Here is a 72,089-nt window from a genome sequence, read left to right as displayed (position 1 = left end):
GGTGAGACAATTTAGACGTAATGTGAAAAACTGAATTTTTGAAATACCGAAGTAAATACAGTATTATCCAAATTTGTGGGAGGTCTTGACATTATGCCACAAAAAAGTATCTGCTCATTGAAGAGATCATGTTTAAATTAATGCCATCAATGCAAAAAAGTCAAGAAAGAGAAATTTTGTTCATAAAGTTAGTAAATGCCTGATGCGAATTAACAGAGAAAGTATTACAAAGGAACTACAATACCTGGAAGCCCGACAGCTGCAAGGATGAGATAATAAATGGCGAAAACCAGACCTGTTAGCAATGCATGCATTTCTCCCCGGAAGTCTGAATGAGCAAATCACAGAAAAATGATGAAATTTATCATAGAGGTTGGACTCCAGGGAGAAAGGATTTTTTTTGTTGTTCAATTTAATTTTATTGGAACAAACAAATTGATGCAGCTTCAGTTCACCGTTTATATTTTGATGCAATGAATTATGGCAGTTTGAACATTAAACACTGAACGACTACAGGATAAGTGGAGTAAACGTTGTTTATACTCAAATAATATCGACTTGAATTCTAGCCAAATGAGTGTCCTTTACTGGCCGCTATTAGAATTTTTTTTTTCGGAAAAAACATTGCCAAACTTTCATTCCTGAGTATGAGTCAGGACCAACACAGGGTGTACAATCTCTTTCATACATGGTGTAATCAATGTTCTGTTATTTCTAACACAGTTACTGGAGGCAAAACTAAATTATTCTGAAGTCAACGTCTGGCCTTTACCTCGGCACGAAATTGACAAAGGAAAGTATTGCTGTGAGAAGTATTAGGATCTCTTTTGTAAATGACTGGAAGCTCCTCAATCGAGAGGGTGCCCTGCCTTTAGAATAAATTGTACAGCGGTTAAATTGTTCATAATAATCAGTCAAAAGGGCCAAGTGGATGGTCTATTGTGGTCTCCTGTCGTAATCTTCGACAGATGTCAATTGTAAGCCAGTTTATTTCAATCCAAGTGAAATCACAAAAAACTTTGTGGACAATGAATACTGTGAAGACTCTACGTCCTGACATTTCAGTAACAATCCTGATAATGTATGCTCCAGAAACGACCGCATCCTTTGACAAGTTGTTCCAGTTCAGCTTCAACACTTGCATTTTTCCGAAAATGCGAAAAAGGAGCACAGGTTTGTCTATTGAACAAGAACCAGAACAAATCCTACACAGCGAAAAAATTTAAAAAATAGTCTGCACTTGAACATCCGTATTGTGATAGAATGTGAAAATACAGCGCTATGACCGATCACTACTTCGCTGAAAATCTATTTACTCACACGAATTCTAGACTCCACCAGGACCACTCAGCTGCAGAACTGATCACAGCTTTTGTTCAAGCATTTTAGGAAGAGCAGAATTTCAGAAGTGACATCGAAGCTGCAATTGACAGAGTGTGGCATTACACAAACCCGGCAAAACTGGAGCCAAAGTAAATCTAGTGGAAAACTCTCTGCTGGTTGTAATCCTAACCAGCAGGGAAAAACGTCGTTGTGGTTGCTCGTGTTCAATCATCCACCATGCCAAATGCTCTTCAGCTACTTTATTAATAAACTTCCATTCATCATTTTGTCAGAAATGGGATCGTCGCTGACGATTGCACAATGTTTTTTATCATTGGCCGAACACCTCAGAGAATAAAATGTTCCTTGTCCAAGTCCTACAAAACCTTGGTAATAAGTAGGCTTGGAAGAAAACTTCGAAAATCACAATAGTGGAAAACAAATACTAAATGGTGAAGATATCCAACAACAGGCATCCCACCACTGCCCCCTGAACGAAAATGGCATAGCGCATGTATGGAACATAAACAACAGTGAATTACAGAACATCATCTAATCTAAGCAATTAGGTGATTTACATTTAGAAATAAGATTCCCATCAATGCAACCCAATGCTAATTGAAGCGATACAAACTGTTATGTGCAGGGTCACAGATAGATGGAATGAGTACCACCTGATAATCCAAGAGCAAGATTTGGAATCGGTTTCAAATTATCAAATATACTGGAGTTAATTCGAGACTAGTATCTTATGGAAGGGTTCGGGGGTGTTAAAAACTGGGGCAAATTTGAGATACAAAAAATGAGATAGCATGCAACAGGAAAGTGGCGGAACAAAACGTGATCTGGATGCGAATGGAAAACGGGCAAAATATGTGTCAGGGATAATCTACGGGCAGGTTAACAAAATAGCTGAGGCACGAATGCCAACTCGGAGGTGGGAACCAACACTTCAGGAGGTGCGAACTTTGGGCCATGAAAATAAGGAGAACAAAATTCTTTTACAATGTTTGAAGGAGGTGGATTCAAATTACGGTGTCAAAATTTGACGTTTGTTGAAAAATTGGTGAACATGCTAAAGTGGGAGAGGTGCATAAATTGGGATGGCATGTAATTAGGGTGAGGGTGTTCTGGAACAGCTGCATAAACAAGCTGATCTTGGGGGCGTGCAATATTGTGGTGGTCAATATTTGGGGACAAGAAAGGAATTATCATATAATTGGAGCAGCTGAAGACATTGTGGGGGGAATGAGGAAGTCCAAATTTTGGGGAGCAGGCAAAATTGTGTTGTTGGCAAGAGAGAACAATATCTGAAATGTAGAATTGCAAGAGTGAGCACATGATTTCTGACATAAAACTGGGAGTAAAATTGTTTGTGGAACAAATCAGATTTTGCTCACAAAATTTGGTTGATCAAAAATTCTGAGGGAGGCAGAATAATGTAATTGAAAACATGAGGGTGCATTTCAATTTCTCAGTGTCAATATTTGTTTGAACTTACAATCTTGTTGTTAAAAATTGCTGTGGCCATTTTTGGATAGAATGCAGAACATGGAGGTCTGAAAATTGGAGCGAACAACACAAATTTTGGTGGGTTGGAGTGACAAATTAACGTAACGGGACGTGCAAAACATTGTGAGGGAGAAAACCTATTAGAGGATACCATATTATGTGTACTAAAAATTTGATGTTAGACGTATTGTGGTGGAGGTGTATCGTTTGTGGAGGAGCTGTAAATATTTATGAACGGCATGTACGGCAGAGCTACTCAAAAAAGAAATAAAGGGAAGATCATAGCAGATGTAAAGGCAAAAGGAGACGATCAGACTCAGCATTACAAAAGTGAAGAAAAAAAAACAAGTACAAGCAGAGTTGGAGCGAAATGGTGGAGAAGAAATTGTTACCAAGACAGAAAGAATGACGCAAACAGAGACCAGCAAAGAGAGATAGAAGGAATAAAGGGAAAAATGACAGGGAGAGACGAACTGGAGTTAAGTGAAGTCATGGAGCGATTAAGGAGGAAATTCTCGCCATTCCATCGGATCCCAGGTATTTTGAAGGTTTCTCTTGCTTTCACTCTGCCGTGAGGGACAGTCTCTGCTCCTGGAGTGTGTTCCAGCCTGGCTGGTTCATCAAAAGTGTGTGGTTGAGGTGAGATGATCAAAACAGCCATTGAAGATCCAACATAACCCACGCTCATTATCACACACAAGACAGTCAGAAAGACTAGTTTTCTCCTCTCTTGCACCCTCAACGTGCCAAAGAGAATTTGACCATCAGGTCTGACATACGATGCCCCCTTCTCCACACAAATCACAACTCAAGAATTGTGTCCCCAGTTATCTCTATAGGAGCGCATCTTCCACAAGTACGTGGCACTCCAGGAGGAATAGTCTTGAGGTGGGTTGGCAGTGGGAAGGGGTAAGTCGGAGGTGACAGAGAAAGCAACAGTTCATTAGGAGAATCTTCCTTCAGATTTTGGAATCTGAACTGACACGAACAGACACTCGAGAGCAAAATGGTTCAGGCAGCATCCATGGAAAGCAAGCATACATTCATTTCGTGTCCAGGTGCTTCTGATGAAGAGTAATCTGGTCTCAAAACATTACTTTTCCTCTCTCACTGTGTATCCTGCCTGCCCCATTGCGATCTCCGGCATTTGTTCTTTTCATTTCAATAGTTTAGTTTAGGCTGCCACCATTTGTTCCCCTCCTCAGTCAGTCCCTCATCTATCAGACTTTGGCCACAGATGAAAATCCAAACAGCGACTAAGCTTCAGTTTCGAACCGGCAGAATCCTCACGAAAGATTCATTTTGACAATGTCTTCTGCAGACAACAGAAACAAATGCATTCTACAAGGCAACACAGGTCACATGCCTTCGGATTCTCCTTGGACATATTCCACAGGCAGTGGGCTGGACAAACTACAAGACTTCAAGCCAAAGACAGTTGTTTTTTTTATTTCACGTTAACTTGAAAACAAACAACAGAAAGAAGAAATTCTGGCAACTTAATTACACTGGAAAATCTAACTGAATAAAAAACACAGCAACTATTATTAATTAACTGACAAAATAAGAAACTGTCCATAAATGCATACGTTGCAAAAATACAAACTCAGACATGCATTCTCGCATGCATTTCTCCCATTCAGGAGAAAAAAAACAAAAGAAAATTCAAAGAGGAGCATTTGTTGAAGCTGCCAACTCTGTTCAGAAATCAACAGCTTCTAATGCTACTGAAAAACCAAAACCAAAACAACCTGATCATGAGAGGCGACGATATCCATTCATGCTGCATCCATTGTTCCATATAAACAAGAAACCCAAAGGTCTCATGTTGATGGGAATTTCTCTACCAGATTTGGGAGAGCAACTCGCCCTTAAATCCACCACGCCGAGCCCCACATGCTGTTCTGATAGTGCAGTGCCTATCCTGAATATCTATGTCCAATGATGTGTGAAGAATGTGGAAGAGCCTGTGTCATTATGTACGTGAGTGAGGAATGGGGAACATATATCAGAAACTGGTGTGTTTCACGTACTGACACATTCGTTGATACCACTGGGATTAGCCGTCTCTCATTGACGACCAACAGGACGGATTCATGGAAGTCTGTGTGATGTTGGACGGAGCTATCAAAACTATGGAGAGTAAAGATGTGCTCTTTGTGCACTCAATGGGAACATAGCAGAAAACAATGGGGAGAACGCACTAACATAGTGTTTTGAGCCAATTAACTCATTACAAATGGAATTGCGGTAGGTCATACACTCATACAGCCGTAGAGTCCTACAATACAGAGCAAGCCCGTTGACTCAAACTAATCCATTTTGACCAAACCGTCCATGAGCTCGAACCCGATTTGCCAGGACTTGACCCCTACCATGCTAATCTTTTCGTATCCATGTTTTTGTCCAAACAGCATTTAAAGTTTGTTAACATTCACACCTCAACCATTTCTGCTGACAGCTCAGACCATGTGCATAACGTTGTCTGTCAGGTTCCATTTTATTATTTCCCCTCTTATCTTCAACTGATGCCTCATCGCCGTAGAACCTCCTCCCCTAGGAAAGAAGACTGGGTGCCTTCACCCTATCTATACCTCTCATGGTAATATGCATTTCACAGAGGTCCCCACCATCTCAGTCTCTTCTGCGCTACACTAACGTGTCCTAGCTTGTCCATTTTCCCCGTTTCAATCAGACCATTGTGTCCAAGCAACATCCTTGTCATTTCTCCTACAATCTTTCTATTTTAGTCACATCGTTCATGTAGCAAGGTGACGAAAATTGAGCACTTTATTTCAAGTGTAACCTCGACAACAACCCGCATAACTGCAACATAACTTCCCAATTTCTATGCTTAATGCCAAGAGTGATGAGGGCCAATGTGCTGAAAGCCAACTTTAGTTCATGTCCACCTATGGCTCCACTTTCAGAGAACTTAACACCGTTAGTCAGTTTGCATGTGTTCTGCTCCATATCGGGGATCGGGAAGCTGAAGACTTTCACATATAAATGCAAATAATATCGCTCGCATTGACTGCGATAAATTTCTGAAATTGTCCTTCCATCTTGCAGCAGAGCATGACACAAGGGATGTGAGAGGCCATTTCAGTTCCTTCAAACAGTTTGGATAGTGTGTGGCCGACGTGCTGCTCTTTGCAGGAACTGAACAGCAGGACATATCCTTTTAGAAGGATGGATCTACAAGGACCTGTTCCAAGAGATGCAAATGTTGATCATAACCCTCGAACAGTAGGTGTAGAACGCTTGCATTCCCCGGTTCCTTGAAAAATAGACTGAATTAAAAACTCCTTAATGTCACAGAGAAACAGAGATGTACAGCACGGAAGGGAATATCACTCCTCTTCTACTCACCTGGGTGGTCAAGGAAAGCTCGGTCAACAGAAGACATTTATCTGAATGAATCAGATTTGCCGCTGAAAAGTCCATCTATATATTCTTGTCGCCTTTAACTGCTTCGGGACGCGTCTATTAAGGAAGATCTAGAAATGGAAAACGCTACACATTAATAAATATACCTAAGCCTGTTTTCATGAAGGAAACATGTGTTTTATGTGCAAGTGGGAACAGCATTTGTCTCATAAATTGAAGTGATCTGTGGTAAATATACCTATACCGGATGTACAAATTACATCAACTCTATTCAGGATTGGAGACTGAAGTGAAAAAATGGTGACACATCAAGGAGGTTCAAAGACACCGGGAGTTTTGTTAAAGATGGAAGTAATATACCACAGGACCGGGAAGTCCAACACCACGTCTAGTAAGAAACAGGAGGGTATAACCATGAGGGTGGCAGGCAATGCTTTGGAGAAGACTTTGGGACAGGGAAAACCCTCACTATTCCCAACTCCAGTGAGGCGAAGATTTTCCAATAATTCCTCATTGCACAACACACGAATTCCCGTGATTAATTGTGTACATCTCCTCTGAATCAGCTCAAATCCATTTATATTCTTTCTTCAAAACAGATGACGTAAGTGCAACAATGTTTGCGATATTGTTCTGCGAACGTCCAGGAATAACCAAAAATATCATATCGTCAATTGGATGTTTCAGAGTTCAGACAGCTTCCACTGTAATAATTCAGAACACTTTAATTCTTCCTGTTAAAGTGAACAAGTTCTCATGTTTTCAAATTATACTTCTTTTGTCTGTTTACTGTTTCTTCGGTGAATCTAACTTTACTGGTCTGTCCCCTATCATGTTATCTTCACTGCAGAATTTTCCTCCCATCTGTGAAATTGACCTTTGAGCGCCCAGTACTGAACCCTTTTGGATACACCCGGCACATGCAGACAATCTGAAAGAGATTCTCTTTTTGATAATTAACCTTCTGCTGGCCCACAAGTCTTCTGAGGGAGAATTCAGACAGGGAATACTGTTTGATAAGCTCAACTATTGCCTCAGAATGTGGTGGCAGAAGTGGCATTGAATAATTGAACTGTGTGGGTCGCAGATTGTTGTTTCATAAAAAAAATCTTTAAGAGTTATGCAAGAGTGGTGAAATATGGAATTGAGATCAAGCTTTTCCTATTGAATAAAGGAGAAGTCTTGATGCATTTAATGAAATAATTCAGCTTTAAATTGTAAGTTTCAACCAACTGCATGTCTACTTCTTCGCTACCACTCATAAAAACCGTAAGAAAAAATCTTCAATTCTTCACTAGTCCTCCTGCCTATCTTGACCGTGACGATTCAGTGTTGGTGGAACATTTGAGGAGCTGAATGATTCAATTGCTCATTCATTCTCGTCGAAGCATCACTTCATCTCCTGAAATTACACTCAACACCAACCAATTGGTCAGGACAAAGGCTCTCAGCTCAAAGGTCTTTTTCTTCACCATCGAAGTGGTGAATGTCTGTTGGAGAACAATGTCTCATTGTTCGTGCTCTCTTCAAGGTGTCCAGCGATTCTCTGAATACACATGCATTCCTCAAGGGATCAGGCAGAGAGTAAGAGACAGTTCAATTATCGTGCAGCCTCCTGTGTCGAATTGACGTTTTCCAAGCCCATTCGAACTCATTGTCTGCCATAAAAATGAAGCAGATGTTCCCATTACAAGAGGCTGCATGATTCTGAGGACTGCTGGAGCAAATACTGTCCATTCAGCTCAATGATCAAGTTTTCAAAATTCTGACGTGGCTGCAGCCAATAGAACACTGCCGCCAGAAATTCCACACACTCTCCTTCCCTCCAGGAAAAGAATTTGCATGTCCCTGCCTTCTCTCAAAACTGACCCTATTTTGAGTGATATCAAAAGAAAAGGAAATTTTGTCGAAGCTTTTTGTCTTACAGGTCAGGACAAGTTGCAAGAAATTGCACAGACGTAACCAAACAAAATTTATACTGGAGTTCACAGTGAGACAGTCAGCATCCGTGGAAGGAAAGAAATCTGACGTTTTGAGTTGAGATTACTATTCATCAGAGCTATAATGAAGTTTGGAGGGAACAATATTTATTGGAGCACTGTTGGAGAAAGAATAATGGTAGTTCAAATTAAGGGATTGCAATGCCAAAAAAAAAAGAAATACTGGTATGTCTAACTACCAGACTTGAAAGGAATGACAGTCCCATCGCACAGGGTCACCCACTGTGTTATCTAGCATTTGTAGCCTTCATTACAGTTTACAGCATCTGGAATAATTTGTTAGACATGGATACTGCTGTGTGCATTGCGATAACACTTCCAACAATCACATTTCACTTCCCAACCAATCGACACTTCTCTCTCATGAAAGAAAGACAATTTCCCTTAAAGTTCTGTACCCCCAAATTATCCTGATGATAAAAAATGAAAGACTACCACAAATGGATACTTTATCATTCAAGTTCTATGTTCTCAAATGACTATTTCCTCTTTTGCTTCAGGCATATTTAAATGTCCTCTTTTTCTTGAGGCATGTTTCAATTCCAAGCAGTCGTCTTGCCCCTTTTTGAATGGAGGACTGAGTTTACTATTCGTCACTGTTATAACTGCTTTGAAATATTTTGTCTCCTGATCTCGTTTCTGTAGCTGCTGTATAACTGGAGAAAGTGTCATGTTACCTTTCCATCTCTGTGTCTGCATGGTAAATCTGCTCTTACGGTATTTACTTCTTTTAGATTTTGTTTGAATATCAGAAAACCCTCTGTTCAGCCTTGAGCTTCTGTTGTGGCTTTCACCCCCTTCAATTCACACCCATCCTCGGAAAACCATCCCAACCATACCGACACTTCTCCTGCCCTATGTGACTGAATTTTCATTTGCTCATACATTGAGCGTGCACGGCGCTTCAAATAATTTGAATTCAAGTTGCCACTCTGCACAATCTGCTTATCTTCTCTCAGTTCTGCGCATGAAATATCGGTTTTGATGTTTATGCTTTGTCTAACAAATAATACAGTTGGAAACATGACCACCAGACACAGTTAATCATTCAAGTAACCCACTTCAATTCTCCCGTTGACAGAAAAACGTGCACCAACGAATATGAACATATAAGCATTGAAATGAAATTCTAAACCAAAATCAGATAAGGTCGACTTGATTGAGGAGGCAACGGATGCCTAAATTCCTGACCCCGGCCTGAAATAGTCTTGGCCTACCACAATACGTTCAATCAAGGAACACATTTTGAGATGATGTGCTCATGTGAAATTCCCCCCTCTGCCATGACCCACACCATCTGTCAGTTACATTTATTCTGGGAATCCATCATAATCCAAGGTCGCCATTGTGTTAAAAGCCTCCAACAACCATTAATCTACCAGTTTTTGACTTGGGACCTCCCTCGGAACCGAAAAAGAAATCCCGAGCAGTTCTGTCGATGACGGGTGTAATCTCTGTTGATCTAATTTGGAGTGGATATGAACCCCTAACGTTTGACAACATGAAAAGAATGATCCTAATATTGCCAAGTGTCAAACCCAAAAGAAGTCATAAAACATGTCAATAATTCGTATTGCCTTTAGGTTAAGTTCAGAACTATAAGATTTAAACATACTATTTTCGAAGGCAGTTACAGTTTTCTTTGGATAAAGTTGCTGCAAACAGGAACATTCAACACTGCACAAAAAAATCAAACTAATCATTTATCCATCATCATGGAGTTAAGTGTGTACTTTCATTATTGTCCCTTCATTGTTCCTCTATTTCGGTAAATTGTAAAATATTGTAACACTTGTAAAATATTAGATTCATGGGAAAACCATCCCGAACAATGATTTTCCCTAAGTGATTCAACATGTTGAGTGAGAAGTATGCCACTCTTCCTTCACTGCCATTTGGTCAAAATCAGGGAATTCTCTTCCGAATGGCACTGTGGATCGAACTATGAAACATGACTACTGTGCTTTGAGGACTGCAGCTCGCCATCCCGGTCAAAGAAAATGAAGAACTGGCAATAAATCTTGGCCAGCTAGAAATAGACACGTTCCGTGACAGAACAAAACATTTAAACATTTTGCCTTAACGGCATGTGGGAGAAAATTTCAAATTCTTTACAGCTTCCATATAATGAAATCTACCAAAATAAAACCATAGTGCCCCATCCCTGTAGCATTCTTCATTTCCCCTCAAATAAATCCGTAACTACGTATCATGTTGTTGATATGACCTAACCATTCTTCAACAGCTGCCAGGATCATTTGCCACTCGATCGACTCAGTCTCAATATTAATCCCAAAATGACATTGGTCTTTATTTTCTGAAATTACTCCATATTTTAAATATTTATTTCACTCGACTTCCTTTCTCACCCATGGCAGCAAAGTTTCTACAATATCTGCTGTCTTTCATCCGTTATCGTTTTCAGAGTCATGACAACTAGGAAGCTCTTAACCAGCTCAGTGGACAGAAATTCCATATTTCCTATTTCCCTGCTCCATCAGAGTAGGTTTGTTTTATCTATTACTATATTTCTAGTGTATTCAATTACGCTTGACACTATCCACCTAATGCTCTTGCACCCATTACTGCCTTTCTCACACGTGTTGAGTTTTTCCAAATTGCACTTTGTTGGCATGCATTTAAAGCCTTTTCTAATGTATTTGTGTGTGTGTAATTTATATTGTGACTGATCTCAGTGCGAAATTTAAGGACACTCGCTTTTGCAGTCTGAAAAGATAAGCTCACCGATGTTATGACGCTATTCCTGGCCTCGACTCTAGCCTTTCAGAGATGAACTCAAACCTCACCGGTTTATAGCATTTAAGTTGAAAGTTATTTATTTTGATTTCTCCTGGGATGGGAAGGGTGTTCTGCTAACGCAGTTAACACAGGTTCTTCGCATTTTCTAACTGTTGCCCTTCACTAACTTTCCTGCAGAGGGCAGGGGTAAGCCGTGAAATAGTCGGCGGGTGGGTGGGTGCGTTGCGATTGGTACAAAAATAACAAGCAAACTCAATGTCATGTTTCTGAATGTTATTTCGGCAAGTTAAACCGGTCATCATGCGGTTTGTGACTCCAATCCCAGAGTGTCATGATGCATTCTTTATGGCCCCATGATCAGGCTCAACAAATACACAATCCAAGAATTTGGAGAAGGACAATAAACGTTAGGTTTGTCAATGGCATTCACGCCCAGAGAAGGAAAATTGCAGATCTTTGCTATCTGACTCTGAGTCTCTGAGCAGCCACACTCTCATTGTTCTGGGTCTCCAGTCCACTGGTATTAATGTATGAAACAGTAGCAATATAGGATGACGTTTTTGTTGATGTATCATATCTTTCACACGTGAGTTTCATTTTTCAACCACCTCCCATGCTATGAACAAGTCTTTTAAAAAATGCTTGTCGTCTCAGCCTTGCTGTGGAGAATAAAAGCTGTCTGTGGTCGCTGTCTTATATCTGTTTCCACTTCAACGTAACACAAAACATTTGATACTAAAACACTGTTGAGATAAAAAGAGGCGTGAAAAAAATAATGTAATGAGAACTGAGTTGGCCTTGTTAAATAAACCGAAGTTTAATTTGAAGTTTTATTCTTCTTATTAAGTAACAAATGAGCGATGGGGGCATAAGGTTTTCTACAGACTCTGCCTGAACATAGGATCGAAAAGCAGGAGTCGATATTTTGTGACTTGGTCTGCCAATGAAGAAAATCACTGCTGATCAAACTGCAGTCTCATATGCACTTCCTTCTTCTCCACAATTCCCCATGTTACTTAACTACCTTGTTCTACAAAAATCTATTTAGCTCGTTTGCCATGCTGAGATTTCCACAGACTGTCATTCCTCGCGTAGAAAACTCCATATCAGTTTCAAAAGAAACTTATTTTCTTTTCGACTGGCCCCCTTGTTCATCTGAACTATAACATGAGCTATCATCTCAGTATCCAAATGTCACATCACTAAAGATATCATAAATTCGGCGTTTTCCCAGGAAAGAATTAACAGAGTTTAAGTAACTTGTTTTTTTCCAATGCCAGAGTCCAGAAAATAACAATAGATAAAACTGAAATCAGGATAATTTCAGGAAGAACTCCTTCGGACAAAGAGTTTTGAAAATCTGGAACTCTCAATCCAAAGAATGCTGTCAAATCAGTGGTTCGATTTTCATTCTCCTGAAACAGTAATAATTACGGAACTAAGAGGGATTGTGTCCTATGTCAGCCATGGCCTGACTGACTGACTGGTGCACCAGGTCAAATGAATATTAATATAATGGTTGTGTTAAACTGAGTGTATAAGACTAAATTTCAAAATTTGCTGAAGATATAAAAATCAGAAGTTGAATGTGCAATGACGAAAATAGTGTAGAACTTAAAAACGGATGTAATCAGATGAGTAGAATGGGCATACAACTGTGGTTAAAATTTAATAGAAAGAGACTTCGATGATTCATTTGGGAAGGAAAGCTTGGAGACACAAAACAAACTAAAATGAACAATTCTGAAGTGGGTGGTACCTGGATACAAATATGCATTCATAATTGAAGGTGGCAGGATAGGCATGGGAGAACAGATGATTAAAATAGATGTCATATAAGAATAAGCACATTCTGGTTAGGTAGGACTCGGTCGGCGCAACATCGAGGGCCGAAGGGCCTGTACTGCGCTGTATCCTTCTATGTATTCTCAGTACTTCCCCATTTACTTCATTGACCATCAAATCTATCAATATTCCTTATTGTGTTCTGCTCCTGCCTACCTGCCCTCCGCCCTTGTTTACTTCTACCCTTACTACAAGTTGGGCGACACGCACCCAATCCCTTAATTTAAAGTGACTTGGCTCGCTTCAGCGCTGCCATGAGGGAAACGTGCTAAGCTTGGCATATCTTGATGTTCTTCTAATCAGTCTGTCTGTCTGCAACATCTTCCATTGCTTGCAGCTACATTTCATTCCTGTATGCACATTTTAGCTAATGAAAATAAACTATGTTTTTCTTCTACGTAGTTTTCATTCCTGTGTTAGTTTATTCTATTTAATAAGCATTTCTTAATTTGACTAAAACAGTTATATACTGATGTTAATAAGCAATTATGGTCGCAGGATTAACACTGATTTACATATATCCTGCAACTTCTTCCACTCTTGTTTAGGATTCCATGATAATCTCTTGACAAATTCGTCAGCCACGATTTCTCTTCCATGAAGCTGAAAATGTGTTACTGGAAAAGCGCAGCAGGTCAGGCAGCATCCAAAGAACAGGAGAATCGACGTTTTGGGCATGAGCCCTGCGAGGACTCATGCCCGAAACGTCGAAACCCCTGCTCCTTGGATGCTGCCCGACTTGCTGCACTTTTCCAGCAACACGTTTTCAGCTCTGAACTCCAGCATCTGCATTCCTCACCTCCTATTCTCTTCCAGGAAGCCAAGCTGAATTTGCTCAATTAGATTATGATTTTCCAAATGTTCTGCGACCACTTCCTAAATAGTTTTATGTCTTTCTGCAATCCGTCGATAATTACTCACATGTTGGCCAAATAATGAAAAGGATCCTTTCCGGTCAATCGTATCTCTGCCCCTCAAAAATGCATATCCCTCTATCAGGTTCCATCTCAACATTTCCTGCTCCAAAGAAAACGACTCCAGCCCTCCCAAACTGTTCTGATTGTTCACACGTGCCAGATCAAGCAGCATCCTGGCAATTCTCATTTGTATCCTGTCGAACATCATCACATTGTTCCTGTAATATGGTGACATAGAAATGCACACGTTACTCAGCTGTGGCCTAACCAGTGTGTGATTTAAAAACCGAACATAACACTCGTTTCCTGCATTCCAACAAGCAACAGTTTGTTTCCTAAGCTACCTTATTTCCCTAACTTTTCATCTTCAGTGATCGTGGATGTACACATGGAGACCCCTCTGATCTTCGGTTAACCTTTGAGCCCTCACCGTCGGTCGTGAATCTCCATTTTTCCCTCGTCCAATTCTGTGTAATGCTTAAAATCCAAGGTCTCTGGAGATGTTGATCCCATCTTCACATTTAGCGGAGCATGTTAACGCTTCGATTCACTTCGTTTTCGAAAGACTCACACTGATCTTAGTGTCTAGTAACTCCTGTCTCCGTTGTTTATAAACTACAGTCAAAGTCAGCCAGGAAGATAATCAACTGGCAGCCGATCTGAGCAAAGAATCCCCACAGATTAACGTTTTTTTTTCCCAGCTTCAATGGGATGCCTCTCATTTTTGATCGGTGTCACCAAGTTCCAGGCTGACCTACAAGAATTAATAACTTCCTGGATCACTAGATCCCGGCCACTCAGGATCTGACAAGGTCCACAATGATCACCTCCACTGTTTTGAAAATGCAATGGTAAACGTGCAGATAGATCAAACTTTCCACCCTCCCTCATCCCAGTTCTCAGTTTTGTGAGACTTCCCTGAACTGCCTCCAAAGAAGCTTGTGTATTTTCTTCAATAATAAAGCGGGACTGTGTACCTTATTCCGGATGTGCTCTCACCAATCTCCTAACCCTAATTCCTGCACAGCTGCTGTAAAAATTATCGCTTTTCTTCTGCACTCCTTTTATTCTGTGAACCAACATTCCATCTGCCTTCATAGTCACTTGCTGTCGCTATCTACTAACGTTGCAATTCATGTCCCAAGGTACCCAGATCTCCCATCCCCAAGAGAGATGCAAGCTCTTTCCATTTCGATAGGTTCCTGCTTTTGTCTCTTACTCGCAAAGTAAACAAGACCACTTCCCCCACATTAGGCTGTGCTGTCCGCACAAACTTTCTGCAATGTTGTTGGTGCATTGGTTCACATTTGCATCATCAAAGCAGCAATCCAATATCCTGTCATTGTTCTTCATAGCGTTCAATAGAATTGGCTCAGATTGGATTCCCAGCAGCTCAAATGGAGGGATGTATGTAACGTATGGAGCTGAGACAAAGAGCGAGAGAGTGCAACAGAGAATGGGAGAGAAAGAGAGAGAGAGAAAGAGAGAAAGCGAAAAAAGAGATGCTGTGGCCCCAAAACCACATGGTCCATGAGTGCAGCATGGAATGAAACACTGAACCCTGGTTGGAATTTGCCCTGCTGCAAGGGATCCTGATGAATGTCATCACTTGACTCGATATTGCACAGGAACCGTTTCACTCTGGATCATAGGGGATCTCAGGTATTATTTAGGGAGTAAACTTGAATGGTGGAATGTGAGATGAGTCACCTCCAGAACCGGGAAAGTGAAACAATGAGAATCTAATCAGGCAGAGACTAGTGAGGGAGTGGGGAAAGGGGGAGGTAGTGGACGTTGGCACTGGACGCAATAAATAAGCTTGTGCTGTGCAAGATTCTAAATGGGTGGTTTCTGGTTGAAACCGAAGCTTCTCCAGCCTCTCCTGGCTTCTAGCTCAATCATTAAATCAGGAAATATTTCAGCAGAGAAATCTCATTTTACACCACTAAAACAAATCTCCACCATCAGATCAGCATAAATAAGGAGTAAAGGAGACTATTCAATCCATTCTGCCGCTCTCCCTTGTTCTGTTAACCTATATTCCTCTCATTCAGCATTTCTCCCTATCTGTCTGAGTCTCTCTTCGCCACACTCCCACCCCCCCCCCCCCGCCCGCCCGCCGCCATGACTTATATATCTGAGGGTGTTCCCTGTGGGGCAGCACTTCTTAGAAGTAACCGGGTGTTAATGTATTTTCGATGCAGTGGCGTTTATGAGAATGGGTGGAGTTGATTCACGGTCCGTTCTTAGATGGCAAGAAGAAATGATTGCCCCAGTGTCTCAGACTGTGATGCTGTTCTTTGCTGGCCTTGAAACTAAGACATCGATTGCAATATCACTCAGAATGTCAAGAGGTTCCATTTCTTGATCATTGGTGAGGGTGGAGCAAACTGAACAAAAAGTTGCATTTATCCACAACTGCTGAAATCCTTCACACAGCCCACAGAGTGATGCAAAGTCTTCACCAAAGCCTCTTTCAGATCATCATAACAGCCCTGGACCTGAAACGGTAAAAAGAGAAATATATGTTTTTAAAGGCTCCTGGCCACAAAGTATACTGTGTATTTCCCACTAATGACACTCCATATTATACTTATACTTGACATTGCAGTCCAGCTCCTCTAACAATATGTTTCAGTCCAAGAGAGAGGTAAGGGGGCTAATGAACTCCTCGTGTCAATGCAATGACCCTACAAACACCATTCGCAATGAATTTCTCCTTGGAATGTCTTTTGTAGGGAAGTGATTGGATCTGTTGTTAGGGATAAAATTATTGACAATTATGAGCTGATCAGAAACAGTGAGGATGTATTTAAAACGAGTCACATAACTCTAAACCAAATTGGTTACATTCATGAAAGAGGTCAGTAAAATGAGAGATAGAAGACCAATGTATGCTGCTCATATGAACTTGCAGAAGACATTCAAGAAAGCTAAGCACAAGAATTATAATGTTATAATGGGACAAAGAAATGGTAAAATGACTAAAGACACATTCTGGATCTTTCCACACAAAGGAACGTCAAATCTATGCCAAAACGTATCAGTACCGTACTCCATTTGAGGGAGAAATGGAAGGAAATCAACTATATGAGGGTAATGCTTTTGAAGAATTAGAAACAATTTAAGTTCAATAATTTCAAAGCAATCAATAATTTACATCTCAGAATATTCAAGAATGATGCGCTTTACATTTTGAAATATTGGTGTTCATCTACCATGGGTCTCCGTTTTTTCAGCAAGTGTTCCTACCATTTACAGAGTTACACTTATGATCGCACAATTTAACAAAGGGCATGGGAGAGAAGGCAGAGAATTTTACATTCGTCAGTCTGACTGCGTTATTGAGAAAATATTCCAGTTCATGATAAAAGGTTTAATAGATGATTACACGGAGAATAGGAACAGGATTGGACAGACTCAACAAACATCGTCAAAAGGGAAATTGCAGATAACAAATCGACTGGAATTGTTTGAGGATGAAATGAGTGGATTTGGTAATGGGAGTCAGGTGATGTGGTTTATTTGAAGTTTCAGAAAACTTTTGATAAACCAACATAAGATGTTATGCTGGAAACTTAAGACCCATGGGACGACATGACGTTTACCGACGTGGAAAGAGAACTGGTTGGCAGATTGGAAACTAACTGAAGGAAAAAACAGTCTTTTTTTTCCTGAAATAGTACTACTGGCACTGAGCTCAGCTATTAGCATATATATATATATGAATAATTCTGATTTGGGAACTAATGTGTGATATCTCCAACCTTTCAGGTGATAGATAAATTTGGTTTGGATGGAGAAGCTGTGAGGAGGATACACAGATGTGGCGTTGTGATGTGAACAAGATGAATACGTGGCAAAATGCATAGCAAATGAAGCACAAAGTTAATAAATATGAGGTTCCCACTTTAGTATCCAAAACAGGAACACCCTTTGTTATCGAAATGATGAGAGATTGGGAATTTGGAGGTGCAATAAGAAATGGCTCTCCTTACACATCAGTCGCTGAAAATAAGTATGTGGGAGCAGCTGGAGGTGAAGAAGGTAAATTGTATGTGGACCTTTACAGTGACACGATTTGAGTACAGAAGCAGGGATGGCTTGCTGCAATTGTACAGGGCTTTATTGGGAGCATACCTGGCCCTTTCACTCCAAAATTGTCTCTTGACTGGGGACAGGAGTAGATACAGAACTTTGGTTGTGTGACTGTGTCCAGTGTACAATGGGAGACCACATAAAGCAAGGCTGGTTCCGTTATTGTTTGAGATTTATGGAGCATTGTCAATGAGAATGTGAGGGGTGGTTGATAGTTAAGTGTTCTGAAGACACAGTGATCGGCAGGAAAAATTAAAGGAGATGGTTATGGGTGGATATATGCAGATTTGTCAGATGAGAGGATCATGACAGATGAAACTTAACCAATAAATTTGAGGTGGTCCACGTTCGAAAAACGAACAAGGGAGTTCTCATTGATCGGCGGGAGATGAGCATGTTCACGGAAAACAGAGATCTTGGTCTGTTTTTCCAACGATCCCAGAGGCTCTAGGGCAGACTAGGGCAGACTCTAGGGCAGTTGTGAATAAACCCTTGACTTTATCGTCGAGAGATTGATTCTAAGCGAAGCGAGATTATGTTGGAGCTTTACAGAACTTTGGTTAGGCCAAAGGTGGGGTGTTGTGAATAGTTCTGGTCCTCAAACGATTGGAAGGAAGTGATTATGACGGTGGGCGGTTGCCGTGGAGATTTACGAGGATGATGCGTGGACTAGAGCATTTCAGCGAGAAAGAGAGATTGGATAAGATAGGGTTGCTTTCTTTGGAACAGAGATAATTGAGGCGTGACCTGACAGAGGTGTAAAAAATAAAAGTGGCATGGGGTGGATTGAATAGAGAACAACTATTTTTGTTTTTTGGATGGTGATAAAACATGTTGGTATACATCAAAAGACAGAGGGAATTTGAGGAGCAAATTTCGCCCAGAGTATGGTCGGGATCTGAAATGCATTGCTTGAGAGTGAAACTGAGATAAGAAAACTCGTGGCCTTTAAAAATTGCACAGATAAACACATTATATATCATAGCATTTAAAGATATGCACCCTTTTTTGGAATGTGGATCAAGTGTAGATTTAGTTTGACTGGCATAGATTCAATGAGCCAAAGAAAATCTTTTATACTGTGAATTCATCACATTGTTGTGATAAGTTTTGAATCCTTATCTAACGAGAGATGTTTTGGCTGTGCACGAAAGGGCACGGAATCAGTAACCAAACTGATTCATGGGATGACTGGACTTATATCTAATGAGAAACTGGAAAGTTTGGAAAAATACTGTATTCACCAGAGTTTATAAAATTGAATTGAGTCACATTGAAGTCAACAAAATCCTACTAGGGAAGGGTAGAATGAATATAGGAAGGATATTTCTGATGACTGGCGAGTCTAAAACCAGACATTACAGTTTAAGGTTAAGAAAGGTCATTTAAGAATGAGAAGATAAATATCTTTTCTCAGAGAGTGGGAATCCTGGAACAGTTCCGGTCACAGAAAGTAGAATAGCCAAAACCTAAAATATTTTAATATTTGTTAGGTACAGTTTATGGTGAGACAGAAGGAACAGGGAATTGATTTCGATGTTCATCCATGATCATATTGATTGGCGGAGCAAGCAGAAAAGGCTGAATGGCCGACTCCTGCTCCGAGTGTCTGTGTTTTTCTGTGTTTCTCCGAGACTCGTTACAAACATGGATACGTGAACTGCACATCGAGAAACAATATTTGTCTTAATCCAGAATTAGTTTGGATATAGGCAAGAGAGACGAGAGATAATGTGCAAGTCTTGCAACGAAGAACATGAGAATTGTGGTGCCTGAAGGCATCTGTGTTGCTTCCTCACGATATTCCCCAAGGACCTGTGTGAATAAACGATGATGTCTGGAGTCCCAACGACATAGCAGGGTTATTCAGTGCCGGATCATTGTGATGTGGAGGTCTGTGGGCTCACATCAGCGTCGAAGATGAAGCCAAGGTTGTAAAGATTCTGGTTGAGCAGAAGAATGGGCTCTGGGAGAAGGATGGAAATTGTACACAAATCTGAAGCAGATGGCTTTAATCTTATAAATGTGTTTCCTGGTGTGCCTTGCGGCACAGTGTTGTTCGTAGCTGTGATTTTCATTGATACAATAGTTAATATCAGAAACTCTGACGAAAGCAGGAAGCGCCAATTCAAAAGATAACTGCAAAACCTGACAGATCACAAGGTTGAAACTTTGCCAACTGTGGAATTGAAACGAGGATCTCAGAGCAGTTTAACGTTTTTACTGAGATGGGAGAAAACTGTGAACCGTCTGCACTCCCTGGAAACATACAGCACAGGAGGAGGCTATTCATCCCATCGTGGCTGTGAGTGACTCAGTTTGTCTCATTGCTCATTTCTGCACATAACCCAGCTGGATTTTCAAATCATGCTTCTCGACCGGGATGCACAGCACGAGGCTCTTGTAAAGATAAGCTCCAAACCAACATCTTATTCATTCATTGGGTGGCAATCTTCCTTTGCGGGGAAATGGAGCTCTGGACCCTGAACGCTCCCTCTACCCTCCTAAGGGACACTTCATGCTGTGGAACAGGTTCATGGTAACAAATAGAACATTCCTACCTTACCCACTTCCCCATTCTACGTGTGTGAGAGACTACGTATTCTAAATGGTGAATGATGATCCATTACTGTGGTTCTCTAGAAGAGAGTGCAACCTGGAGAGAGAAAAGCACAGCAGATCTCGCAGCAGAGGGGAAGGGGAGTCGATATTTTAGATCGGAAACTTTCATCAGGACTTTCATCACTATTATTTATATACTCTGACTCTCCAGCATTTACAGTCCTCACTAAATACTGGAGACCTAAAGAGGGATACGAATGAAGGGCGGAAGTCCGTGAGTAGACTCTACTTGCCTGAAGGTTCTTCTGAAAATGCTGTGATGGAGCGAGCAGTGTTGGGTTGTACACCAGACACAGAAGTTGGAACAGGATGAGAGAGAATGCAAGTCTGCATCAGGGCATCGAGGGAGAAGGGAGAGAAGTCATGGAGGCAATTTCAGGCCTCTGACTTCAGGAGGAGTAGATCTGAGATGCCAGGGGTAAGGGATCAGTGAGTTCAACGGTATTTCTGAATTGAAGCTTGCATTAGGACAGTGAGTTGGCCAGTCCATTTCAAACAAGTTGAGGTTGATAAATTGTGGATTGAGAAAGCTTGGAGCAGACAGTGAATGCACAGCGTTAGGAAGCAGGTTAAACACGAACATGGGTTGATGTGGTGAAGGTGCTGATGTAATGCAGAGACAGAAAATATTTTGGAGATGGAAATAAAGGAAGCGGAAAATGTAGACTTTGAAGCACAGATACTGCAGAGTCTAATGAAAGTGGGCTCTTGGTTACTGGTCTCTAGTTAGACAAAATGCCGGTCAGAAATGCTGAAGATCAGAGTCGAAGAGTGTGGTTCTCTAAAAGCACAGCTGGTCAAGGTAGCAATTCAGGAATAGAATAACCTACGTTTAGCATATAAGATCTGAATCAGGAAATGTTGAATCTCCTGCTCCTCTAATATTGCCTGACCGATTGTGCTTTTTCCAGCACCACATTCTGTGACTACATGTTTCTATTGGCAAGTCCTGTGGGAAAGAGCTCCATGGTGACTGTCTTCCGTTTCTGAGTGGAATGGGAAGGAGACCATATTCTCTGTCTCTTTTTGAGGCTTCCATGGGAATATGGATCATATTGACCAGTCTCCGTTGGATGGTCTAGTGGGAAGGACGCCAGTCTTTGCTGTTTTCTAATGGAAGTTCTTGTGGGAAGTAGGCTCATTTGTACTGTTCATGTGGGAAGTTGGCCGATGTATAGAGCATGGAAACAGGCCCTTTTGAACAACACATCCATGTCAACCAAGTTAGCAGAACTGAAGGTGTCCAATTTCTCAGTGTGTGGCTTAACTTCATCTGAACTTCTCCTTTCCATGTAACTGACCAAATATCATTGAATAAAGGTGATTTAGAAGCCTCTACAGCTTCCTCTGACAGTTCAATCTATGTAAGTGCCGACATCTGCATGACAAAGTTGCCTCTCAGGTTCCTGTTAAATATTTTGTCTCACCTTACATCTTTACCCGCCACTATTGGACTTCTTTACCCTGGGCAAAAGATTGTATATTCACCATACCGATGATCCTCATGATTTGGAGCAGCCGGAGTTGGACAAAAGTGGACAAATGGTCATAATCACATGACATCAGATTGTTGTCCAATAGGTTTATTTAGAAACACTAACTTTCAAACGCTGCTCCTTCTTCAAGTAGTTCTTAACTATGGCTCTATAAATATGGATATGTTCGCACCTCCGCCTTCTACGTTCCCGGGAAATGAAGTCTAGACCTATCCATCTTTATAATTCTAACTCTCTAGGCTCGATAGCATCCTGGGAAATTGATTTGTTTATTAAATCTGTTCCAATTTGACAACACCCATCCTGAAGCAAGGTGAGCAGAAATGTATGCAGATTACAAATGTGGCATAAGAAAAGCCTTGTACAAGTGTAACATGATAGTCTAACTTCCCACTCTGCCCAGTGAAGGAAAGCGTGCTAAATATGTTCTTTATTATCCTAACGACCAGTGATATAACTTTCAACAAATCATTTATTTGCACCTCTCAGTCTCTCGGCTCAACAACACTCCCCAATATCCCAGCTTACCAAAATGCAATTGAATTCTGTAAATGTATCAGAATTAAGCTCAGTCTGCTGTTTTTCGACCCATTGACCGACTTAATAAAGATTCTCTTGCACTCTTCGACAACATTCTTCACTGTCCACTCTTCCTCGAATATTGGTGTCAGCCACAAACTTAAGGACAATTCAAACACTGTTCTCATTGAAAATTCCATGTAAATGATGCACCACAGTGGATCTAAGATTGATCTTGATGACAGACCGCTGATCACAGGCTTTCTGTCTTTCAGAACAACACTCCACCAGCAGATTATGTCTCCTACCAACATTGTTTGATATCCAAATTATTAGATCGTCCTCGATTTGATGTGATCAAACTTTACTAACCAATTTATCATGTGAAATCTTTGCAAAGTCCTTGTGGACAATATATATCGATCTGTGTTCATCTCTCTTCTGAATCACCTCATCCATCTCTCAGTCAAATACTGATCTCTCTTAGGTTGTCCAGTCTAAAGGAAGTCCGTGCTCAATGGTCTGTATTGGAGGGTCCAATGCGAAATGGGGTCCATTTTTAACAGTTTCCACCCCAGAGTCCTGAACGTAGCTTGCAATCTCAACGCTGTCTATCTCAACAGAAATATCCTGGTATTTTCCTAGACTGTTCAGTAACCAGATCTCATTCTTATTAGTGACAGGACGAAGTGCAAACTAAAGACAAAAGTGAAGGAGTTGAGGTTCAGTTAGCGAACACGCTTTTTGATGTAATGGTGCAGGGAAACCCTGAACAGACAGAGGGTCAGACAGAGATATTTTGTCCTGTAACGCGAAGGGGCATGCAACAGAAAGACAAGACAATAAAAGATATGTATGTGGATGCGTACTCTGCAAAGGAGGCAGAAATATTCCTGACAGTTACTACCTGAAAGATAAAATCCTAAGACAGAAATGGAGACCACAGCAGGTTAGTGCAGAGGAGAAATTTGCCGACGTGCACCAGATTGTGTTGCCGGTAGCATAGAGACAGGAAATGTTATGTAGCACATGAAATACCTGTGGGAGGTCACCTCGGTGTACGAAAGTCTCAGGCTAAAAAACAAAAACATTTTTATTGACCTGGAATTCAGAAAAAAAGATGTGGTTAACTTTCGACCGACGTTTCATTCATGCCAAATGGTAGATAGGCCACAGGCAGTAATGAAAATAGCATCCCTGTTACCAATTCCAATATTGGAACATCCCATCATGTGGCTTATAAAAGAATGTGTTGGACCTCTCCAGAAAAGTAGAGGAGAGAAAGAACTGGAAAACAGTTATTAGTTACTGCCTCTCAGAGTGAGGAATCAAATCCAAATATTGTGGGTTTTGATGTGCCTCAAAATATGTTAAAAATTAAGAAGTCTTTGATCAGTGGGATAGATTTGTAAACGATCTGCCTCAGGAGCACGGAACACAATTGAAATGTTTGATACTGCAATATGAGGATATGTATATCAAAGAATCATTTACTGAGGAATAATGTTATTTTACGTGAAGTAGACGTAAGGAATACTGTTCTGATAAAACAATAACAATATCGGCTTAATCATTCAAAGGCAAACAGGTGCAGAAGGAGGTGGAGGTCATACTCAATGAGGACATCATCGAACCAAGGCCGAGCAAGTGAAGATCGACATTGTCTTAGTTCACAAACGAAACGGGACTCAATGCTTCTGCATGGATTATCAGAAGGTCAACAATGTTACAAAATCAGATTGAGAAAGTTGGAGAAGTCAGTTACATCACCAAGTTGGACTTAATGTATGGTTACTGGAAGGTATCCTTATCAGAGACAGTGAAAAAAATTCTGAATTGTAATGCCAAATGGGGTGTATCAATTAAAGCGATGCCCTTTCGAATGAATAACGCGCCTGCCACATTCAAAAGATTCAGAACAGAGTTGTGGCTGGGTTAATAAACTGTATAGTTCATTTGAACGATGTAGTGATCTTTATTATGTTCTGGAAAGATCACTTGGTACAGTTGGAAGAGCTCTTTAAATGAATACGAGAAGGAAAACTGTTAATAAAATTAAACAAAACTGAATTTGCGAAAGTAATTGTGGCGTTCTTTGGACAAAATATCGGTCATGGAATGTTGACCACAAAGTTAGGGAGGAATTCCCACAACCAACCTCGAATAACAAGGTGCTTAACTTCTTAGGACTCAGGAGACCCTATCAGCTTCAGCTGCACCAAACGCTTTGAAACCTTTCAAAGTTGCCAACGATGCTGGTGACATCGGAGTTGGAGCTGTACTGCTACAGGAGGATGCGGATGGGATTGTACTTTTCAAAGAAAATCAACATCCATCAGATGAAATATTCCATGATTGAAAAATAACTATTGAGTTCTGTTCTAGCTTTATGACATTTTATTGTGCATGTCATGAATAATATGTTGGAGATGGTTGTGTACACAGATCCCAATCTGCTTTCATGCTTAGAATGCTTGCAAGACTATTTCATTGGAGTCTTTTGTTACAGACTTGTAAGTTAAAAATCATATATATAGCGTGTTGTCAGAACGTATTCGCAGATACCTTATCATGGACTGAATTGATGATGTTGAGATGAGATTTACAGTTATGCAATGTTATATCTTGGTATATGGGAAGAAGTTAAAGTAAACTTAGATTTCAGTTATCTCTATGTTGTGGTAATGTGTTTAAAGAAAACAAAAAAAAGGCATGTTTTCATTATGATGGTTTTTTTTGAAGGGGAAGGTGTTAGGAACGGATAAAGGGTACTGTACTTTTAATAGAGTTTAAGGATTTAGCAAACACAGCGAATTGTGGAAAATTTATAATGTAACATTTGGAACAGCAGCTGGCAGTACCTGTGTTCTTACAAGACAAAAAAATTCAAATTCGGCCAATCTTGGAGTTTATTGTGCTCCAAGATATTAAACTCCAATCGAGATTGAATTTGGCATTTTGATGATATTAAAAAAAAGATAAAGCAATCCAATACTTTGGGGGCATAAATTCGAAAAAAAATGAACAGTTGCGAAACAGCTGCCAAGCGACCAACATCTGCAGACTGCCTGGAGAATAGCTCTCTTAAATTCACTTTTATTTATCAATGAGCTGTAAAACAGAAACGCTAAGGAGAAAAAGAGAAGACAGAGGAAGACTCAAAGAGAGGATTTGTCACTCGCTGGTTCTGAAATTTGAATCTTTTGGTAAATCTTAATTGGGGCGTTTTAATTGGACCAGTATTGTGGAAGGGCAAGTAGAAGGTCAGAGAAAGAAGTTGCAAATAGTTGCTCATTTAATATTCTCATTTAGAATTTAAAATAATATAGTTGTTAATTTTTACTTCCTCTAGGATAATACTTGGCCTCTCGAAGTTTAGCAGATTACAGTACAGGTTACGGATTTTCTGTGTTGCAGGTTTAAATTAGCATGGCGGGTACAGTGTTTACATCATGTGGTAACACATTGTATCTGATTTCTCTGCATAGATATTGCCAAGCCTGCTGAGCTTTTTCAGCACGTTCTGTCTTTGTTTCTGGGTTTGCAAAATCTGCAGTTCTCTTCATTTTCTTATTCTTATCATTGACAGCCACCGGTGAGGTGCTGGCGAACGGGAAAACAGCTAATGTCGTTACATTAACAAGCCTACAAGGAAAAGCCAGGGAACTACAGACCGGCGAGACTGATGTCAAGGATGGGTAAGTTTTTGGATGAGATTCTGACAGACAGGATGTAAATGTATTTGGAAAGGCAAGGGCTGGTTAGGTATAGTCTGTACGCCTTTGTTTCTGGAAAACGTGTCTCACAAACTAAATTGAAGTTTTTGAACAGATGATCGGGAAGCTAGATGAAGGTACAGCAGCAGATGTTGTCTAGGATGACCTGAGTGTGGTCGAAAAACGTTCCATACGGTAGCCGGGTTAATAAAGTTAGATCAGAGGTAATCCGGGAGAGTTAGCCAATTAGATTCACCATTGGCTTATTAGTATGAAAGAGAACATGCTAGGAAAGATTTCTTGATCCATTTGGAGAACTGTGACCAGTGGTGTGCCGCAAGGACCAGGCTGCTGTTGTTCATTGTTTTTGTAATTGATTTGGATTCGAATATAGGAACCATGGAAAGTAACTTTGTAGATGAAATCCTACAAATTGACAGTGAAGAAGGTTGTCTTAGAGAACAGTGAGATTTCGATCAACTGAGCCAGTGGGCCAAGGATTGGCAGATGGAGCTTCATGCAGATAAAGGTGAGATATTGAATTTTGTTAGACAAGCCAGAGCAGAATTTACACATTAAACGGTAGGGTGCTGTTGTCAAACAGAGAGACCCAGGGTGCAGGTAGAAAGTTCATTGAAAATGGAGTCACAGGTCGACGGTGGTGAAGAAGGCATTAGGGACGCTATACTTTCATTGGTCAGATCATTGACTATAGGAATTGGGACATCATGTTGTGGCTGTACAAGAAAGTGGTAAGGCAACATTTGGATTACTGAGTACAATTCATGTCGACTTGCTATAAGAAGGATTTCATAAACTGGAAAGGGAGCAAAAATATTTAAAATGATGCGACGGAGACGCAAGGTGTTCATATATATGGTGAGGGCCCATGAGGGGCATGTTAATGATGAATATCCAAGGTCTTGTCCCCAGCGTGGGGGTGTCCAAAATCAGAGAGGATCGGTTTAAGGTGAGAGGGAAGAGATTGAAAAGGCAGTTATTTCTCACATAGGGTGGTGTATATATGTAGCAAGCTGTCAGAGGAAGTTGTAGTGGTGAGCATAATTACAACATTTCAAAGACAATTGGATGTGTACATGAAGAGGAAAGGTTTGGAGGGGTCTGTGCCAAACGAAAAAAAAACACAGTTTCAGTTTAGGAAACTTGGAAAGCATGGACGAGTTTGGCAGAAGGGTCTGTTTGCATATTGTATGACTCTAAGAGTCGTTGACCCTATACCTCCTCTTTCTTCACTAATTCTTTATTACCATCAGTTCATTTCCAAGTCAAAATTTCTCTGTAACTGCTTTCTATGATCTAACTTCCTGAACTTTCTTAAACAGAGAATTCCTGACATTGATGCGGTGTTGTAGAGCACTGTAGCAGCAGCAACAGGAGCAGAATTATATTCAACTTCAATCCGTAACTTTTTGCCTGGGATAATCCTTCAGTCTATCATTACCACCAAGCCAATCTATGGTTCAGTGATGTATGGATGAACTTGCCAATGTCAGAACCATGTGCATCTAAACCTGATGACAACTCGCCGAAACAACCATAACTGACTGCTTGCATTAAAACAGTCGAACAGACATCTGATAGACAAGGTGCAATGATCCCAGGACCAAGAGACCAACAGTCCTGCCACATTCAGTCATAAGTGGCGATGGACCATGAAACAACTCACTGGAGGAGAGAACTCCACAAATATCATCATCGTAAATAACGGAACAGCTCTGTGCATCAGTTTAAAAATCAAGGATGTAGTATCTGCATCATCCTCAGCCAGAAATGTTGAGTGGATGATCCACTTCACTCTCATCATGGTACCCACAGAATCACAGATGCCAGTTTTCAACCAATTCGATTTGCTGCACGTGACACGAAGAAACAGCTGAACACAGTAGATTCGACAAAGACAATGGGCCCTGATCACATTCCTGACTGAAGACTTGTGCTGCACAACAAGCCGTGTCCTGGGGGAAGCTGTTTCATTCCAGCTTCAACTCTGACATTTCCCTGTCAATGTGGAAAATTCCTCAGCTACCTCAGTTTTCTAATAGCGGAATACTTGCAATCTGACCAATTACCACTCCCTCAATCCCATCACGAGAGTCAAATTATTTGGAGTTTATTTTGACATATCTGTGAAGCAGCACAGAAATAACCAGCTCAGTGTGGTTTCCAATTGGCCCCCATGTGGATATGGTGCTGTTGTGCAAATGTCACTGCATTACTAATCCAGGGCAGGCTAATGCTCTGTAAGCTGGTGGAAGTTAAAAAAAACACTAATAAAGTATCTAGATCTAAAATCTGGTGTCAGTAACGGTGACCCTGAAATCAATGTCGATAGAAAACGTCAATTTGCTGCCACAATGTAATTTCAGGAAGTGAATTCTGGTCTGGTGAATTCCATACATTCCTGATGTGGCCTAAAAGTGATTCGAGACACACAGGCATGTGATAAACTTTTCAATGGTCTCTAAACCGCTCAAGAAAGATACTAAAGTGTATTGAATTGCTCCGAGGTTTGGAAGGGTAAAACTGACAGAACACCCAGCTGCAGCCTCAGTTTGAGAAAAGGGTTCGGGAAACACATTCCTGTTGACCCTGCAGAAACCTCCTTCCTAATATCTCCTAGCTTGTGACAACCGTACCCCAGCTGTCTCCTGATCTCTTTAGTGTCTAAAAATTCTTATGTATCTTCAGTGTCTTGGCTTCCTCAGCCTTATGTAGGAGAACATTCCCCAGGTTTACCAGTCTGTGAGTGCAGACATGCATCCTTATCTCAATACAGTTTACATTGCCTGTATCTAATACTGTGCCCCCCTTGTATTAGATGTCCAAGCCAAATGAATTATCATCTCTGCTTCCAATCTGTCTCACCCGGTCAGTGTTTTATACATTTCACTGAGATCTCCACTCATTTTCCTAAATCCCATGGAATACAGGCCCAATCGCCCCAAACTGTGCTCCTACAACAGGTCTGTCATCCCAGAGATCTGTCTGGTCATCCTTCGCTGCTGTCCTCCAATATCAGGTTTTTTCCCTTATTAGGTAAGGAGACCAAAACCGTGTACAATACTACACAATGACAGAGATGGGGTCTCATCAAATCCCTGTACAGCTTCAGTAAGACGTCCTTACTCCTGTACTCAAATCCTCTTGAAATGATGGTCAGCACATTTTTATCTTCCCACCTGGTTTGTGTTTCTGCAATATTGCTTTCATGACTGGTGTACAGAGAGATCCAGAACCTTTTCAATGTTACAGCTACCTACTTGTGTCTATGTACACTGGTTAGATGCCAATACCATTCCAAGTATTGACTTCTCGCTTCAGAACGCACTGCCCTGCATGGACCTCAGAAGTCTGAGCAGAAGAAACAAAACAAAAGCATAAAACCCATAAAGATCAGCATGTTTCAACCAATCACTTTTCAAATGATAGGTTGCTGTTCTATTGTTCCCACCAAAGTCCACAGCGTCACATATACCCTCATTGTGCTTCATCTGACATATATTTCCAAATTCACTCTACTTGTCTCAATCACCTTGGAGCTTATATATATATATGTGTGTGTGTGTGTGTGTATGTATGTGTGTGTATCCATCCTGCTCACCCACACACAATCCAGCATCGTGTTATTATGTCGACAGACAGGGATACACTGCATGTGATTCCGACAACCAAATGATTAAAGTGCATTGGGAATAGCTGGGGCCCGAGCGCCGATCCCAGCGACACCCAATGATCCTTGCACTTCAAAACAGATGGTTTTATTCCTCTTCACTGTTTCTTGTCAGCTCACCTATCCGAAAATTATGTTCATATTTTATCGCCAATGCTGTAACATTTGACTTTGCATACAAGGTCAGAGTCTTTATCAAAATCTTTCTGAAAATCCAAATGCATTGAATACATTGCTTCTCCCTGTGTATCGACCCGTCAGTTTCTCAAATATGATTCCCATTTCATGTTGACCCATTACATAAGAACTAGGAGCGTCAAAAGGATCAGGGCTGATCATTTCATGGCCTCAGCTCCACTTACCCACCCGCTCACCATAACCCTTCGTTCCTTTACTGCACAACAAATTATCTATCTGAGCTTCAAAAACATTCAATGAGAAAGCTTCCGCTATTTCACTGGGCAGGGAACTCCACAGATTCACAACCTTCCTGGTCAAGAAGTTTCTTCGCAATTCAGTCCTAAATCTGCTCCATCCAATTTTGAGACTTTGCCCTCTTGTGCAATTTCACGTACTACTGGAAATGCCCTTTCTATTTCTCTCTTAACTCTTCCCTTCATAAATATATATGTAAGTATCAGATCCTCCTCATTCTTTCAAATTCCAATCAATGTATAAGTCCAGTCTACTCAGCGTCTCCTCATTCGCGAAACTCTTCAATTTCAGAACCAACCTAGCAAACTTTCTCTGCATCCACTGTAATGCCAGCTTATGCTTTCTCAGGTAGGGAGACCAAAACTGCACACAGTATTGCAGGTGCGACCTCACTAGCACTCTGCCCAGCTGAAACATAACTTCCCTGTGTTTGAACTAAATTCTTTTTGCTTCATTTGCTTCATTTCATTTGCTTCATTAATTGCCTGTTGCACCTGCAGACGAACATCTGCGATTCATGCACAAAGACATCCAGGACCCTCTGCAAATATGCATGCTGCATTTGTTTTTTTTGCCATGGAAGTTATACTCCTTTTCAGTGTTATTCCTACTAAAATGGATGACTTCACATTTATTATCATTGTACTGCATCTGCCAGACCTTTGCCCACTCATGTAAACTCTTTATATCCCTTTGTAAAGTTTATCAGTCCTCTGCACACTTTGCTCTGCCACTCACCTACAATCTTTAGACACTACACGGGGTCCCCAACTCCAATTCATCCATTTAATCTGTGAATAATTGCGGTCCCAGCATGTATCCCTGAGGCACACCACTGGTCACTGAACAGCAGCCAGAAAAAATCACTCATTTATTCCCACGCTTTGCCTCTTAGTAGTTAACCAATCCTCTACCCATGTTAATGCATTACCCATCGCGCCACTCATCATTACCTTATGCAGCAGCCGTTTTGGCGGCACTGTCTTGAATGCTTTTTTTGTAAATCTCAGTATACCACAACTACTGGGTCCCCGTGTTCATAATGTCCTCATAGATTTCCAGGATGTTAGTTAAGCATGACATGCCTTTCACGAACTGATGCTGTGTCTGCACAAAGGGACAATTACAATCAAGATGCGTACAATTCATTCCTTGATTACGGATTGAAGTATTTTCCCCACTAAACATGTTAAGCTAGTTGGTCTATAATTCCCCACGTTTTACCTACCTCCCTTTTCAAACAGGAGATTCTGATCTCCTGTTTCCCAATCTGCTGGAACTGCACCAGAGGACAGCGAATTTAGAAAAATATCCATAATTGCATTTGCTATTTCTCCCATCACCTCTGCTCGTACCCTAGAATGCATTCCATCAGGGCCAGGGGACTTACCAACATTTATATCCATTAGCTTGCCCAATACTATCTCTATTGGGAATGATTGTTCCCAGGTCCTCATCTACCTTCCTCTCTTTGACAATTACTGCCACGTTATTCGTGTCCCTCACAGTGAAGACAGATAAAATATCTGCCATTTCCTCATATCCCACTATTGGATCCACCTTCTCACCCACTAAAGGCACACTGATTACCTTAGCAATTCTTTTCATTTATATATTTATAGAATCTTTTACTATGTTTATATTCTTAGGTAGTTTACTCCCACAATCTGTCTTAAGTTTCTTGATAGCTATTTTGTTGCTTTTTTTGACCTTTAAAATTTTTCCCAATCTTTAAGTTTCCCACTGGTCTTTGCCATCACCTCATATTTATCAGGGTTACATTCCATCTGCCAGTTATCTGCCCATTTGAACATTTCATCTTTCTAGACATAAGACCTTCCTGCTCACTGCCAACCACCCGCCAATCTTTGTGTCAGAGATACACTTATTTATCACACTCTCCCTTCACCCTCCACATTCACATCTACATTATTTATGAATATCACAAGCAATAAGGGATAGAACACTTATCCCTGGTGTACACCACGGGTCACTGTTCTCCATTCATACAAACAGTATTCTCCCACCACCCTCTTTCTCCTGCCTCTAAGACTGTTGAATGTCACGTACCAAGTTACCCTTGATACCATGAGATTATACTTTCTTTATAGGTTTCACATGTGAGGCTTTGTCAAAGGTGTTGCTGAAAAGAAACAAAAACCATATAAACGACCTGCTTGAAAAAATTCAATAAAATTCATTCGGCATGACTACTCTCTGAGAACCTGAGGCTGACTATCCCTGATCAAACATTGCCTCTCTCAATGAAGATCAATTTTCTCCTTTCCTGCTTTCTCCAATAGTTTCCCTGATACTGATGTGATACTCACTGATCGATAGCTGTCTGGTTTAACTGCAACAAACCTTTCTGAAAAGGGTGCTCTCCATTACTCTGGCACCTCCGCTGTGACCAGATTCCACTTAAACATTTGAGTCCAGGGTATTTCCTCCCTTATCTCCCAATGCAGCCTGTGACACAATTCTTCCAGAGCTGGGGACTTGTCCAATTTTATACCAGCCAAAACCACCATTTCCTGCTCCCAACTCCTATGAATCTGTTTAACAGCTTCACAGTCCAGTCTTCTTGAAATATGCAGTTGCCTCCTTCGTCTTCCAAGGAAAATGGATGAGAAGCTTTCATGTCACAATCAATCAATCTTCTCCAGCTTCACACACAGATAGCCCCCTTGGTTTCTAATGGGACCCGATTATTCTCTGGTTATTCTGTTCTGCTTGATGTCCTTGTGAATATCTTAGGATTCTCGCTAATCTTGCTGTCACTTGTTAATATACATGTCCGTCACTCCCCTCTATGTGCATGTTTTTAAACGTTTCATTTCGATCTGCACCTGAACCTGAGGGGCACCAGTATCCTTGGGGGGAGGTTTGCTAGTGCTCTTTGGGAGGGTTTAAACTAACTCTGCAGGGGCATGGGAACCTGGACTGTAGCTTTAGGGTACAGGACCTTGAGTGTAGGGAGGTTACGAACAAGGCATCGATCTCGAAGGAGGGTGCCTGTAAACAGGAAGGTGGCTTAAAGTGTGTATACTTCAATGCCAGAAGTATAAGAAATAAGGTAGGTGAACTTGCAGCGTGGGTTGGTACCTGGGACTTCGATGTTGTGGGTACAACAGGGACAGGAATGGTTGTTGCAGGTTCCAGGGTTTAAATGTTTTAGTAGGGTCAGAGGTGGGGGTAAAAGAGGGGGAGGTGTGGCATTGCTTGTCAAGGATAGTATTACAGCGGTGGAAAGGACAATGGAGGAAGACTTGCCATCTGAGGTAGTTTGGGCTGAGGTTAGAAATAGGAAAGGTGAGGTCACCCTGTTACGAGTTTTCTACAGGCCTCCTAATAGTCCGAGAGACGTAGTGGAACGTATTGCGAGGATGATTCAGAAGAAGAGTGAAAGTAGTAGGGTGGTTGTTATGGGGAACTTTAACATCCCAGATATTGACTGGGAAAGCTATAGCTTCGTTAGATGGGTCGCTGTTTGTCCAATGTGTGCAGGAGGGTTTCCTGACGCAATATGTGGACAGGCCAACAAGAGGTGAGGCTACACTGGATTTGGTTCTAGGTAATGAACCAGGCCAGGTGTTAGACTTGGAGGTAAGTGAGCACTTCAGGGACAGTGACCACAACTCGGTGACTTTTACTCTAGTGATGGAGAGAGATAAGTGTGCACTGCAGGGCAGGAGTTATAGCTGGGGGTAGGGAAATTATGATGCGTGAGGCATTACTTAGGAAGCGTGGATTGGAAAAATAGGATTCAAGGGAAGGACACAAATTAAATGTGGAGCTTGTTGACGGAGCAGCTATTGGGTGTCCTTGAAAAGTATGTACCAGTCAGGCAGGAAGGAAAGGGTCTTGTGAGGGAGCCGTGGTTTAATAAGGAATTGGAATCCCTTGGGAAAAGGAAGAGGGCAGCCTCTGTAAAGATGAGGTGTGAAGGTTCAGTTGGGGCGATTGAGAGTTATAAGGTAGCCAGGAAGGATCTAAAGAGAGAGCTAAGAGCAGCGAGAAGGGGACATGAAAAGTCCTTAGTTGGTAGGATTAGGGAAAACCCAAAGGCTTTCTATAGGTATGTCAGGAATAAAAGCATGACTAGGATAGGTATCAGTCCAGTCAAGGATAGTAGTGGGAAGTTGTGCATGGAGGCGGAGGAGGTTGGAGAGACACTTTATCAATAATTTTCGTCAGTATTCACTCAGGAACAGGACATTGTTGCTGACGTGAATATTGAGTCACAAGTGATTAGAATGGATGGCCTTGAGGTATGTAGGGAAGAGGTCTGGGAAATACTGGAAAGGGTGAAAATAGATAAGTCCCCTGGGCCTGATGGCATTTATCCTAGGATCCTCTGGGAAGCTAGGGAGGAGATAGCGGAGCCATTGGCCTTGATTTTTATGTCGTCGTTGTCTACAGGAATAGTGCCAGAAGACTGGAGGATAGCGAATGTGGTCCCCTTGTTCAAGAAGGGGAGTAGGGATAGCCCTAGTAACTATAGGCCAGTGAGTCTGTTGTGGGCAAAGTCTTAGAGAGAATTGTAAGGGATAGGATTTATGAACATCTGGATAGGAATAATGTGATCAAGGATAGTAGCATGGTTTTGTGAAGGGCAGGTCGTGCCTCACAAACCTTACTGAGTTCTTTGAGAAGGTGACAAAGGAAGTGGACGAGGGTAAAGCAGTAAATGTAGTGTATATGTATTTTAGCAAGGCGTTCGATAAGGTACTCCATGGCAGGCTACTGCAAAAATTACGGAGTATGGCATTGAGGGTGGATTAGAGGTTTGGATTAGGAATTGGCTGGCTGGAAGGAGACAGAGGGTAGTAATTGATGGTAAAGGTTCATCTTGGAGTGCAGTTACTAGCAGTGTTCCACAAGGATCTGTTTTGGGACCATTGCTGTTTGTCATTTTTATAAATGAACTGGTGGAGGGGCTTGAAGGCTGTGTGAGCAAGTTTGCGGATGATACGAAAGTCGGTGGAGTTGTGAACAGCGAAGAAGGATGTGGCAGGTTACAGTGGGATATATATAAGTTGCAGAGCTGGGCAGAAAGGTGGCAAATGGAGTTCAATGTAGCTAAGTGTGAAGTGATTCACTTTGGTAGGAGTAACAAGAAGATGGATTACTGGGCTAAATGTAGGCTACTTGGTAGTGTGGATGAGCCGGGGGATCTTGGTGTCCATGTACACAGATCTCTGAAAGTTGCCACCCAGGTAAATAGTGCAGTGAAGAAGGCATATGGCGTACTGGGGTTCTGGAGTCCAGAGGTCATGTTGCAATTGTATAAGTCTCTGGTGCGGCCTCATCTGGAGTATTGTGTGCAGTTTTGGTCGCCATACTATAGGAAGGATGTGGAGGCATTGGAACGGGTGCAGAGGAGCTTTACCAGGATGTTGTCTGGTATGGTAGGAAGATCATATGAGGAAAGGCTGAGGCACTTGGGGCTGTTCTCATTGGAGAAAAGAAGGTTTAGGGGAGATTTGATAGAGGTGTACAAGATGATTAGGGGTTTAGATTGGGTTGACAGTGAGAACTATTTTCTGCTAATGGAGTCAGCTGTTACTAGGGGACACAGCTTTAAATTAAGTGGAGCTTGGTGTAGGACAGATTTAGGGGTAGATTCTTTACTAAGCGGGTTGTGAGTTCATGGAATGCCCTGCCAGTAGCAATGGTGGACTCTCCCTCTTTATGGCCATTTAAGCGGGCATTGGATAAGCATATGGAGGTTATTGGGCTAGTGTAGGTTAGATAGGCTTTGGTCGGCGCAACATCGAGGGCCGAAGGGCCTGTACTGCGCTGTATTTTTCTATGTTCTATGTTCTATGTTCTACGTTCAATGTACTATGATCACCTCTCATTCTCTTAAACTCGATGGAACACAGGCGGAGTTCTCTCGTCAGACAATCTTTCCATTTGAGGGATTAATCTCGAGAATGTCCTTACAGACCTTATAGTGGTTGTGTAAATGACAGACATTGCCTGTTTTACATTAAATCATTTTGAAGCACTTTTCAAATTCACTGAAGCATCTCTATCCTTACATCGCAATGGCTTGCAGGACATGTATGTACCAAAAACGTAATTAAAAAAAAAGTTTTCTATTCAGGTATCATTTAAATTCCAAATATTAAGATCACTATTCTCAAAAACTCTTTTACAGCAACGTCTTCAATTAGCTCTTCTGATCACATTACCAATTCCAGAACACCCTGATCTCTAGCTCAGTGGTCAACATATCGTTAAAGTCACCCATCTCATAGACGCTCATGAAATCCATTTTCCCAGCATTAATATTCACTTGGGTGAACACTGCTTAGATGTTACTTGAAGCTGTCCACTATTGCTGCAGTACTCACAAACTTGTATTTCGAATTTCCTGTTTTGGACTATAACCAACACCTGTATCATGATTTAGACTTTGATAGACAACTCTCATCAATGCTTGCTTCTCCTTGCAGTTTCTAAGCTCCACCTTGCCACACTGCATGGAATCTGAGTGACGTAGGGTCTGGCGAGGTTAACGGTCGATTCAGGCGAGATGTTTCGCTGTGTCTCAGCATTGACGTCATCTTGCCACACCTGACCTGTTCTTCTTAAGTATCATTGTATCATTATCACCAGATCTCTCATTATTCTGGTGGAGTAAAGAAGGACAATGATTTTTCAGCAATGCTGTTATTCCCCCAGAGAGCTGAGACTGTTCTAACCTGATGGGAACTTTACATGCACGTTGGTAAAGTGTTGCTGCTGTTGTAGAGGATCTTAGCGATAGCACATCTGGAGGAGTGTGTACAGATTTAATCTCCTCATTGAGGAAAGGATATTGGAATTAACTCAAAGATTGTTCCCTCAACTGAGTTTTGCAACTGAGATGTTAATCAGAGAATCTCTGCAGAGTCGAAACAGACAATTTGACCCATCGCCAACACACTGATCCTCCGAAGACCATACTGGTCAATCCCCACCCCACCCAGTCTTTATAACCTGGCATTTTCCATGGTTGATTTCCCAACCTGCATATCCCTGGACATTATGGGTAATTTAGCTTGGCCAATTCACCTAACCTGAACATCTTGGGACTGTGGGAGGAAATTGGAGACAGTAGTTAACCGCTGAGCTACCCCGTGTGAGCAATACAACTTGCCAGCATATTTCAGCTCTTGAGAAGTGACATTTGAGCAGGGAGATTCCATAAGTCCCCGAAAATGTCATTGAGCGACAGGAGGAGGACATTGAGATCTTGAATGGCTTGGTCAGGAACAGGAGCAGGACATGCAAGCCATCGAGATGATAATGTGGGAACACCAAGAGGGCATTCAGCCTAGTGAGTGCGTAAAGCAGGAACAGAATGAGTCAAATCAGCCATTCATGCTTCTTACACAGCAATTGGAGCAGATTTTTTACAGTATTGTGCCTGTTACACGGGAATTGTGATAGGGCACATTGAGGTTATAGAAAGCAAAGAACTTAGAATAACCAACTTCACTAGGGAATGAAAAGTAGTGACACCTATTGGTATTGAAGGCAAATTATTCAAATCTGTTATGAAGAAATTGATAACAAGAGATTTTCAAATTCAAGCCACAATCCAGCTCATTCAACACACTTTTATAAAGGATAAATCATGCTTGAATGATTTGACTAGCTTTCTTAAATAACAGACAAACAACGTTGATAATGTGGATCATATCAATGTATTATATCTGGATTTCCAGACAACTGTGCTTAACGTGCTTCGTAAAAGATTAATATGCAACACAAGACCACATGGGGAAACATTTGTTTGCTAAGAGAGAAAATTGGCTTAGCAATAAAAAGCTACGATATGGAGCCGCTGGTTTTGGACTCGGTCAGACAAGGTCAAAATTCACACGACAGTCGATTAGAGTCCAACAGATTTATTTGAAAACACACGCTTCCATCGCGCTGTTCCTTCATTAGATGTTAGAGAGAGACGAATACCTGAAACACAGAAATTATAAGGAAAACACCAAAGGATTGTTCAACTAACATGCACGAATGGTACGCACCAAAGATGGCTCTTAAATCTTTAATAACAGAATGGAGGTGCAGGTATTGATTGATTAACATGCAAATCGCAGAATTTCTTTCAAGTCACTGCCTGGAGATACCTTCAGGCATTATCGATGTAAAGGAGGTGACCCCTTCTGTCAGACAATGAATTTCGGGCGTGAGGTCTTGTTTGGAGTCTATTTGTGTCTTCACCTGGAGTCAGACTGGGTTTGTTCCCAAAGTAGAAGTTTAAAAAATACCGCATTGACTGGCTGTCTCCAAATTATATGTTTTTGGAACAAAATTTAGTGTAACTGCAAATACAAACGTGCAAATGCAATTTCACCTCACGGATTTGTGTGTGTGTGTGTGTGTGTGTGTGTGTGTGTGTGTGTGTGTGTGTGTGTGTGTGTGTGTGTGTGTGTGTGTGTGTGTGTGTGTGTGTGTGTGAAGCGGATAGGGAAATTGTGCATCAGTGTGTGTAAGGGGTAGAGTGAGACTGTGTGCTTGTCCAGGCTAAGACACAGACAAATACGGCATATTCCTTTCGGCCCCACACATTCACGCCATGGTTTCAGAGATTCCCCTCTCTGCAGCCTCTGCTCCATTTGGTGTTCATGTTACAGACCCAGATACTGTAACTATAGTCCCCATGCTCCACCCAGAGTTGGGTCACCAAATCCTCAGATCTCCCTGAATTTCTGAGGTAGCTCACAGCACAACCTCCAGCAAACCATCCTCAGCAGCTTCACTAGCTTTTCAATAACAGGAGGCAGCCAGAACCCCTTCAGCTACAAGTTCGATGACTGGTCCTTTACAATAATGCTTGACGGGCTTCCTCGTGTTACTGACTGCACGATCAGCTGATAGGGACAAACACAGATATTCAATGGACAGGCATAGACCAAGTTTCAAAGGCGTGAGGCAAAGCTGCTAACTCCCCCTGCCCTACATGGAGCACGACATGGGACACTCCGGGAAGTGAGCAACAGCCCAAGAAACACTATTTCATTGTTTCTGAGCTTCACTACGTCAACACTCGATACAGGAGGGAGCTATAAACAAAGGGAAGGGAAAGATACAGAAAAATAAATAAAACAATTACTGATAATTTCGTGAAAATATGATTGCGGAGAAAGGGGTGAGGAAGTAACTGGAGAAGGGAGACAATGAGGAGTCAAGTGACAAGAATGCAAACATTGAATAAAAACATTGCCAGATCAGCTGAAATGGTCCATTGACTTAAAGTCTGAATCTGCCACACAGAACCAGCCCTGACCCCATTAAGTGTGACAAGGTAAAAGCCAGGATGGAGAGTTGTGCGGACGGTGCTAGTGGATTACTCCCGAACTTGGACTATCTACCCAACACGAGAACCATTGAAAACCTTTTCCAGTATATTGCCAAACTGCACAACCACCCTCTGTCTCCTACGTTTGAGCCAATTTTGTATCCATATGGCTAGTTCTCCATATATTTCATATGAACCCATCTTGTTAACCAGATGCCCCTGCATGACATTATTAAACGCCTGACCAAAGTCCATATCGACAATGTACGCCTTTCTGCCTCAACTAATCTTCTTCGTCACTGCTTCAAAAAATTTAGTGAGACACAATATCGCTTACACGAAGCCATGTTGAAAATCCCTAATCAAGTATTTTCCTTTCAAAATAGTGCAGGTTCTGTGCCTCATAATCCCCTCCAACAACTTACCCACTACTGATATCAGGCTCACTGGTTTTATTTTATCACCCTTCTTAAATCCTTTATATAGTGCACCATATTAGACAACCTCCAGTCTTCCAGCACTTCACCTGTGGCTGTTGATGACACAAATATCTCCGCCCAGCAATCAGTTCCCCAGCTCCCCTCAAAGTTCTAGCAGACATCTAATAACGTCGTGGATATTTATCCACATTTGTGCATTTTAAGACCTCCAGCATCTCCTCTGTATTACATACACTTTACAAGATATCAGTATTGAGATCCCACGTTCTCTTGCATCAATATCCAGCACAGTAAATACTGACACAAAATATTCAGTCAGAACCAACCCCATCTCCTGCAGTTCTGCACATCTGCGGCTTTTCTAATCTTTACTCTTTATTCTCTTCCTAGTAACTACTTTATCCTTAATGTATGTGTAGAATTGCTTCGGATACTCCTTAACCCTATTTGCCAAAGCTATCACATGCTCCCTTTTTGCGCTCCCGATTTCCGTCTTAAGTATACTCATGTGGCCTTCAGACTCTTCTAGTGATTCACTTTAAATCAGGAATTAAGAAGCTAATGATGATCATTTCTATTGGCGGGAAAATTCATCTGGTTCACTAACGTACTTGAACGAATCGATCTGCAATCCATACCTGGTCTGCCCTACATGTAACTCCAGACCCAGAGCAATGTGGTTGACTCTTAACTGCCCTATGAGCAATAAGGGATGAGTAATAGATACCGGCCTAGCTAGTGACACCCTCATTTCATGAATGAATTCAGAAAAAACCCTCGATTCCTGCCGTCTATCCCGGACATATGCTTTCTTCTTATCAGTGACCAGAACCTCAATTTCTCCAATCCTCCAGCATACCTTACACCAATCAGCCTTATCCTTCACCCAAACGGGGACATACTATCTATGTGCTCTTGACATCTAAGTTTTGAAGGCTTCCCACTTCTTAGCTGGCCCCTTCTCTGCTGATATCTATGCAAATCGACTTTGGAAATTTCTTGAATTGGCTGTTCAACAGTTTAGAACTTTAAGTTTTATACCCGTTTTATCCTTTTCATCTCTATTTAAAAACTAATACTATTGCGTTGACTTACCATAAAGTGTTCTCCCATTGATATCTCAACCATTGCCTCCCCACTGCCTTATTTCCCATGGGTAAGTCATGTTTAGCTCCTTCTCTGTGACGGAGAGCATTGGTCAAGAGCTGCAGCTTTGTAATTGGGAATGGGGTTAGCACAGTCTTTGACTCATTGGGCAAATCTAACAACAAAATCTGTCTCTCTGTCATTTTCATTGAGTGTGACAGAGGGATCGACTGCACAAGGCCGATCTAGTGTGCTGGTGCTATCTTATCGAACCACCTCTTTGACCCCATGTTGTCCCTCTCATTCAATTTCAGCCCAATTATTCCACCCTTCCCTCTCTCTCTCTTTCCCCTCTACTATATCTCCCTCACTAATACCACTGCATGGATTCCACACTATGGACTGACTCCCTCTGGACACGTCACCATATCCCCACCCCCACCTATACCATTGTTAGGATGCCCCTGGATATTTTGTGACCCCTTGCATTCGTGTCATCTTTAATGGGCCAATGGGCATGCGGTTGAGCTTTCTCAGTTTGCAGCTGCCCTGCATAGTTTACTCTGAACTTGGCAGATAAGGGGCAATTACACCACGGTGCGTTGACAGGAGCACGAAGGTCCTGGTGGGTGAGCTAATCCAGAGGTGGGGGGGCGCATTCCCATCTAGAGTGGGCCACACCACCAGAGCCCCCCGAGCATGGTCTGAGCTCACCATCCAGCTCAGTACAGTATTTAGCGGTCTGAAGAAATGTCCAGCAATACAGGACAAGCACCAATGACCTTCCCCATTGTGTCAGGATAAGATTCATCGTATTCTCTCTGCTCCCTCAAGCTCACTGTACATCTGTTATAGCACCGACCCCCAAACAAGGCTCATGCTTCACCACTCTCAATGACGCAAGCAACACCTTCTCTTTCTCTCTTTCTCCTCTACTATATCTCCCTTACTAATACCATTGCATGGATGCAACACTCTGGACTGACTCCCTCTGAACACGTCACCATATCCCCACCCCCACCTACACCAGCACTAATAATAGGGCTACACACTCCCCTCTTCACTCCCTCCCTTTCTCGCATTCCAGGAGAAACAGCTTGGAATAGAAGAGAAAGGGCCAAGTTTGGTGGTGGAGTGTCCGATATAAATCTCACCGTGAGCCCCGTACCTGTGTGTTTCTATTTGGCTCTTTGAATATCTATGTGTAGGTACAGGTCTGACAGAGCCTGTGGTGCTTAAATTGACACAATCTCTCCCTCAGCTGGCCTCCCCACCCTGATGCAGCGACAGCTGCAGAGGGTGATAACCTCCGAGGATTCAGGAGGGAAAGAGGGAAGCAGCTTACAGCATCATCCAAACACACACACGCACGCACGCACGCGCACACACACACACACACACACACACACACTACTGGTAGATAGAGGGTTCCAAATATAGTTGGCCCTATCAGAATGGGAATGATTACCACCAAGTGAACCATTTTGTCAGGAGATTTGATGAATTGATTTCTCATTCTGTGACTTGAAATGCTTAAAACTTAGATTAGATTACTTACAGTGTGGAAATAGGCCCTTCGGCCCAACAAGTCCACACTGACCCGCCGAAGCGCAACCCACCCATACATATACCCCTTACCTACGGATAATTTAGCATGGCCAATTCACCTGACCCGCACATCTTTGGACTGTGGGAGGAAACCAGAGCACCCGGAGGAAACCCACGCAGACACGGGGAGAATGTGCAAACTCCACACAGTCAGTCACCTGAGGCGGGAATTGACCCCAGGTCCCTGGCGCTGTGAGGCAGCAGTGCTAACCACTGTGCCACCGTGCCGCCCTGTTACCTGAGAAAGTATTCAAAGATCCAGAAAAATGCCCAGTGGTGGTGGTAATATTTTAGGAACAACATCACTGTATCAGACGAAACTGCTCTGTGCTTCCAAAGATATTATTTGAAAAACCAAACAGTCGTGCAATGTCAGAGATTCACAGTAAAGGGTTTGTTGTCTTCTCAGACTGGATAAAACTGTCACTGATGCAGTGGTGTGGGGATGCCAGCAGTGGGCAGTATTGTATGAATCTAATCACAAAACTCTGTGTTCAGCACTGATTCTTCACAGTGCCGGGCACCCGGGCTCGATTCCACCCTCAGGCGACTGACTGTGTGGAGTTTGTAGATTTTTAAATTAGATTAGATTACTTACAGTGTGGAAACAGGCCCTTCGGCCCAACAAGTCCACACCGACCCGCCAAAGCGCAACCCACCCATTCCTCTACATTTACCCCTTATCTAACACTACGGGCAATTTAGCAAGACCAATCCACCTGACCCGCACATCTTTGGATTGTGGGAGGAAACCGGAGCACCCGGAGGAAACCCACGCAGACATGGGGAGAATGTGCAAACTCCACACAGTCAGTCGCCTGAGTCGGGAATTGAACCCGGGTCTCTGGTGCTGTGAGGCAGCAGTGCTAACCACTGTACCACCGTGCCGCCCTATCTGCCTGGATTCCATCAGGTTCGCGGTTTCCATCCATAGCCGAAAGGTGTGAATGCTAGGTGAATTGGCCATGTTAACTTACCCATAGTGCCCAGGGATGTGTTGGTTCGGGGCATTAGTCATGGGCAAACGTAGGATAGTATTTGAACGGGTCTGGGTGGGTTACTCTTAGAAGTGTCAGTGTAGGCCTGTTGGGCCGAAGGGCCTGTTTCCACACTGTTGGGATTCTTTGAACTCTATAAACCATAGGGACACAGGCAGAGAGAGGAGGGAGACTTTGATTCCATTTTTAATGTATTTACTTCAAAAACAGCATTGTACAGAGATGCAGACAGAGGTGCACACAAACGTAGATACTGATACTAATATACATAGCACAGACAGAGATACGCACACAGATATGGACATTTACACATACACACACGAACATACGCCGCCACTCTCCCCCACATACATGCACACAAAATGTCTTTAATACTGAGATCTATAATTTTTATTAATAAGCTATCAATGGTCAGTTGGAGAAGGCACGAGAATGGGGTTCACAATTGTTTTAGCCATGATCAAATATCATGGAAGACGAGATGGGTAGAATGGCTTAATTCTGTTCCAGTGTTCATTGCTCATATGATCTTGTGGTGTCTGGAATTGTCTTTCCACGAGGTCAGTGAAGGCTGAATTTGGTAAGTATTCGATTTAGGAGAGTTAAAGGGAATGTGGACAGGTTTGAGGGGCTGAGTGGTCGATAACTGTTCCTAATTGTCGATTCCTTATATATCAAAAGAGTGGTGATTGGCTTGATGGGAACACATTTTGAGCATAAGGACCTTCCCATTTCTGACTGAGACAGGGATATTCCTTTCGCTTTAGGGTTGTGTAATATGTGGTGCTCTCATGTCAAAGTAGCTGTGAAGACTGGGTTACTGAAAACACTCAAACTTGAGTGTCATAGATCTTTGATGAACAAGAGAATCAAAGTTTATTGGAAACAGACAGGAAAGGGATGTTTAGTCGCAATCATATCAACAATGCACATCGTTAATGGTGCTGCAGTCGTGTGGGGCTGAGTGACCAACTGCTGCTCCGAACACATGTGTTGTTCTCTCATGCACTCAGTAATGTTACAGAGCGAAAGAAAGATCCCATTCAGCCAGTCAGCATCGTTGTAATGAGACAGGCGGAGACCATTCTGCCCTCTAAGGATGTATGCAGGAATAGATTGAAGACATTCAGCCCACTAAGTACATTACACAGCATAGGATGAGGCCATCCAACCTATCTAGCCTGCTGCCCAGCGACAGGGCAAACCCGATTAACTATCAGGAAAGAAACATTCGGTATAAATGTTTATATTCAGGTTGTAAAGTTTTAACTGGGTGGAGTTCCTCAGGGATCAGTGTGACAGTATCAACAATTGACAATCTATACCAATGACTTGGGTGAGGGGACCGAATGCTTTGCAGCTTAATTAGCTCATTCACCAAGATAGTCATTTAACTGGGCATGGAGACTCTGCATTTGGATTCAGACAGAGGACATGCGTGAGCAAATCTTTGGCAGAAAACAGTATAATGTGTGCCAGGGAAGTCAGTGTTATGTTGAACAGAGAAAATAACAGTGACCTACTTAATTTGAGAGAATATCACAGAACTCATTGGTACAGAAGGATTTGTGCATCCCGGTACAAGAGTCACATAAACGTTGTCAGCAGCTTCAGCCAATGATTAGAAAAGGTTATCGAATCTTGCTGTTTTTATGCAAAGGCTATTGGCTATAAAGATTGGGATGTATTATTGCATTTGTACAAGACAATGCGGATACTACAGAGGATATATTGAGTGTGGCAATGAACCCCTAAACTGAAAGAAAAACATGCAATTGTTTTAGAAGATTTTCACAGATGTTTCACTTTACCCCTTGCTAGAATGAAGGATTGATGGAATCGTAGTGTCATACAGCACGGAAACAGATCCTTCAGTCCAGATCATCTGTGCCGACTAGGTATTCCAATCTAATGTAGTACCATTCGCCAGCATTAGACCCATGATCCTCTAAACCCTTATTATTCATATACCCATCCGTTGCCTTTTAAATGTTGTAATTGTACCAGCCGCTACCACTTTCGCTGCCAGCTCGTTCCATACACACACTATCCTCTGTATGAAAAAGTTACTCCTCAGCTACCTTTTCTTAATCTTTCCTCTCTCACCTTAAATCTTTACTCTCTGGTTTGGACTCCTCCAGCTTCGGTAAAATACCTTGGCTGTTTCCCGTATCCATGCTCCTCACGGCCTGTACAAGGTGAGAGCACGTCAGGTCTGAGAATGAGAGATGTTCACATAGAAACATGTAAGAACCTGAGGAGAATGTATTGGGGTGTAGCTGAAGGATGATAAAATAAAAATAAGGATTCAAGTTTAGCAAACATCATTCTCATTTTAACACAGCTACTACAAAAACATGAATTTAGTGTACAAAGATTATGCAGTAACATATACACATACCTTCAAATTTTAAATTATGAATCATTCTTAAATGGAGCAGATAACAAGGATGGAGTCGTGCAATCAGGGGAATGTTCGACGAGACCTTACATGGACTAGGTTGGTGTTCGGGTAACATTACTGTACGTTTCAGATCAGACAGAGAGAAAATGCAACCTGTCAGAGAAGCCATAGCCATTACTCCATCTCTTTAATTGTTCTTCTCTGCAGCAACATATGAGAGCTGAAAACCACCAGTCATCTTTACCACTTCAGAGGCAGAATAACAATTGAAACAATCTCAATTTTGCTTTTGTCATGAAATTAACTGTTGCTTCAACTACTATTCAGCAAAGTTTCATTTTTTTTTCGTGTTTGCCTTTAGGCGTGTGTGAATGTGTGTGTCAGTTTGTCTTTGTGGGCATGTTTCTATTTTTATGAGAGCTGAAAACTGGCAGACATAGAACATAGAAAATTACATCGTAGTACAGGCCCTTCGGCCCTCGATGTTTTGCTTTGACCAGTCATACCAACCTGAAGTCCATCTAACCTACATTATTCCATGTACTTCCATATGCTTGTCCAATGACGACTGAAATTTATTTAAAGTTGGCGAAACTACTACCGTTGCAGGCAAAGCATTCCATACCCTTACTATACCATGAGTAAAGAAACTACTTCTGACATCTGTCCTATATCTATCACCACTCACGTTAAAGCTAAGGCCCCTCGTGCTCGCCATCACCATACTTGGAAAAAGGCTGTCCCTGTCCACTCTATCTAACCCTCTGATTATCTTAAATGTCTCTATTAAGTCACCTCTCACCCTTGTTCTCTCCAACGAAAACAGCCTCAAGTCCTTCAGCCTTTCATCGTAAGACCTTCCGTATATACCAGGCAACATCCGAGTAAATCTCGTTTGCACTCTTTCCAAAGCTTCCACATCCTTCTTATAATGTGGTGACCAGAATTATACACATTACTCCAAGTGCGGCCGCACCAGAGTTCTGTACACCTGTAGCATAACCTCATGGTTCCAGAACTCGATCCTTCTATTAATATAAAATAAAACACTGCATGCCTTCTTAAAAACCCTGTCAACCTGGGTCGCAGCCTTCAATGATCTGTGTACTTGGACAACGAGATCTCTCTGCTCATCTACACTACCAAGAATCTTTCCATTAGCCCAGTACTTTGCATTCTGATGACTCAAACTAAAGTGAATCACCTCACACTTGTCTGTGTTCAACTCCATTTGCCACCTCTCAACCCATCTCTGTAGCATATCTATGTCTCTTCGTAACCTACTATATCCTTCGTCGCTATCCACAACTCCACCGACCTTAGTGTCTTCTGCAAAATTACTAACCCACCCTTCTACACCTTCATCTATGTCGTATATAGAAATTACAAACAGCAGCGGACCCAACACCGACCCTTGCGCTACATCACTAGTCACTGGACTCCAGGATGAACGTTTCCAATCAACCACCACCCTCTGTCTTCTTTCAGCAAGTCAGTTACTGATCCAAACAGCTAAATCACATCCCTCCGCATTTTATATGATAGCCTACTGTGAGAAACCTTATCGAACGGCTTGCTGAAATCCATACAAACCATATCAACCGATTTACTCTCATATACCTGTTTGGTCAACTTCTCAAAGAACTCAATAAGTTTTGTGAGACACGACCTACCCTTCTCAAAACTGTGCTGACTATTCCTAATGAAATTATTCTTTTCTAAATTATTATAAATCCTATCTCTTCTCACCTTTTCCAACACTTTACCAACAACTGAAGTAAGGCTCACTGTTCTATTATTAGTAGGGTTTTCTGTAATCCCCTTCTTAAACGAGGGAACCACATTTGCTATCCTGCAGTCTTCTGTCACTTATCCTGTAGAACATGACAATTTAAAGATCAATGCCAAATGCTCAGAAATCTCTTCCCTGGTTTCTCAAAGGATCCTAGAATCAATCCCATCCAGCCCAGGGGTCTTACCTATTTTCACACTCTGCAGGATTTCTAATACCACTTCCTTGCGAACCTCAATCCCACCTAGTCTAGTTGCTTGTATCTCAGCATTCTCCACGACAGCCTTGTCGTTTTCTAGAGTGAATACTGTCGAAAAATATTCATTTAGTGCTTGCTCTATCTCCTCTGAATCCACACATAACTTCCCAATACTATCCTTGATTGGCCCAAATCTTACTCACGTCACTCTTTTATTCCTTAAATACTTATAGAAAGCCTTAGGATTTACCCTGATCCTATCCACCAACAACTTCTCATGTCTTCTCCTGGTTCTTCTGAGCTCTCTCTTTAGTTCTTTCCTGTCTACCTTGTAACCCTCAAGCGCCCTAACTGAGTCTTCACATCTCATCCTAACATAAGCCTTCTTCTTCCTCTTGACCAGAGATTCCACTTCCTTTGTAAACCACGGCTCCCGCGCTCTACAGCTTCCTCCCTGCCTGACAGGTACATACTTATCTATGACACACAGGAGCTTGTCTTAAAGATGGAAAGCAGACCTGAGAGGTTTTGGATGCGAATTCCAGACCATGTTGCTTGAGCAACAGTAGAATCAGCCAAACAGGTGAAGTACTGAATTAACACATTGTTGGGAGTCTCGAAGAAAATGGGTTGTCAATGTCTCAAAGGGAGTGTGGTGCAGAGAGCGAGGGATGGGTACAGCCAGGAATTAAATCAAGAGTGCGAATTTTAAATTGCTGTTGCGAATGAATAGGAGTTTTGTGATGGATGGACATGTTTGTGCAGAAGTGAGCACGTGGGCGACAGAGTGTGAGATTTTCTTGAGATTATAGGGAGATTGAATTTGGGAGGCTGGCCAGGAGTGTGTTTGGATCATTAAGTTTGGAGACAACACAGAGATGGATGAGAGTTTCGGTGTAGAAGCTGAGATGAAGCTGGTTGTCAGGTTGTGAATCAGGCCTGTAATACAAGCAGGAGCAGAGTTGCCCCCGGTGGAGCCGAATATGAGTGTCGCTCAGCTCGCTGTTGCTGAGCAGCTGCTGCTTGATAGCCCTGTTAATGAATACTTCCATCACTTTACTGCAGATTGGATGTGGACTGATAGAGGGAAATTTCCTGAGTTGGATTGCTGTGTGTTTTTTTGTGTTGAACATCCCTGGGCAATGTTCCACATTGTCGGTAGACGCTAGTGCTGGAGCAGTACGTGGCTTGGTGGATGGCATGTTCTGGAGCATAAGCTATCAGTATTATTGTCAGAATGTTGGCAGAGCCGATAGCCTTTGCATTATTTAACCATTTCTTAATATTCGAACTAAATCGAACTGGCTTCAAGCTCACATCTGTGATGTTAGAAACCACTGGAGAACGCTGAGGTGGATGATTCACTTTGCAACTGGCTGTAAAGTGCCACAAATGCTGTCATCTTATCTTTTGCCCGGATGTGTGAGGCCCCTGCATCAGTGAGGGTGGGGATATATGTGATGCTTCCTCCAGTGAGTTGTTTAATTGTCCATTAACATTCACGACTGAGTTTTGCAGAACTGCAGAGCTCAGATCTGATCCATTGGTTGTGGGATTGCTTAGCTCTATCACTTGCTGCTGATGCTGTTTGATATGCAATTAGTCATGTTTGGTAGCTTCACTAGATTGGCACTTCATTTTTCGGTCGGCCTGGTGCTGCCCATGGCATGACTTCCTTTCCTGTCCATTGTGACGCGTTAATGCGGGATTCACAAACCCATGAGATTACAGATTGTGCTAGAGTACGTTTCTGCTGCTGTTGGTATCCAACAATGCCTCAGACATATCCAGTTTGAGTTCCTACATCTGTTCAAAGTCTGTCCCATTTAGCAAGGTGATAATACCACTCAACATAACGGATGGTACTCTCAAATTTAAGGCGAGGCTTTGTCTCCAAAAGAACTGTATGACGATCGCTCTTACCGAAACTGTCATGGACAGATTCATTTGCAGCTGGGAGATTCCTAATTATAAGATCTAATATGTTTATCTCTCTTTCTGGTTCGCTTACCTCCTGCTGCAAACCTAGTTAAACAGCTATGTCCTTGAGGACCCAACCAGCTCAGCAGTTGAGCTTCTCTTTGTGGAGGGCATTGAAATCCTATACCCAGTGTACACTTGACACCATTTTACTGCCTCAGTGATTCCTTCAAGTATTGCTCAACACGGAGGAGCACTCATCAGCGGAGGGAGCATGGTACATGGTAATCAGCAGGAGCCATGAGACTTCCTGATGTTCAAAGTTAATGCTGAGTACTTCCAGGCCAAAAGGTTCCTGTGTGTACACCACTGTGCCATGACGTCTCCCTGGTCTCTCCTGCTGGTGGGACAGGACATTTCCAGAGATTTTAGGAGAAAGTGAAGACTGCAGATACTGGTGATGAGATTCGAGAGTGTGGTGCTTGCAAAGCACGGCAGGTCAGGCTGATGAAGGGATAAGCTCGAAACGCCGATTCTCCTGCTCCTCGGATGCTTCCTGACCTGTTGTGCTTTTCCATCACCACAATCTCAATATCTAGGGAAGGTGATTGTAGTGTCTGTTCATTGTCTGTAAGTGATAATTCTGTGAGTATGACTATGTCAGGCTGTTCCTTGACTAGTCTGTGAAACATCTGATGAGAGAAACATTTTTTTTAAGATGGACAGAAGCAGGTTAGTTAAAAATTTCTAAATTATAATGTTGGGAAAATGATCAGTTACACCTGTCGAATCACGATATTTATCAAAATCTCTCTTGAGCTTACAACCGTCGAAGTTACAAACTTAAAAGGACTTAATCAGCAGTAATGCTGCTTCCATTTCCCTGAGCTGATGGAAGGCTGTGTTTAAATTGTTACCGTTTCATTTTCCTTTCTGTTATTTGGCAGTCACGTCGAATGGAGAATTGTTTCTATCAGTGGTCCATCTCAATATGTGTATTTGTTTTTGCCTATTTGTCCCTGTGTATCCTCCTGTGCCTCTTTTACATTCTCAGATTCTCTGCTTATGCATATCGTTCATTTCACATTTCTGTTCTTTGAAAAGCCAGATATTCAGAGACAGTTTGAGAGTTGAACTGCTTAGAGGCTTTCTGGCCCCCGCCTGGAGTCAGACGAAGTAGGCTCACATTCTCTGAATAATGTCTCTGGTCAATTAGAACTGAGGCAAGGAGCAATTTCTTCCTCAAAATATCATGATCCTTTCGAAGTTAAAGTTGAATTCCTTAACCAATAATTTAAAAATGTTATTACATGACAGCTAAAGGAGAACTAGGATGTATTTACTGTTTGTATACAACAAATGAATGGCGACAGCAGAGAATGAAGGTGATCAGCTGATGGTTTCTATACTATTACCACAACATTCCCCGGCAATTCTGCAATATCTCCTGCCTAACTTCTTTAGGAAGTGGAATAGGAGGAGGAGAACAGCGGGAAGAATCTCCAGTATAAAATTGTCGTTCGAAAGTACAACATACATTACTGGAACTGAACCAGGAAAAAAAAGCGGAACGCCAATCAGAACAGGCTGGATCTCAAACAGAACGCTGAGTTCCGTGATCGGCAACTCTGTACTTGTGAGAAATAACGAGCTTTGAATGCAATGAACACGCACCACTGTGATGGGAGGTGCTTTAACCAGCTAAGCCACCACACCACGCTAAAAGCGATTTTCATCGTCCATACGTGCAATACCTTCATCACTAGATCTCAGGAATTCCAATTTTTTTTTTCTGTATCAATGTTGCTCAGTACGAATTGCAATCAATCTGCGCTTTTGCAAAAGCAGACATTTCACGCCAGAACATACTCCAGTAAAAGGGCATAGAATGCAAAATATCTACTCTTGCATTGGCTTCTAACAAATTTTTGTTTGTTTAAACTGACAGAATAAAGAGAACACGTTCATCCTGCCGGGTCTGTTACCTACGTTAATACACACGCAGGGATCCTCAAACCAAGACGAACAGGCTCATTGTGGTGAGTGGAACAGCAGTGGTGTGTGAGTGATTGCAAACAGTGGGCAGTAAAGGCTGACCCATTATCACTGACACTGAGTCTTGCACCACCACACTTACATGCTACCTCATGTCTCCCAGTTATCAATGCATTGAATTTTAATTCACTCCTCTGCTGTACTTCTCAGTTTATTCCCGACCGCTTGCAGGTATCGAATTAGAACTTGCAACATTTAGAAATGCATTTCTGGGACATAGATATATTTCAATGTGATAAGGTTCACTGGGACATAGATATATTTCAATGCGTTAAGATTCATTTCAAGTCCCTAATTACCCCAGAGGTGTAGGGGGTACAGCATGGAGGTGCAGACATGAAACCGCGAGAGATGGAGGTCCTGAATTTGGAACCAGCGGCACTGAAGGAAATAGGCAAAAGTGAAGACTTTAGATGCTGGAAACCAGAGTTTATATCAGCCTGATTTTGGAAAAGCACAATAGGACAGGCAGCATCCGAGGATCAGGAAAGTTGACGTTTCTGTTGCTAGGTTTGCTGAGTTCATCAACAATTTTCGTTTTTGGCTCAGATTTCCAGCAACTGCAGCTCTTTGTTTTATGTTAATCTTCAAAACGTTTTGGACAAAACCAATGACCTGTTCGCATTGGAAAGTCAGCCCGAAGTACTGGTACGCCGATATGTTTGCTGAACAAAACAGTCTTCCATGAGTGGGAATAGTATCTGGGTCGCGGTGGTGAGAGTACTGAATTTTCACAAATAAACAACAATACAACGCGATAGATACTATCATAATTGTTCTCAATAAAACACTCTTTATCTTTTAGTTTCTGAATATTTTCGTTGCAGATTATTTTCAACTTGTCTTCGAAGATTTACAGAGTGGGCAAAGGGCCATTCTGCCCATTGTGCATTGCGGCTCATCAGAGAGCCATCTATTCTAGTCGCAGTTTCCAGCTTTGGCCCGAAGCTTGGTGTGTTCTGATGTTTCCAGGGCAAATGTCAATGCGGTTGTCCTGTGTTCTTATATGACACAACATTGGGACAGAAGATTGACATTTTCGAAACGTATTGTACCTCTTTTGACGAACTCGTACTCATTTCAATCCACAGAGGGAGACAGACAGGCAGATACCTCGAGAGTGACAGAAGTGTCTGTTGTGAGCTGGAATTTGAAATGGACAATAGAACAAATGCAAAAAAAGCTTTACATTCAAAAACACAGAGACGTCGTCCCGACAGGACTTCAGAGGGGAGCGTCAACATGGACCACAGTCAGAGAGAAGCATTACTTTCGAGCCAGATCTGACTCAAACCTACCATTTCTAACCCGAAATCAGACGCGTTATGCATAACGACACTTGCACAGCGTCATGCTAAGTTTTGGCAGCATGTCAATATTTAATATCATGGATTTCCATGGAATCAGAATTAAAAAGGTGAACGAGCAGCAAGGATAATCACCGACACTGCTTCACTTCGAAGCTTCCACTTTGTGAAGCAGTGTCTTTCACTGGCAAAAGAGACACATTTGTCCTCAGTTGCCTGCTTCAGGGTCGCCTCGTTCTCTGCTGGAAGTTTCCATCGTTTTATTCACAGTTACGACGCGATTTCATGATCCACCGCAGTGAAAAAGGTGTCATGGTGTCGTCCAAGCAAGACGCTGCACAAACTCAGCGAGAGAACTCTGATCATTTCTAGCTCAGGATGCAGAATTAGACGAGATGAGAGACACGTTTTATTGGCGCCGCCACTTCACTGCAAACGAGCGGCTCAAAACGAGCCTTTGTTCGCATCAGCTGTGCATTTGCTGAACAGAATCAGATTATCACAGTTTGTTTTCATCAATATAAAACCCATGCGAACTATTTGGAAACTTGGAGAGAGAAATATTGCTGCCAAAGGTGGTTATGTTGTGACGAACAGTAACGACAGTGTGTACAAGTCAGCTTGCAAGGGCTGCGGGTCCCCACGAAGGAATCTGAGTTTGCATCGCCCAGACATGGATGCAATTCCCAGTCAAGAAATGAAGACTTATATAATATCATCAGAACGAAAGCACGTTCTCCGTTGGACATGAAACACACACCCGGGTCCTGTCAGAGTCAGTCCAGTGATTGTTCTGTTTTATTCAGAAGGACATTGGCAGCACATGCACGCGAATACTACGATGGTAAACCTACCTCCAATATTTCACATTTTTGAGTTGCAAATGTCTCGGTTTTCGTCCAATGTCGCTAGTTCCGAATTGGAAGTCTTGTAACAGTCGAATATGCTAAAACGTCCAAACCAATAGCTTGACCGACCGTCTAAAGCAGGCTGTGACCTCCAAATTCAATCTGTCCTTCCCAGAGCGACAAGTGTCCTCGATCAGCTGGATGTTTCAAAAAAATGTGTGGGGCATTTATTATTTTGACATGGGAACAGTCTGATCTCATCCACGACAGATACATCCATGTCACTGGGACTATCTCCCTTCGAGACTCTTAATCTCTTGTGTGGTCCCGAGATTTTTCAGTGTCCTGGAGTCCAGATAAGGTTTGTCTTCCTCATGTTCGGGAACAAGAATTATTTCAATGCCTCAGATCAGTTCATGTCTCGAGAACATCAAAGTTAATGTTCTGTCCTCTTAAAGAATGGGAAGCTGTCTTGACTGTCTCTGCTCAATCGGACAGTTCACCATTCTTCATTCTCCTTTGATTTCACTACTCAAAGAGTTTCTGAAAGTCCATCTCTCAGGGTTTCATGCCTGTACCTCCATGCTGAGGAATCACCCCCTCCACCTCCGGGTTATTTCATGCCCAAACGTGAATATTATCACATTGAAAATCCTCCATGTACCAGAAATTCATTTCTCAATGTTGCAGGTTCTAATTCGATACCTGCAAGCAGTCGAGAATAAGTGGAGAAGCGGTGCAGTGTAGTCAAAGGCATTGCTGACTGGGAGACGTGAGGCAAGATATCATTGTGGAGCTGATGGTGCACGGCTCAGTGTAAATGTCATTTGATCAGACTTTACTGCCCACTGTTTTCAATGACTCACACTCCACTGCTGGTCAATTCACCACAATGAGCCCGTTCCTGTTGGTTTGAGGATCCCTGCGTGTGTATTAACGCGGTTAATGGGCCCAAAAGGATGAACACATCCTCCTTACACTGCCAGTTGAAACAGTTGAAAATGTTAGTTGGAAGACAATTCAAGAGGAGATTTTTTCTGTGTCTCTCTGTGTTTCTCTGTCAGACTGACAGAGTGTTATGAGATGCACACACTATCCTTCCACATCATCATTATCGCCCAGCTCCCATCCGGTCTCAGCTCATCTGCTCCTCTGCCATCTTCAATATTTTAATCGAGGCAGCATTGAGCGCCGTGCTTTGAGCTGTCTTAACTGGCAGCAGAATCTATATGGAATTTAAAATGAATATACAGTTGCCTCTAAATTGTTAAACATTGATTTGGAGATGCTGGTGTTGGACTGGGGTGTACAAAGTTAAAAATCACAGAACACCAGGTTATATTCCAAAATGTTTAATTGGAAGCACACTAGCTTTTGGAGCGCCGCTCCTTCATCAGGTGGTAGTGGAGGGTTTAATCCTAACACACACAATTTATAGCAAAAATTTACAGTGTGATGTAACTGAAATTATACATTGAAAAATTTATTGTCTGATAAGCCTTTCATCTGTTAGAATACAGTGATAGTTTCACTTCTTTCATGTGTAAATCACAAAACCCTTTTTTTAAAGTTACATTTTCGGGTTAGCTGTTAACATTGGTGATAGCTAGACAATATGTTGAAGATGTTGACCTGTGTTCTCTGTCTATGCCATGATGTTTAGATTGATTCTAATCTAAAAACTGAGATAATGGAGTTGTACATAAATTCAGGCAGTTTTTGAGCTCAGAGTTCTACATGAATGCTGGCAGTTTTTGAGCAAAGTATAATGCAACCCTGCAAGTTCATCCAACAAAATATATGTGTGCATGTGGGTCATTGGCTGTCTGTGTGTGTGTCTGTCTGGGTTGGGGGTTGTGAGTGTGAGAATGTGTGTGAGTGTGTGTCTGTGTGCGCATCTGTGTGCCTGTGTGTGTGAGTGTGTGTGTGCGCGTGTGTGTGTGTGTGTGTGTGTGTGTGAGTGCTTGTGTATGTGTAGGAGCGTCTGTGTGTGTGTGTGAATATTGTGCAATGGTGGTCACCTGTAATGTAACACGAATCCAAGGTCCCGGTTGAGGCCCTCCATAGAGGTACCGAACTTAGCTATCAGCCTCTGCTCGGCCACTTTCCTCTGCTGCCTGTCCCGAAGTCCACCTTGGAGGATGGTCACTCGAAGGTCCGAGGCTGAATATCCTGGTCCACTGAAGTGTTCCCCAACTGGGAGGGAACCCTCCTGTCTGTTGACACACACACCCTTACAGACACACACACTCCAACACTCACACTTGCATCGCCTCACGGACTTAAGATACTCTGCACTCACTACACACACACACACGCACACACACTCACACACTCGCAAACATTCTCACACTCACAACCCCCAACCCAGACAGACAGACAGACACACACACACACACAGACAAAGAGCCACATGCACACATATATTTTGTGGGGTGAATTTGTACTTTCAGGGTTACATTGTACTTTGCTCAAAACTGCATGCATTCATGGAGAACTCTGAGCTCAAAAACTGCATGAATTTATGTAAAACTCCGTTATCTCACTTTTTAGATTAGAATCAATCCAACCATCATAACACAGTCAGAGAACACAGGGGGCCAACACTTTCAACATATTGTCTAGCTATCACCATTGCTAACAGCTAACCCGAGAATGCAACTTTTAAAAAAATGCTTTTGTGATTTACACATGAAAGACGTGAAACTGTCACTGAATTCTAACGAATGAAAGGCTTATCAGACAATCAATATTTTAATGCATAATTTCAGTTACATCACACTGTAAATTTTTGCTATAAATTCTGCGTTAGGATTGAGTGCTCCGCTATCACCTGATGAAGGAACATCGCTCCGAAAGCTAGTGTGCTTCCAATTAAACCTGGTGTTGTGTGATTTTTAACTTCGTTAAACATTGGATTTTTCATGATATTCTTCATTCCGCTTCCCCTGTCCCACCTGCAAGTAGTTTTGTTTCTGAATGAGTACAGAGCTCCACACTGAGGATGACTTTCCTCTCTGACCGTGGCTATCCACTCGACTGTAAAATATCCAATCAACCTGAGCATTCCTTAAACCCACAGTGGTCATGACCCATTCTCACTGAGAACAGCAAATCATTTTCTGTCAAATGACCCTCGAAGATTTCCCAGAGCCTCCCCCCAAATGTTCAGGTTGGATGTCATTTATTATATTCCACTTTTTCGCCATTCTGATTGGTATAGTTCTCCCAACCCAATATTCCTTAACTTATCCTGGGTGTTTCTTTTTTTAACTCTGATTCTGGAACTTTTGGTAGCTATTGTAACCGTTTATCCTTCTGTTGCTTTCTGCTGGATAAACAGGAGGCTTACTTTTCTGTCTTTACGACACAACAGTTCATAGTTTCACCTGGCTAGTCCCAGACTGTTCCTTTAACTCCACCCCCGCCCACCCCCCACCCCCCACTTTTGACAGCGATCCTGGATTTACTTTTAGGTAATGAAGCTGGGTTGATCTCTCAATGAGGAGACATTTTTCAGGCAGTAATCATAACTCAAGATTAACATGGAAAAAGACAAGGAGAAGGTGAAATCAAAGGTCTAAACCGGGGTTGGGGGGGGGGAGCCGTTTTAAATAGGATCGCGTGTGATTGGGCAGCGAGCAGACTTAAATAAATCCATGTCAGAGCAGTGGGATGCATTGAAGAAGGATGTATGGAGATTACACTGTCAACCTGTTCCATGACAGATAAAAGATGGTACTGGAAGATGCTGTGAACTCTGCATATCAGGGGATTACCTGGAAAAGTTCACTGGTAAGACAAAAATTGTTGGAAATGGGGTTTCAATCCATGAATGTGAACTGATGCACTTGGCAGGACACAAAACACAAGTGATGCATTATGAATGGTAGAAACCTGGGAAGCACTGAGAATCAGAGGGATCTTGGTGCACATGAAGATCTTAGGGTAGCAGGGGAGGTCGATGAATTAGTTAAGTAGGTATCAGGAAGTCTTTGCTTTTGGAAGCCAAGACATAGAGTTTAAGAGCAGGGAAAATATGTTGACACTGTATGAAATGTTGACTAGGCCACAGCTAGAATGTTGCGTGCAGTTCTGGAATCCATATTATAGGGAGTATTTTCATTACCCGAAAGAGAGTTTTCAGGATTACTCTAAGGTTGCACTTTTTTAGGTATGAAGTGAAATTGTTTGGACGGGGGTTGTTTTATTTGCAGCAGTTGAGATTGATAAGGGGCACCGTTTAAATATATACTAATTTAAGGGGCATAGATAGCATCAGAAGGAAGCACGTTTTCCCCTTTGTGGACAGGTCAACGACCAGGGCACAGATGCAAAGAAACAGGGGTTTTAGTTTTACACCGGAAGTGTTGCGACAATGTGGAACTTACTTCCTGTAAGGGTATTGGAAGCAGATCCCCTGATACCATAGAACGCTTTAAATATATATAGTACTTGTAATGCCAGGACTTAATGCTGGAAAACTGGATGAGGATTCAGGAGGACAACATGCATATTCTTCCCCTGTGCTGTAAGTCTCTGTGTCTCCAAACCTTCTCCAACTCACACCTGGTCCATTGTCTTTTCAACCAATACTTCCTCCTGAGCCACTGACTCCAACAATGACCCTGACTGTAATTGTCCCAAATTCTGTTGCTTTTCGGGTACCTTAATTTTTTGCAGCAGCTCTGCAATTTGAGTAACTTTCCCCGGGATGCAACATTCCATATCAGTACCTTTGAAATTGTAGCAACCCGAGTAAAAAGTGAGGTCTGCAGATGCTGGAGATTGTAGCAACCCATCAATATTGAGCAAGCCATCCTCTGACATTTCTCAGTGTTCAATGTAGTGATGCCACACTTTCCCTGGGACTAGATCATAATAGCCACGAAATTCACTGCCTGAAGGATAACAGAATAATGAATTCATGTTAATGAACGCTCTTTTCTGTACAAGTTTACAAGCATTCTGTGCTGTTGCTATGACAGTGATATACCTAGGGAGGTACGGTGGCACAGTGGTTAGCACTGCTCTCACAGCGCCAGGGACCTGGGTTCAATTCCCGTCAGGCGACTGACTGTGTGGAGTTGTACATTCTCCCCGTGTCTGCGTGGGTTTCCTCCGGGTGCTCCGGTTTCCTCCCACAGTCACAAAGATGTGCAGGTCAGGTGAATTGGCCATGCTGTAGTGTTAGGTAAGGGGTAAATGTAGGGGTATGGGTGGGTTGCGCTTCGGCGGGTCGGTGTGGACTTGTTGGGCCGAAGGGCCTGTTTCGATACTGTAAGTAATCTAATACGAACATCTAGTAGTTAAAATAATTGTGATGTAAACTGTAAACTTAAAACTTACTAATTTCTAGCTTGAACAGAAATAGTCAGATTATGAACAACAGATGGAATCTAGGAAACCAGTCATAACAATCAAAGAATCTAACATTTAGAAGGGTGAATTTACAGCACATGCTGCCATGAGTCTCACCAGAACAGTCAACACAGCTGGATAAAATGGCCAGAAAATTGGATGACTCCACATGATAAGGAAGTACTAAAATCTTAACCACTCTTTTCTTTTCATTCCCTATTCCGTCCCTGTGTGTGTGTGTGTGTGTGTGTGTGTGTGTGTGTGTGTGTGTGTGTGTGTGTGTGTTTGTCTTTGTGTGTTTGTGTGTGCACCTCTCTCCCTCTGAGGCCATTTCAACCTTCTGAAAAGTGAAGTAAATCTCTGCAATGGGTCCCAGTATTAATTTATGAGGAGGGAAAAAAATCAGTATAGCTGTTAAATATCAAAAAAGGGCAGATATAAATCAATTGTTATGATAGGAAAAAGAGGTTTTGGGAAATGTAGAGAGACGTTTTCTTTATGATTCATTTGAGGACAGATGCAGTGCAATTATAAAGGGACGATGATCCTTGGCATTGATTATACATGATGTTAAAATGTGATTTCCAGGCAGAGGCAAATTATGACTGTAAAAGCATAATGAAAGATAAGGAAGATGGGATCGTTGTAAATCTGGTCAAGCGTGAACCCCAATCATCTGCAAATATGATGGAGAATGAGGAGCAGACCCTGGAGGTTGAATCAAAATTTTGGATGCACGGAGGTAGAGGTAAAGTAACAAAATATCATTGCCAACCCCGGAAAAACTGCTCTAATTGTCTTCAATTATCAACATATAACATAGAAAAAGATAATTGCAGTTAAATGACACTGATTCTTTACATTCAATGTGTATTCATGCAAGTTTTTAAAAAAAATGATTTGCACATCATTCAGTTTAAAATGTAAACATGTAGGAGCCGATTCCAAATGCAGAATTCTGAGTGTTGTTCAGAAGCTCGGGTGGATCCACCGTGCACCTTCAGTAAAATAAACTGTTCAGGCACACTCTGTGACTTATGTGTTACAGAAGATTTCTTGTGGACAGGTACCTAAATTGAAAAAAAGTGAACATCAATTTCAGTCCCACGTACATACATGTGTGTGGTCCTGTAAAAGTAGATGAAAGGAAGTAAGAGGGAATGAAACTCATGTACTTAAACAGAAATGTATCAAGTACTCGACTACTGCTCTGTCCAGGACTTTAAGAAACTACAGAGAGTTGTGGACACAGGCCAGGTCAGACACAAGCCGACCTTCCATCCATTGACTGGATTTACACTTCTTGTTGCTGCAGAAAGTCAGCCAAAACCATTAAACACCCTCCCGCCCCGGTTAAACTCTCCTCAAACCTCTTCCGTCAGTCAAGTGATAAAAAAATCATAAACAGACAGAACAATATGTTCAAGGATAACTTCTTCCCCACAGTTATTTGAATTCTGCAAGGAAAATAGGTTTTCTTTCCACAGTGCATTGATAAATGTGGCAATATTAATAAATTAAATCGAATCAAATCAGAGTTTAGAAAAAAAAGGTAAATGACAGAGACGATGGACGAGTAACCCTGTCGAACAGCAGAGCTAGTGGAATACCTTGTGAATCAAGATGCATTGATTGTTTCAACATGACCGCTTTAAGACAATGAAAGACATTGCATTATTTCATTGCTTCATTGAGACAAACGACAATCATTGATTCAATGAATCGAACGTTATTCGTTGTTTCAATGAAACAAACAACACGTTTATTTAATGAATCAAAGTGCACGCATTGATTCAATGGTACATACTGCACGTCTTAATTCAATGAGTAGAGCTTATCACATTCAATCAATGTGTCAAGCTGAACGCTTTAAGACAATGAAACAAACTGCATTCATTTATTCATTGAATCGAACTTCAATCATTGTTTCAATGAAACAAACGATATTCATGTATTCAATGAATCAAAGTTAACGCACGTATTAAGCAAACCAAACTGCATACTTTCATTCAATGATACAGACTGCAAATCTTAAGTCAATCAGTGCAGCTTCGCCCATTCATTCAACGTGACAAGCTGAACCCTTCAATTTAATGAAAGACACTGAATGCATTGATTCATTGAATCAAACTACAATCATTGATTCAACGAATCGAATGTTATTCGTTGTTTCAATGAAACAAACTTAAGACATTTATTAGTAAATCAAACGGCACACATTAATACAATGGTACAGACTGCACGTCTCAATTCAATGAGTAGAGCTTCTCGCATTCATTCAATGTGTCAAGCTGAACGCTTTAAGACAATGAAACAAACTGCATTGATTCATTGAATCAAACTACAGTCATTGTTTCAAAGAAACAAACGTTATTCATTTAATCAAAGAGTTAAACTTAACACACTTGTATGGTATTTTATAAACTACATTAGTTGATTCATTGAATCAAGCTTCAATCATTGTTTCAATGAAAGAAACGTTATTCATGTATTCAATGAATCAAAGTTAACACACTTATTAAGTATATCAAACTGCGCATATTCATTCAATGATACAGACTGCACGTCATAATTCAATGACTAGAGTTTCTCTCATTCATTCAACTTGTCAAGCTGAACACATTAATTCAATGAAAGGCACTGCATTCATTGATTCATTGAAGCAAATTACAATCATTGTTTCAATGAAACAAACGTTATTCATTTAATCAGAGATTAAACTTAACACACTTGTTAAGTCAATCAAGCTGCACATATTCATTCAATCATACACACTGCACGTCTTAATTCAATGAATAGAGCTTCTCTCATTCATTCAATGTATCAACATGAACGCTTTCAGACAATGAAAGACATCGCATTTTTTCATTGATTCATTGAATCAAACTACAATCATTGAATCAATTAATCGAACGTTATTCGTTGTTTCAAGGAAACAAACACATTTATTTAGTGAATCAAACTACACTCATTGATTCAATGGTTCAGACTGCTCGTCTGAATTCAATGAGCAGAGTTTCTATCATTCATTCAATGTGTCAAGCGGAACGCTGTAAGACAATGAAACAAACTGCTTTGATTGATTCATTGAATCAAAGTGCAATCATTGTTTCAATGAAAGCAACGTTATTCATATATTCAATGAATGAAAGTTATCACACTTATTAATTAATCAAACTGCACACATTCATTAAATGATACTGACTGCACGTCTTAATTCAATGAGTAGAACTTCTCTCAATTCATTCATTGCGTCAAGCTGAACGCTTTAATGCAAAGAAATAAACTGCATTCGTTGATTAATTGAATCAAACTTCAATCATTGTTTCAATGAAAGAATCGTTATTCATATATTCAATGAATCAAAGTTAACACACTTACTAAGTATATCAAACTGCGCACATTCATTCAATGATACAGACTGCACGTCTTAATTCGATGACTAGAGCTTCTCTCATTCATTCAACGTGTCAAGCTGAACAAATTTATTCAATGAAAGACACGGCATTCATTGATGCATTGAATCAAACTACAATCATTGTTTCAATGAAACAAACGTTATTCATTTAGTCAAAGATTAAATTTAACACACTTGTTAAGTCAATCCAGCTGCACATATTCATTCAATCATACACACTGCACGTCTTAACTCAATGAATAGAGCTTCTCTCATTCATTCAATGTGTCAACATGAACGCTTTCAGACAATGAAAGACACTGCATTTTATCATTGACTCATTGAATCAAACTACATTGATTCAATGAATCGAACGTTATTCGTTGTTTCAACGAAACACACTTAGCACAGTTATGAAGAGAATCAATCTGCACACATTGATTCAATGGTATAGACTACACGTCTTAATTATAAGACTAGAGCTTCTCTCATTCATTCAATGCGTCAAGCGGAACGCTTTAAGACAATGAAACAAACTGCTTTGATTGATTCATTGAATCAAAGTGCAATCATTGTTTCAATGAAAGCAACGTTATTCATATATTCAATGAATGAAAGTTATCACACTTATTAATTAATCAAACTGCACACATTCATTAAATGATACTGACTGCACGTCTTAATTCAATGAGTAGAACTTCTCTCAATTCATTCAATGCGTCAAGCTGAACGCTTTAATACAAAGAAATAAACTGCATTCGTTGTTTCATTGAATCAAACTTCAATCATTGTTTCAATGAAAGAAACGTTATTCATATATTCAATGAATCAAAGTTAACACACTTACTAAGTATATCAAACTGCGCACATTCATTCAATGATACAGACTGCACGTCTTAATTCAATGACTAGAGCTTCTCTCATTCATTCAACGTGTCAAGCTGAACACATTTATTCAATGAAAGACACGGCATTCATTGATTCATTGAATCAAACTACAATCATTATTTCAATGAAACAAACGTTATTCATTTAATCAAAGATTAAACTTAACACACTTGTTAAGTCAATCCAGCTGCACATATTCATTCAATCATACACACTGCACGTCTTAATTCAATGAATAGAGCTTCTCTCATTCATTCAATGTGTCAACACGAACGCTTTCAGAAAGACACTGCATTTTATCATTGATTCATTGAATCAAACTACAATCATTGATTCAATGAATCGAACGTTATTCGTTCTTTCAATGAAACCAACTTACATACATTTATTTAGTGAATCATTCTACACGCATTGATTCAATGGTTCAGACTGCACGTCTTAATTCAATGAGTAGAGCTTCGCTCATTCATTCAATGTGTCAAGCTGAACGCTTTAAGGCAATGAAACAAACTTCAATGATTCAATGAATCGAACGTTATTCGTTGTTTCAATGAAACAAACAACACAGTTATGAAGAGAATCAATCTGCACACATTGATTCAATGGTATAGACTACACGTCTTAATTATAAGAATAGAGCTTCTCTCATTCATTCAATGCGTCAAGCTTTAAGACAATGAAACAAACTGCTTTGATTGATTCATTGAATCAAACTTCAATCATTGTTTCAATGAAACATACGTTATTCATTTATTCAAGGAGTCAACATTAACACACTTATTATGTCAGTCAAAATGCACACATTCATTCAATCATTCAGAATGCACGTCTTAATTCGGTGAGTAGAGCTGCTCTGATTCATTCAATGTTTCAACATGAACGCTTTAAAACAATCAAAATTCAATGTGTCAAGCTGAACGCTTTAAGACAATGAAACAAACTGCAGTTATTTATTCATTGAATCGAACTTCAATCTTTGTTTCAATGAAACAAACGTTATTCATGTATTCAATGAATCAAAGTTAACACACTTATTAAGTAAACCAAACTGCACACATTCATTCAATGATACAGACTGCAAGTCTTAATTCACTGAGTAGAGCTTCTCACATTCATCCAACGGGTCAAGTTGAACACTTTAATTCCAAGAAAGACACTGCATTCATTGATGCATTCTGTCAAACTTCAATCATTATTTCAATGAAAAATACGTTATTCATTTAGTCAAGGAATCAAACTTAACACACGTATTAAGTAAATCACATTGCACACACTCATTCAAAGATACAGACTGCAAGTCTTAAGTCAATCATTGGAGCTTCGCCCATTCATTCAACGTTTCAAGCTGAACGCTTTAATTCAATGAAAGACACTGAATTCATTGATTCATTGAATCAAACTACAATCATTGATTCAACGAATCGAATGTTATTCGTTGTTTCAATGAAACAAAATTAGACATTTATTAGTAAATCAAACGGCACACATTGATTCAGTGGTACAGACTGCACGTCTCAATTCAATGAGTAGAGCTTCTCTCATTCATTCAGTGCGTCAAGCTGAACGCTTTAAGACAATGAAACAAACTGCATTGATTCATTGATTCATTGAATCAAACTACAATCATCGTTTCAATGAAACAAACGTTATTCATTTAATCAACGAGTTAAACTTAACACACTTGTTAAGTCAATCAAGCTGCTCATATAATTCAATAATACACTGTGCACTTAATTCACTGAATAGAGCTTCTCTCATTCATTCAATTTGTCAACCTGAACGCTTAAAGACAATGTAAAACACTGCATTTCTTCATTGATTCATTGAATCAAACTACAATAATTGATTCAATGAATCGAACGTTATTCGTTGTTACAATGAATCAAACTTCACACATTTATTTAGTGAATCAAACTACACACATTGATTCAATGGTTCAGACTGCACGTCTCAATTCAATCAGTAGAGCTTCTCTCATTCATTCAATGTGTCAAGCTGAACGCTTTAAGACAACGAAGCAAACTGCATTCATTTATTCATTGAATCGAACTTCAATCATTGTTTCAATGAAACAAACGTTATTCATGTATTCAATGAATCAAAGTTAACACACTTATTAAGTAAGTCAAACTGCACACATTCTTTCAATCATACAGAATGCACTTCTTAATTCAGTGAGTAGATCTTCTGTCATTCGTTCAACGTGTCAACATTAACGCTTTAAGAAAATGAAAGACACTGCATTGATCCACTGATTCATTGAATCAAACTTCAATCATTGTTTCCATGAAAGAAGCGCTATTCATATATTCAATGAATCAAAGTTAACACCCATTAAGTATATCAAACTGCGCACATTCATTCAATGATACAGACTGCACGTCTTAATTCAAGGAGTAGAGATTCTCTCATTCATTCAACGTGGGAACTTCAAGAGGAAGAAAGGATAACCAGTATGAAGGTGGAGCGTGAGAAAGCACTGGAGCATAAAAATCGAATGTCAAGAATGATGGAGGATCAAGACCAGTTCCTCACCAAGCTTATGGCTTCACGTCGCACTGTCTATGAGGAGAAACTAAAGAACTTCCAAGACCGGCTGAATGAAGAACGAAAGATGCGTTTAGAAGAGCGTAAAAAACAACGTAAAGAGGAAAGACGCAGGCTCTACTACATACAAAAAGAGGAAGAAGCTCAGAGATTGGAAGAAGAAAAACTTAAGAAGGAGCGTGAAGAGAAGGAACGTTGTGAACGTGAAAAACGAGAAGCAGAAGAGCGTGAATACCAAGAAAAGCTAAGAAAATTGGAGGAAACCGAAAGGAAACGCCGCCAGCGAGAAATGGAAATTGAAGAACGCGAACGGCGTAAAGAGGAAGAAAGGAAATATGCTGAAGATCAGTTTCGCCGGAAGGAATCTCAGCGCTGGAGTGACAGAGACTCTGAACGAGATGGTTGGAGGGATTCCCGTATTATAGAAAGAGAATCCGAATGGAGACGCGGAGGAACTGATGCCGAGTGGCGTCGAGGGGAAGGCCGTGGCTTTGATGATGATAGGCCAGCATTCCGTCGTGGGGATGACCGAATTAGGCGAGACGATGATAGGGAGCCATTGTTTAGAAGAGGGGACGATGATCGTGGGCCGTTGTTCAGGCGAGGTGATGACGACAGGGGGTCTTGGCGGGATGATGACAGAGGCTCCCGCCGTGATGATGACAGAGGTCCTCGACGTGTGGACGATTCCAGGCCTGGCCCATGGAGACCACTTGATAAACCAGGTGGTGGATGGAGAGAAAGGGAAAAAGCACGTGAAGAAAGCTGGGGCCCACCCAGAGACACCAGGTCTTCAGAAGATAACAGAGATCGTGATTTGGATCGAGATCAAGATCGTGATCGCCGTATTGCATTTAGAGACAAAGATGATGGTCCTTGGAGACGTGGTGGTGGCTCAGAAGATTCTAGTAGCTGGAGAGAAATTCCACGACGTGACGACAGGGATGGTGATCGAGATCGTAGAGACTTGCGTGAACGCAGAGACATCAGGACTCGTAAAGATGAACCAGAGCGCCGTGCTGCATCTATTCGAAGTGATCGAGATGATGGTACCTGGCGACGTGGTGAGGAACGCCAAGGTGAAAGCCAAGCTAAAGAGGTGCAGGATACTCCTGTGAAAGGTCCACCACTTAAGGACAATGACCAAGACAAATCGATCTGGAAAACTGATAAGGACAAAGAGACATCGCGTCGTATCAAAAATGTCATTGATGACGAAGGCTGGACTACTGTTCGCCGCTAAATTTAATCTTCATGTCCAATTTACCACGGCAACTAGCTGAATTCTTTTGAATCTGAATAACAGTAACTTTGTGGCAAACTATCAAATTTTTTGCAAGTAACCAGTAAAATTGACGTGTTAAACTGTACGCATGTACCTATTTTAGTACAGCAAATTTAATACAAGCCGATCATGCAGCTAAAATAATAGAAGCCTGCTAAATGAAACATCTGTTGCATGTCAAAGCTTTGCCTTTACTCTGTCAACATTTCACTTGATAACCTAAATATGACAACTGCCTACCTTGAATTTTCAAGATTGCCCAGTTTTCTTAAATGAGCTATGACAACTTTGATAGTAAACAGAATACAGTTAGCATCTAGTGCAACTGTAATGTGAAAAGGAAATACACACCAGCCTACGTCTCTCTCCAAATTTGATCAGCTAACATGGATAAAGTAGCCTTGCTGTATAATGGAGACATGATTAAAGGCTTTTATCATCCAATTATTTGGTACCGGTACATGTCTTGCCAGTATGTCTGCTACTTTCACAAATAATACATTGTGAATTATTGAGTGTATTTTTAAAGTCGCATACTCCCTATTTAAACCTTTTGCAATTTGGAGTATTTTTGGTCAGGTTTGCTACCCCCTCTCACTTGGATTATTAACTTGATTTGGACCTAATTTTCTTCCCAACTTTAGAATAAAGGTTTTCCTCATCAAAGATTTTACCAAAAAAAAAATGCAGTTGTATAAGACTCTGGTGCGGCCTCATCTGGAGTATTGTGTGCAGTTTTGGTCGCCATACTATAGGAAGGATGTGGAAGCTTTAGAACGAGTGCAGAGGAGGTTTACCAGGATGTTGCCTGGAATGGTAGGAAAATCTTATGAGGAAAGGCTGAGGCACTTGGGGCTGTTCTCATTGGAGAAGAGAAGGTTTAGGGGAGATCTGATAGAAGTGTATAAGATGATTAGGGGTTTAGATAGGGTAGATACTAAGAACCTTTTACCGCTAATGGAGTCAGGTGTTACTAGGGGACATAGCTTTAAATTAAGGGGTGGTAGGTATAGGACAGATGTTAGGGGTAGATTCTTCACACAGCGGGTTGTGAGTTCATGGAATGCCCTGCCCGTATCAGTGGTGAACTCTCCTTCTTTATGGTCATTTAAGCGGGCATTGGATAGGCATTTGGAAGTTATTGGGCTAGTATAGGTTAGGTAGGATTCGGTCGGCGCAACATCGAGGGCCGAAGGGCCTGTACTGCGCTGTATCCTTCTATGTTCTATGTTCTATGTGTCAAGCTGAACGCTTTAAGACAATGAAACAAACTGCATTGATTCATTGAAACAAACTACAATCATTGTTTCAAAGAAACAAACGTTATTCATTTAATCAAAGAGTTAAATTTAACACACTTGTTAAGTCAATCAAGCTGCACACATTCATTCAATCATACACACTGCACGTCTTAATTCAATGAATAGAGCTTCTCTCATTGATTCAACTTGTCAACCTGAACGCTTAAAGACAATGAAATCAAACTGCACACATTGATTCAATGGTTCAGACTGCACGTCTTAATTCAATGAGTAGAGCTTATATCATTCATTCAATGTTTCAAGCCTAACGCTTTAAGACCATGAAACAAACTGCATTGATCCATTGATTCATTGAATCAAACTACAATCCTTGATTCAATGAATCGAACGTTATTCGTTGTTTCAACGAAACAATCGTAACTCATTTAGTCAGTGAATCAATCTGCACACATTGATACAATGGTTCAGACTGCACGTCCTTATTCAATGAGTAGAGCTTTTCTCATTCATTCGTTGTGTCAAGCTGAAAGCTTTAAAACAATGAAACAAACTGCATTCGTTGATTAATTGAATCAAACATTGTTTCAATGAAAGCAACGTTATTCATATATTCAATGAATGAAAGTTATCACACTTATTAATTAATCAAACTGCACACATTCATTCAATGATACAGACTGCACGTCTTAATTCAATGAGTAGAACTTCTCTCAATTCATTCAATGCGTCAAGCTGAACGCTTTAAGACAATGAAACAAACTGCATTCGTTGATTCATTGAATCAAACTTCAATCATTGTTTCAATGACACAAACGTTATTCATTTAATCAAGAGTTAAACTTAACACACTTGTTAAATCAATCAAGCTGCACATGTTCATTCAATCATACACACTTCACGTCTTAATTCAATGAGTAGAGCTTCTCTCATTCATTCGTTGTGTCAAGCTGATCGCTTTAAGACAATGTAAAAAACTGCGTTTATTCATTGATTCAAGGAATCAAACTACAATCATTGATTCAATAAAGCGAACTTTATTCGTGTTTTTACTGAAACAAAATTAACTCATTTATTTAGAGAATCAAGCTGCACACATTGATTCAATGGTATAGACTACACGTCTTAATTATAAGAGTAAAGCTTCTCATTCACTCAATGTGTCAATCTGAACGCTTTAAGTCAACGAAATAAAATTCATTCATTGACGCATTGAATTAAACTTCAATCATTGTTTCAATGAAAACTACGTTATTCATTTATTCATGGAATCAAACTTAACACACATATTCAGTAAATCAAACTGCACACATTCATTCAATCATACAGAGTGCACGTCTTAATTCAGTGAGTAGAGCTTCTCTCATTCATTCAATGTGTCAACATGAAAGCTTTAAGACAATGAAAGACACTACATTGTTTCGTTGATTCAGTGAATCAAACTACAATCATTGATTCAATGAATCGAACGTTATTCGTTGTTTCACTGAAACAAAATTAACACATTTATTTAGAGAATCAAACTGCACACATTGATTCAATGGTACAGACTTCACATCTTAATTCTAAGAGTAGAGTTTCTCTCATTCATTCAATGTGTCAAGCTGAACACTTTAAGACAACGAAACAGACTGCATTCGTTGATTCATTGAATCAAACTTCAATCATTGTTTCAATGAAAGAAACGTTATTCATATATTCAATGAATCAAAGTTAGCACACTTATTAAATATATCAAACTGCGCACATTCAGTCAATGATACAGACTGCACGTCTTAATTCAATGACTAGAGCTTCGCTCATTCATTCAACGTGTCAAGCTGAACACATTAATTCAATGAAAGACACTGCATTCATTGATTCATTGGATCAAACTACAATCTTTGTTTCAATGAAACAAACGTTATTCATTTAATCAAAGATTAAACTTAACACACTTATTAAGTCAATCAGGCTGCACATATTCATTCAATCATAGACACTGCACGTCTTAATTCAATGTATAGAGCTTCTCTCATTCATTCAATATATCAACATGAACGCTTTCAGACAATGAAAGACACTGCATTTTATCATTGATTCATTTAATCAAACTACAATCATTGTTTCAATGAAATAAACGTTATTCATATATTCAATGAATCAAAGTTAACACACTTATCAAGTATATCAAACTGCGCACACTCATTCAATGATACAGTCTGCACGTCTTAATTCAATGAACAGAGCTTCTCTCATTCATTCAACGTTTTAAGCTGAACACATTAATTCAATGAAAGACACTGAATTCATTGATTCATTGAATCAAACTACAATCATTGATTCAACGAATCGAATGTTATTCGTTGTTTCAATGAAACAAACTTAAGACATTTATTAGTAAATCAAACGGCACACATTGATGCAATGGTACAGACTGCACGTCTCAATTCAATGAGTAGAGCTTCTCTCATTCATTCAATGTGTCAAGTTGAACTCTTTAAGACAATGAAACAAACTGCATTCATTTATTCATTCAATCGAACTTCAATCATTGTTTCAATGAAACAAACGATATTCATTTATTCAATGAATCAAAGTTAACGCACTTATTAAGTAAACCAAACTGCACACATTAATTCAATGATACAGAATGCACGTCTTAATTCAGTGAGTAGAGCTTCATTCAATGTTTCAACATGACCACTTTAAGACAATGAAAGACATTGCAGTATTTCATGGATTCATTGAGTCAAACTAGAATCATTGATTCAATGAATCGAACGTTATTCGTTGTTTCAATGAAACAAACTTAACACGTTTATTTAGTGATTCAAACTGCACACATTGATTCAATGGTACATACTGCACGTCCTAATTCAATGAGTAGAGCTTCTCTCATTCAATGTGTCAAACTGAACGCTTTAAGACAATGAAACAAACTGGATTCATTTATTCATTGAATCGAACTTCAATCATTGCTTCAATGAAACAAACGATATTCATGTATTCAATGAATCAAAGTTAACGCACTTACTAAGTAAACCAAACTGCACACTTTCATTCAATGATACAGACTGCA

At 41.0% G+C, this 72,089-nt stretch overlaps 1 protein-coding gene across 1 annotated transcript; it reads left to right on the top strand.

The window, feature by feature from the left end:
- The first annotated feature begins 17,694 nt into the window (after positions 1-17,694).
- On the top strand, positions 17,695-68,435 carry LOC132824523 (eukaryotic translation initiation factor 3 subunit A-like). Its single transcript, XM_060839159.1, has 3 exons — positions 17,695-17,794; positions 26,072-26,180; positions 66,338-68,435. Exons 1-3 carry the CDS (start codon positions 17,695-17,697, stop codon positions 67,725-67,727), a joined length of 1,599 nt encoding a protein of 532 aa, XP_060695142.1. The 3' UTR covers positions 67,728-68,435.
- Positions 68,436-72,089: the final 3,654 nt, after the last annotated feature.

The sequence above is a fragment of the Hemiscyllium ocellatum genome, chromosome 18 (assembly GCF_020745735.1).
Source record: "Hemiscyllium ocellatum isolate sHemOce1 chromosome 18, sHemOce1.pat.X.cur, whole genome shotgun sequence".
In the NCBI taxonomy this organism is placed as follows: Eukaryota; Metazoa; Chordata; class Chondrichthyes; order Orectolobiformes; family Hemiscylliidae; genus Hemiscyllium; species Hemiscyllium ocellatum.
The sequence above is the reverse complement of the archived record's forward strand: the minus strand, read 5'-3'. Positions and strand labels throughout refer to the sequence as shown.

What these genes read in the sequence shown, in the direction of transcription:
- LOC132824523 (XM_060839159.1), top strand. Translation starts at nt 17,695, where the DNA reads ATGATGAGAGATTGGGAATTTGGAGGTGCAATAAGAAATGGCTCTCCT. An exon ending in AGCAGCTGGAGGTGAAGAAG is followed by an intron (nt 17,795 to 26,071) that starts GTAAATTGTATG and finishes TATCATTGACAG; the next exon opens with CCACCGGTGAGGTGCTGGCG. An exon ending in GAGACTGATGTCAAGGATGG is followed by an intron (nt 26,181 to 66,337) that starts GTAAGTTTTTGG and finishes TTCAAGGAGTAG; the next exon opens with AGATTCTCTCATTCATTCAA.